This window comes from Delphinus delphis, chromosome 12 (genome assembly GCF_949987515.2).
Source record: "Delphinus delphis chromosome 12, mDelDel1.2, whole genome shotgun sequence".
Taxonomy (NCBI): domain Eukaryota; kingdom Metazoa; phylum Chordata; class Mammalia; order Artiodactyla; family Delphinidae; genus Delphinus; species Delphinus delphis.
The window spans coordinates 70,207,879-70,262,368 of record NC_082694.2 but is presented as its reverse complement, the minus strand read 5'-3'; the positions used below and the strand labels follow the sequence as shown (position 1 = coordinate 70,262,368).

At 47.0% G+C, this 54,490-nt stretch overlaps 1 protein-coding gene across 2 annotated transcripts; it reads right to left on the bottom strand.

The window, feature by feature from the left end:
* Positions 1-14,235: 14,235 nt before the first annotated feature.
* On the bottom strand, positions 14,236-49,857 carry KIF3C (kinesin family member 3C). 2 transcript variants are annotated; one of them, XM_060026975.2, is made up of 8 exons: positions 47,538-49,857; positions 30,745-30,846; positions 29,990-30,112; positions 28,493-28,611; positions 27,904-28,020; positions 17,293-17,401; positions 16,943-17,115; positions 14,236-16,703 (listed from the first exon to the last, which is right to left on the bottom strand). In XM_060026975.2, the coding sequence occupies exons 1-8, from the start codon at positions 49,068-49,070 to the stop codon at positions 16,610-16,612; spliced, it is 2,370 nt and encodes a 789-aa protein (XP_059882958.1). In that variant the 5' UTR covers positions 49,071-49,857; the 3' UTR covers positions 14,236-16,609. The 2 variants fall into 2 exon arrangements, with proteins under 2 accessions (XP_059882958.1, XP_059882959.1); XM_060026976.2 differs by having other exon boundaries at positions 17,293-17,398.
* Positions 49,858-54,490: the final 4,633 nt, after the last annotated feature.

Genomic DNA, 54,490 nt, shown 5'->3' with positions numbered 1-54,490 from the left:
CTATCTGAAAATTCATCAGGCAAGTATGCTTGAGGTTTGTATAATTTTCTCTCTATATGTAATATTTTTTTAAGTTTTTAGAAATCCTTATTCTAATTCCTGTAGTGTAGTGACATAGATGATTAAAAATGGCTTCCAGAGGAAAACATTGGAAGAACACTCTTTGACATAAATCACAGCAAGATTTTTTTTGATCCACCTCTTAGGGTAATGGAAATAAAAACAAAAATAAACAAATGGGACCTAATGAAACTTCAAAGCTTTTGCACTGCAAAGGAAACCATAAACAAGACGAAAAGACAATGCTCAGAATGGGAGAAAATATTTGCAAATGAATCAACGGACAAAGGATTAATCTCCAAAATATATAAACAGCTCATGCAGCTCAATATTAAAGAAACAAACAACCCAATCCAAAAATGGGCAGAAGACCTAAATAGACATTTCTCCACGGAAGACATACAGCTGGCCAAGAACCACATGAAAAGCTGCTCAACATCACCAATTATTAGAGAAATGCAAATCAAAACTACAATGAGGTATCACCTCACACCAGTCAGAATGGGCATCATCAGAAAATCTACAAACAACAAATCCTGGAGAGGGTGTGAAAAAAAGGGAACCCTCTTGCACTGTTGGTGGGAATGTAAATTGATAACAGCCACTATGGAGAACAGTATGGAGGTGCCTTAAGGAACTAAAAATAGTATTACCATATGACCCAGCAATCCCACTACTGGGCATATACCCAGAGGAAACCATAATTAAAAAAGACACATGCACCCCAGTGTTCATTGCAGCACTATTTACAATAGCCAGGTCATGGAAGCAACCTAAATGCCCATCGTGCCTGTCCCTCCTCCAGACTGCAAGCTCCTTGAAGACATGAACACTACTCTCTTGGTCTTTGTAACTCCAGTACCCAGCATGGTGCCTGGCCCATAACATTTGCTTCAAGCCAGAGTATTATTATTTCTAAGAGGTTCCCAAGGCCTTTCCATTGTTCTCGTTGTTGATCTAACCTTTTCTAAAGTTCAATGTCCTTTGCAAAGATGGTGTTTTTCCTCCCTGATCTGGGCTGGGGGTTGACCTGGTGTTTCAATCTGAAAGCTTTTAGAAACTGCTGGAGGCAGGATTAACTGGTTTAGAGCTTTTTTTTTTTTAATTCCAGGATTGATATAAAGCAGAAAGACTGAGGGAAGACAAAGCCACTTCTTCGTCAATCAGCAGCCTGCTCCAGGATTCATGTGGTAAGAACTGTACAGAATTGAAAAGAAAGGGATGTTATCCTTGCCCTCTAATTGGATACAACTTACAAACCGTCTGGTTCTCTGAACATGGAACATGCTCCTAGTTTCCAAACTGTAATTAATAACATTTTGAACCATAGTTTTCAAGCATTTCTTTAACCTCAGAACTCCTTGTTCAGGCTTATCTAGCCTGCAAGATCAATGTGTTATACAGATAAAAGCTCTTGTGGAAGACGGTGAGCATATCCCTGGGGCCTGGTTCCACTGGGTTGTTTGCTAAGTCTGTGCCATGTGGCCCCTGAGACACAGAACTCAGGGCACCAGTTCAATCATTCATTCAGTCTGTCACCATTCAATGATTTATTGAGTGTCAGCTATGTGTTTGGTGCTAGTAGCTCTGTGCTGAACAAGACAGATGGATTTCCATTCTTTTGGATTTCCATTTGGCGGGGGGCGGGTGGGGGAATGGGGGGGTGCGGGGGGGAACGAGGGAGAGAAGCAGTAATCATTATAAGCCAGTGGTTCTCAAACTTTAATTTTCATCAGAATCACCTGGAGTGTTTGTAAAAATACAGATCTCTGGTCTCCACCCTCAGAATGTCCAGTGCAGTAGGTCTAGAGTAAGGCCTGAGACTATGCACTTCTAATAATTTCCCAGGTGATGCTAAAACTGCTGGTCCTGGGACCCCACTGAGAACTATTATCTCAACAGTCAAATAAATAAAATACCTTCAGATAATGGTAAGAGCTATGCTTTTAGTAAATAAATTTAAAACCGTAATGGCATAGAAAGGGCAGCCAATTTAGACTGGGTGGCCAGGGAAAACTTCACTGAGGTGACATTTGATGTGAGACCTGAATGGTGAAAAGGAGCCAGCCATCTACAAGTCTGGGGGAAGGGCACCCCAAGACAAGGACATAGCAAGTACAAAGGCCCTGAGCAGGGAACAAGCATAGCATATCTGAGGGTCAAAATAAAACATCAGAAGTGCCAGTGTAGCTGTAGAGTATTTTGAAGGGAGGAAGAGAGATACAAGATTGTAAAAAAGTATAGACAGGAATCAGATTGTGTAGGACCTTACAGACGGTTGTAAAAAGCCTAGTTTTTAAAGGGTAACATAAAGCCATTGGAGAGTTTTAAGCAGGGGAGTCGTATGATTTTATTTTACATTTTAAATATAAACACTTTGCTATGAAATATCTTTTTGGCTATTGTGTGGAGAACGTACCATGGGGGGCAGGAGGGAAGGTGGAAGCAAAGATAGAAGCTGACAGACCAGTTAGGAGACTTGCAGCATCCTGAGCAGGATTTGATGGGGGAGGGGAAGCAGCAGTGGAAATGGGGAGAAATGGTAGCTAGGCGGTGGTGAGGAATTATTGATGGAATGATGCTTAGCCTAACGCCTTACTCCTTGTAGGTGTTCAGCAAGTAGTCACTGAATGAATGAATGAATGAATGAATGAATCTCCCTTCCTTTCTGAAACGCCATGATTATAATCCTTCACTTCACTAATGAATTGAAGAATATTGTAAATTATCATTCCTAAACTGGATTCCATTTTCTAATTGGGAACAGGGGTTTGAATAAGTGTGTGTGGGTGTACGTGAGTGCCTATTAGTTTGAGTATTTTTGGATATCATACCCCTCTCCATTCTCTAGCTCTCTTTTAAAATATTTCACTGCTACCCTCCCTCCCCCCACTTTTCAGAAGGAATGCAGGCTTTCTACAGCTCCCGAAGAATTATTTTCTCTTTGTAAAGCAAATTGACTGTGGGCGGCCTGGGATCTGCAGTTCCCCTGGGAGCTGTAAGGAGTCGGTCGGGGCTCTGCTTCCTGAGAAGAGGCTGGGAGTGACAACCGCCTCTTCCCTGCCGAACTGAGGGCAAAAATCACTTTATTCCTTTGGGCCGTTTTCACTGAACTGATTTTTATTACCGTTTCCACTGCATCTCTTGCAACTAGAATGAAATGCAATCAGAATGTGGGTTGAGTTTGACAAGCGGAAAGGGCCACGAGCAACTACTGTGGCATACAACAGCCCTGATCTCTCTGCAAAAACAAAGATGAGTCAAGCAGCTTCTGCAGATCAAAGGGAACTGTCGTACTGCTCCTCTGACAGACAGCCTTGTTCGGTTGGGAAGAGGATCTCTGAAACACAAGTCATGCCTTCCAGTGCTAGCAAAACTTTTAGAATTCCCTGGGGAAATAAACCATTTTTCTCAGCATGAAGTTTCAAAAGTTAAATATGTAATAATAAAAGCAGAAAACCTGTTTTTCTTTGCAGAGATGGCATTGAAGTACTTGCATGAGTCAAAAGGATTCAAAGGGCAGCTTCCACTTGCTTTAGCTCCAAGGATCCTGGAGGGTTCTGTCTGGTGCCTGAGCACAAAGCTCTTTCTGCTGGTTCCTGCTCATCTCCCACCACTTCATCGCTCTTGTTCGTGGTCCTTTCCTGGTACAGTGGTTTCTAGATGATGGCCTTGGATAACTCTCTCACATCTTTCTTTATCTTTTTCCCGCAAACCCATTTCTTCTCTCTCTCTAAGAGTATCTTAACCAGCCAAGTACAAAACCAGCCAAATTGCAGAACTTTTTTATATGTTTGCTATTAGTTTTACATAAAAAACTATAATGTTTTACATGTAAACTTATAAACTATTAGTTCTTCATTCTTCATTAAAAATGTAGACAGGTAAAATATATTATCATTTCTTTCTCAAAAGATAAAAAAATTCTGTTTTCTTTGTTTTTTTGTTTTTGAGATTTTTTTCTTTTATTTTATTGAAGTATAGTTGGTTTACAATGTTGTGTTAGTTTCAGGTGTACAGCAAAGTGATTCAGTTATACATATATACAAATCTATTCTTTTTCATATTCTTTTCCATTATAGGTTATTACCAGATATTGCATATAGTTCCCTGTGCTATACAGTAGGTCCTTGTTATCTATTTTGTATACAGTAGTGTGTATATGTTAATTCCAAACTCCTAATTTATCCCCCGCCCCGCCCTGTTTTCTTTTTAAAGTACTGATTTCCCCGCTGTGGGCCACTGGCTCCAGTGACGGGGAGAGAGAGAGAGAGAGAGACAGAGACAGACAGAACTGTAGAGAGGAAGGAAGGAAGGAAGAAAGGCCAGCCCCATGCATTTAAATTCCCTCCTGTGAGAGCAGCCTAATTGTGTCATCAGACTTCATGCCTGTTTTAAATAAAGGTGTTTTTTTAATCAGCTATATTCCAGGGTTGGCACTGGCTTGAGAAAGGGAGGTCACACAGGCTTCGCATCAAAAATGAATGTCTGTGTGAATATGTGGGATCTAGAAACTCTTCATCCTCTTTGGAGAGAGACCGAACACAGGGTGGTGTGAGGAAGCACGTGTTCAAAAAGCATCTTTTTTTTTTTTTTGGTAAGTTCATTTATTTATTTATCTTTGTCTGCATTGGGTCTTCGTTGCTGCGCACAGGCTTTCTCTAGTTGTGGCGAGCGGGGGCTACTCTTCCTTGTGGTGCGTGGGCTTCTCATTTTAGTGGCTTCTCTTGTTGCAGAGCACAGGCTCTAGGCACACAGGCTTCAGTAGTTGTGGTGCGCGGGCTCAGTAGTTGTGGCTCATGGGCTCTAGAGTGCAGGCTCAGTAGTTGTGGTGCATGGCCTTAGCTGCTCCGCGGCATGTGGAATATTCCCGGACCAGGGCTCGAACCGGGGTCCCCTGCATTGGCAGGTGGATTCTTAACCACTGCGCCTCCAGAGAAGTCCCAAAAAGCATCTTTGAAAGGGAAGATTTCCAGCCAAATAGAGCACACATTCTACACAGTACCTGATGTGTAGCATGGGTGTGTATACCTGTGTGTACCCATATGAGTGTACACACACATATATACACACACATACACACATACACCCCACAGGCTAAGCAGCAACGTTCTGGAGAAGCTCAGCCTTCCATGAATGCTGCCTTTGAACAGGAGCTGGGCACAGTCCCAGAGTGGGTTGGGTAGCTCTTAGCTGCCCATTCGTAATAGTGGCTCAATACATAGATCAAAATATTAAAATTATTTACCTAGGTATTGTTTAATTTCATGTGCGTGTGAACATATGTGTATATGTTCATTTATTTATTTCAGATTTATTGACTTGGCAGGTTTTAATCTTATAATTAAAAAAGGTTCACATCGGGGCTTCCCTGGTGGCGCAGTGGTTGAGAGTCCGCCTGCTGATGCAGGGGACACGGGTTCGTGCCCCGGTCTGGGAAGATCCCACATGCCGCAGAGCGGCTGGGCCCGTGAGCCATGGCCGCTGAGCCTGCGCGTCCGGAGCCTGTGCTCCGCAACGGGAGAGGCCACAACAGTGAGAGGCCCGTGTACCGGAAAAAAAACAAAAACAAAAACAAAACAAAACAAAAAAGTTTCACATTAAGGAATTTATCCGTGGTGATACTGTTGTTGTCAATTCTCTTTATCAGAAGGAGAGAAGTCTTCAGAATGCACGTTGGAGGGGAAGTGGTATGGAGGGGAGAGCAGGAAAAGCAGGGCTAGGGTACCAAGGGGAATGCAAAGTTGCTTCCTATCTTGAATCGCTGCCATAAAATCTCTGCCTACACCTAAGGGGGCTGAGGTGGATTTACTATGAAGATACTGAAGCTTAAACCCCAAGACACCCTGCTTGCAGGGTCCAGTGACAGGCCCTGACAATGTAATCATATAGGCGTATGTTTCTTTAAAAATTCTAAAAGTAAATGGTAACTAGAGTTTTTGTGGTGATCATTTTGAAATGTATGGAAACATTGAATCACTATGTTGTGTACCAGGAAGTAACATACTGTGGTAGGTCAGTTATACTGCAAAGCGAAGAAACAAACTCATAGAAAAAGAGATCAGATTTGTGGTTACGGGTTGCAGGGAGGTGGGGAGGTGGCGGGGAACCTGGTTGGATAAATGTAGTCAAAGGTACAAACTTCCAGTTAGAAGATAACTAAGTACTAGGGATGTAATGTTACAACATGATAAATACAATTAACGCTGCTGTATGTTATATATGAAAGTCGTGAAGAGAGTAAATCTTAAGAATTCTTATCACAAGGAGAAAATTTTTTTTCTATTTCTTCAATTTTGTATCTATATAAGATGATGATGTTCACTAAACTTATTGTGGAAATGATTTCATGATGTATGTAAGTCAAGTCATTATGCTGTATACCTTAAACTTATACAGTGCTGTACGTCAATTATACCTCAATAAAATTGGGGGAGTCCCCTGGTAGTCCAGTGGTTAGGACTCTGAGCTTTCATTTCAGAGGGCGCAGGTTCAATCCCTGGTCAGGGAACTAAGATCCTGCAAGCCCTGCGGCCAAAAATAAATAAATAAATAAAATTGAAAAAAAATTTTCTAAAAGTAAGATATTTTTACTGTAGTCACTTAAAACCACTGTCTCCATTCATTCCTAGTTCCCTTATACCGTCAAGACATGGCTGCATGCATTTTTAGTTCTAGCTAAAAGGAAGGAAGTTGAGTTGGGGACATATTTAGTTTGGTTTAATGGGATATATTTAGGTGGTTCACAGTCTAGATGTATAGATAAATGTATAGATAAATATTGCTAGCTAACCTAGTGTAGGAAGGGCTGCCAGGAATACTCCCATCACTCACTCTGCCAACTCACCCACGATGGTGGTAAAACATGAAGGTTCAGGGCCAGAGACCATAAACTGATAACAAAGAGTCCCCCAGTGCCTGGCACCAGAACTTGGTGGGTAGTGAAGGAGAGACAAGGTCTGAAATTTACAAAGCCAAAAGCTGGTCTGTAGAAAACTCTTCCAGTTGTCAGACAGCAAAACAGTATAAGTGGACTGTTTGGTTCTCATCAATCCCTGATCAACATGGAAGTTCCCTTCTGTCAGGAATGTACATGACATAGTGCATATAATCACAAACACACCATTCATTTTTTCCCTCTCTTTGATGGAACTTGTGCAAAAGAGAATTTATAGGAATTCTTGTGTTTACAGGGACAGTCTTGTAGTACTAAAAGAGCTAGTACATCTGTGTGTATGTTGTATGTTTTCTGCATCCCCCCGAATGCTGACTTATGAAGATATAAAAAATTAATAATAAGCCATTACAATTAGGACATTGTCAACAAACTGGTTAATGAGCATTATTATTTCAAACAGTATCTAAGATTAGTTATTGCACACACACACGAATAACTTGAAATGCCCTGAGATCCTCTAGTGCATGTATGAAAGAAATTTTATAGAGGTTTTCCCAAAGTTAATCATAATTCTAAAAATTTATATGACATTACCAATAATGAATTGAAGCAGAAAGAAACTTTCCTAAACTCTCAATAATATAAAAAATTTTAGTCAACCATTTTAAAAGAAAGACTGAATTATGTTTCTGGTTTTTTTGGCTAGAAAATAGCATAAAATTATTGTCGTATTCAGACACATCCAAAAAGTGCACAGTCGGAAAATGCAGGGAAAAAGTTTTAGAGAGGTCTGTCAGGTATTTAAATAATATTTGTGATGTTGTGGTATTTGTCAGCTTCTAAATTGTGTAATTTGTGATTTATTTTCGCCTTCTACGTATTCACTCCCATACCTAATTTTGTTTCATTATTTTCTCTCTTTTTCTTGGTAAGAGTTATCCTTCCTCTCTCCAAAATTGTATAAGGTCCAAGTCCTGCAAATCTTGGCTCTGCTGTCTGTGGCAGAGACACATCTAGACTTTGCAGAGGCCATTATATGAGGAGCCCAGAAAATACAGGGATTACCTTGTGACCAGAAACAGAGCCAATTCATACAGCTGTGCCTTAATAAAACCTCTGATTATTAGCCACTCAGAATAAAGACAAAGATTCGACCTTGAAGGTAGGTGTGATAAAGTTCTGGCCAATGGGATTATGCAACTTCCAGGTTCACATTAAGGAACAGGGCATGCCCTCTACTCCTCCTTTTCTCCCTTCCTGGGTACCTGAGCGAAGATGTAGTGATGAGTATCTTGGCCCTGTGGACAAGGACAACACTCTAAAGATGTTGGATCAACAAGGTAGGAGTGTAGGTCTCTAATCCCATGGAACAGCCCTATCAGTCAGCAAACCATCCGTGGTCCACGTATAGCCATGTTACTATACGAGAGAGTAATGAAACTTCTGTTTTGTTTGAGCCCCAGTTATTTGGGATCTCCATTTAGGCAGCTGACCTGATATCCCGACACAACTATAATAATAACCCATTACACGTATAGGGCTCTTTATTCTTTGTAAATTCTGGAGCGCCTCTTATCATGAGTAAGTGCTGGTGAGGGGGTGGGGTGGGGAAAGGTCATCATTTAGATGAACCAGGGAGTTGGATGACTTCCCTAGGGGCACACGGGAGATGGGCATGCTACAGCCAATGCACCGGTGAGGACCAGCCCCAGGTGGAAGCCAGATGTGTGCACAGTGAGCCTGGGTGGTGAGCACACTGGGTGTTTCCGCTCTTAGCATTCAGAAAGAATTTCTCCCTGACTATTCAATTTGCAAACCCCTAGAGTAGGGACAGTTCACATCCTTTCTTTTCTCATTATCTTGTCCTTTTCTAGATTTGCTGCAGCACACAGAGAGGGATATAAAACAACGGGAGTGTTTTTGCTTCAAATATAATGTCTCTTTCCCCACCCCTCACCTCCCAGTTCCCTCCTTTGTTTCCTCCCTCCTTAGTAATTCCATCATTAGGCATGGCTGCGCAGACCACGGCCTGGTGGAGGTGTTGGCGCTCATGTGAGGAAGACAGCTGAGCAGGGTGGCAGCCCTGTGTGGGTCAAGAAATTGGCCACAAACAAGGGAATTGGGCAAATAAGTAAATACAGTATATTGAGGTTAGTGGGAGCCAGGTTTCTCAACTGTCAGAGAAAAGAGTTATAAAGATGAAAAACAGGAACTCTAGATGTTGGTTGGAATTGGGAGAATCAGTGTGAACTCAGATGCAAACTCAATTCAATTGTAAAGTGTGTGTGTATCTTTGTATACACTATATATATATATATATTTTAATTCAAGCTCTGTCCATTGAGAACTCCTGGGAGTAGAGACTGCCATTAGAAATAAGTGTACCATTCTCCATTAAAAGGAATCAGGACTCTTGTGATAAGTCTGGAATATCTTTCCGTGCCAGAAAGTAAGAATGTATACAAAAAGTAATGGGAACATTTCAAAAGAACACAGAAGCCAGCTTGAAGGCACTGCCACTGATCAAATCTGGGATAATTTGAGTGTCAAAACAAATCATAGTAATAATGGAGTACAACCCACTGAATATAATAAGAATCCATGAGTCCATATTGATATAAATAAACAAAGAGATAAGGAGAAGAGAAAGCAGCTTCTAACAAGTTAATGCCAACTAATAAATGTAAGAAAAATAATGGAAGTCAAAAGCCACTGTTTGGCAACCATACAGTAATAATCAATTCAAGGAGGAAATTATCAATGGACATTAAAACCATGGGTAAAATTTAGAGGAGTGGAATATTACATAATTTCACAATATCCCCTCACAAGATGCTTATTAATTACTAATGGATATACAGCAGAAACCAACACAACACTGTAAAGCAATTATACTCCAATAAAGATGTTAAAAAGAAAATTACAAATGGATAAAGAGTGACTACTTTACAATAGAGAAGCCTGGCAGACACCACCTTAATAAACGATCAAACTGGGACTTCCCTGGTGGAGCAGTGGTTAAGAATCTGCCTGCCAATGCAGGGGACACAGGTTCGAGCCCTGGTCCGGGAAGATCCCACATGCTGCGGAGCAAGTAAGCCCAAGCCCCGCCAACTACTGAGCCTGTGCTCTAGAGCCCGTGAGCCACAACTACTGAGCCCGTGAGCCACAACTACTGAGCCCGCATGCCACAACTACTGAAGCCTGCGTGCCTAGAGGCCGTGCTCCGCAACAAGAGAAGCCACTGCAACGAGAAGCCCGCGCACCGCAACAAAGAGTAGTGCCGCTCACCGTAGCTAGAGAAAGCCCACCCGCAGCAACAAAGACCCAATGCAGACAAAAATAAATAAATAAATGAATTTTTTAAAAAAAGGCACTTCAATAAATAAATAAATGATCAAACTTAACATCACCAGTAATAGGACAAAGCCATGTCATCATGTTCCACCTAATGGGATACAGTAAAAGGACGACAGCATCACTTCTGTGCATCACCTGAATCTAATCATGGGAGATATCAGACAAACCTGAATCGAGGGACAGTCTACAAATTAACTGGCCTGTAATATTAAAGAATATTAAAGGCGGCATAAAGGTCAAGAATGGACTGAGGAATTCTTCTAGATAGGAGACTAAAGAGACATGATAACTAAATACAACACGTGATCCTGGATTGAATCCTTTTGCTATAAAGGTTATTCTAGGGTCAGTTGGCAAAACTTAAACGAGGTCTATGGGCTAAGAGTACATGGTAATTCTTAGTGTGATACCCACAACTTTTCTGTGAGTTTTAAATTATTTTTTAAAAACCAAATAAAATAAACACACAACAAAAAACATAACCAGTGTGTCTAGCAAATAAGTCCTTATGCTCTCCAGGCCCAGCTTGCACACCATTTGTGTGACTTTCTGGAAATCACTTTCTTTTTCTGGGTCTACTTTTTCTTATTGCAAAATGGGAGCTTTGGATGTTAACAAATAATCCCTTTGGTTTTCTAGACCAAACAAGGTAGCAGCCTCCCCCGGGCCAGTTGTAAAGAAAGGACTTGTGGTTGAACACAGGGGCTCCGAGGTGCCCTCCAGTGGCTCTGTGCCCTCTGCCTCTACCACCCCCGAGGAGGGCAGTCCTGGTGTTTACACAAGCAGGTGGCCCCAGTGCCAGTGCTTGAAGGGCAGGCCCAAAGGAGTATGACACAAAATCACAAATGGCTGCAACTAAGATTCTCATACTTGAGTGAGCGTTCATTGGAATCACCTTCAGATTCCTGGCAAATCCCGTTTCACATGCAGATTCCTGGCAAGTCCCCCCTAACACTGACTTAAACCCCTGGGAGTTTGTCTGGCACCATTATAAGTCTAGAAGTGGACAGACCCAAGCTGATGCAGCAGCGCAAACCCTGCCAGGGACTTGGGACTCACGGTCTCTCCACTCCATCAACCTTTCCGTGTTATGCTTGTTGCCTCAGGGTTGCAATATCTTTGAACAAGCCTGACATACTCTCACCCATGAAGTTTGGATTTGCTTTCCCTCTCCTGGAGTCCACTTCCTTACCTCCTTCAGGACTTTGCTCCAATGTCATCTTCTTAGTAAGTGACTAATAAGGGGGTGACTACAACCCCCCAATCCCTTTCCATCACCACCACCATCAGTACCTAGAGCTCCCCGTCTCCCTTCTCTGCTTTATTTTTCTTGGCCATTCACATTGTCATCTGACCCTGCAAGTTTTTTTTTGTTTAATGTTTTTCTCCCCACCCTAAAATTAAGCACTGTGAAGACAGGGGCTTCTGTCTGTTCTATTCACTGCTGTATTCCCAGCACTTAGAACAGTACTTGGAATATACGGGTAACAGGTGCTCAGTAAATATTTGTTCAATGAAAGAATGTACTTCAGGAGGTGCATTTGAATTCTGGGCAGGAAGAGGATATGGGAAGAGGAGAAATGGGTGATATCTATAATAGGAAAAGCAAAAACATTTCCAGAAATCCCTAGCCAACTTCTACTTGCATCTCCTCAGCCAAAACCATGCCCCATGGCCACCCACTGGTGCAAGGGAGTCTGGTAATATGAGTATTTTTAGTTGGGTGCACTGCCCTCCTTGAACAAAATTATTTTGTAAGTAAGGAGGAAGGGAAAAATGGATATTGGAAAGGCAACTTGCAGTGTCCACCTCATGGATCTATCCTGGATCTAACAAAGCAGAACCTCTGAGGGTGGTATTTTTGGTGCAGGTGATCTGTTATAAGAAAAATGGCCAGAAAGAAAGGATGAGCCCAGAGCAAATTTTTCTTAAGCCATCCTGGGTGATGAATACACTGGTTGTGAACATCTGTTTTGTTGACTTCCCAGAGCACACTCCACCCCAACTGCTACCCCCATCAACTTTTTTGAGGAATATCTTGTATTTGCACCATCACCACCCCATGTACACATGGGTACTGCAGTAGGATTCTTGGAGGTCTTGTTCATATATCATGTTCCCACCCATCTAACCCAAACCACTGAATTGGAATCACATTCCCATGAAGTTGGCACTGGGACTTCTAAGTCTCTCCGAATGACTGAGTCATGTAAACAGAGCTGCTGGCAGGCGTATATTCTAAGTCACAGACTGGAGCAGCTGAGGAAACAGCATGAACCCCACCCAGAAAGTACAGTGAGATAGAGAGGGTCTTTGTGGGGTCTGAGTCCCTGGCACTAGGTCGTTCCTGAGAACTGGTTCTGTCCTTGCCCATGGTGTCCACAGCATGCTTCCGTGTCCTTATTTCGTTCAGGCCAACTTAAGCGAATCTTTAGTAGTGGCCAAGAGTTCTAACTAACACACACCCAGACCTAGGCGTCTGAAGACAGAAAGAAGTAACTCTGGAGGTCAGGTGCCCAGGCTTGGAGAAAGAAGAGAAATACGGCAGTTGCCATACTGACAAGCAAGGGGACCCCAGCCAAGGGTGAGTTCCAGCCCCCTGGCTGGTCCGTGGAACTCTAGAACCGCCTATCCCAGCCACACAAGTGAGCCCACGGCTAACGGGAGGAATGAGTGGTATTAAAATAGGACCTCAAGGTTAAGGGTTTGGCGATCTGGTTTTATTCCCACCACTCTGCCCTTCTGTTAAGGGTTTGGCGATCTGGTTTTATTCCCACCACTCTGCCCTTCTGTCCCTGGCTTGCACTACTTGTAGAACATGTAGGGTGCCTATCAGTCCTGAGGTGCAGATGCACTAGAGGCACAGAATCAATACAGGCTTTAGAGTCTGGAAGTCCAGCTTCATCACTAACCCGACGTCTTTAGCCAAGTTAGTTAATTTCCCTAAATTTCATCAGTAAACCAGTGACAACCATTCCCACCTGGGAGGATTAAACGACTATGGGTGTGTAAAGTACCTAACAACACCTGGCAAATCCGTCAAGCAGCAGAGCCCTGGAACCCCTTTGGATCTCAGGGCTGGAGCTGACACAGAGGCAGGAGGCCCCTCCAGGAGAAGCGTCAGTGCCACAATGGGCACGCGGCCACGCCCTGTGCACCAGGCTAACCTCAGTGCTCTCCCAGGAGTCAGGGTCTCGTGTTTGTTTGTTTGTTTTTGGCCGCAGCACGCAGCTTGTGGGATCTTAGTTCCCTGACCAGGGATCGAACCCGGACCCCTGGCAGTGGAAGCGCTGAGTCCTAACAACTGGACTGCCAGGGAATTCCTTGGGCTTCGTGTTTTTTAGCAGCAACTACTTCTCATTTCCTGTAAGACTTCCACGCTACGGGGAGCCGACAACTAGAACCCAGAGGGAGGGAAAGAGGCCCTGGGAAGACAGGATAAGGGGAAGCTAGTCTTGAATTATTTTAATTCAGCACCTACCACGTGCCAGTCATATTGATGTGCCTTACACACATTATTGCCTGTTTTAATCTCTCTTGGCTGATAAACGGAGGAGCAGAAGGGGCACAGCTGTTAAATGATATTGACGGCTCATCTGGACAGGCAGTTCTGAAATCTGCTAATAGCTCAGAATTAACTGGGAGAGGACCGCTAGCTTAGAACACGAACAGCTGCTGCCACGGCTCGGGCACAGACTTCAGACTGGAGCCTGGGCCCTGCCCCCTCCGCCTTGATGCTCGGACGGAGCCCCTTTTATTAAGCAGCCAGTTCTTTTCCCAGGTGCTCATCACTGCAGCTGGGCTCCAAATACTCTTGAACCCCTCTTGGAAAAAACAAGGAAGAGAGAGAAGGGAGAACATAAAAAGAGAAGTAGAAAGAGTCAGAGGGAAGAGAAGGCAGGCCACCAACTCTGTAACGATACTCATTCCTTTATTATCGACTGCGTTAATTAGAACAGGGCTGGAGCCTGCAGGTTGCTGGCAGCACTGAGCTGCAGGTGCATTTCAGCTCAACAGAGAGATCTCATCCTAAGCCAAGAAGACAGAGGGTAATGTTTTATATATATATTTATATATTCCATATGTCCTGTATCGTCATATGTATAGAGTGACAAGAATGGGCCACAGCATTGCTAACTGTTGTCCTAAATGAAGACCATAGCAACAGACACGGAAATTTGGTCCTAATCAAGGCCCTTACTTTGTCAACCAAGAGTTTGATACATCAAAAGGAAAAGAAGAGAGAGAGAGACAGAGAGACTGAGATCCAGCCACCCCGGTGGCCCTGTTCCCAGCATATCTTACACTGAGTGTAGAGTGTCCCCCGTGGAGGTAAACGCACACACAAACACGCACACACATACACACGTACACAAAACTGCAGGCAGGAGCTCCTCCTCTGACCACACCTTGGGCCCAGCCCTCAGACAGGGGGTGAAGAAGCTGGGTATATTGTGCTATAAGACTGTGAGGGTCAAGTGACCAGACAACGCAGAGTCGATGTGTCCAGGTGATGAACGGGGCTAACACGTGCGGCTTCATCCACAAATGAGAAAGAGGTCAGTGGGAGAGGCTGCTCAGCGCAGGACTGGAGGTCCCTCTGTGCCCAGGCCCCCTGGGAAATTTCTACACACTGGTCTTGTCCCAGCCACAGCCGAAGCTCTGATCTGAATCCTGGGTCTCAAATAATCTCCTGGGCTCTGATGAGAACTGTTATTTCCTTGAAGGACAGAAGCAAGTGGCAACTGAGTGGCCCAGCTACCTGGTCCCGTAGTTACGGCAGCGATGACAGCATCACTGAATTAAACTAAACCATAGCTTGGTCCTTAGAGCAGAACTTGAACTGTGCAAGAAGCTTTCCGTTCCTGACGGAAAGAGAAAAACCAGGTAGTCGGCCCCTACCGCCACCTCCCACGCCCCCAATTTCATGTCAGTTTCATGCCTTTCCCCCAGTGACAAAACTCCTCATGTTCTAGGAACTGGAGACTCCATTATCAGGTCGTTTTGAAATCCCAAACCACATGTTTTCATTCATGATTACCTCTTTACCCTTCCACTAAAATATACAATTAAAAGGTAAGTCAATGAAAATTAATCTCTCTTTTTTTGGTAGAAATTTACTCGAGATACCTGGAGACATACCGGGTTGTCACAAAGGAAAGTGAGGAGTACTTCCCTAGGGACCAATTTGCACAATGCTGAAGAAAGGGTCAGTCTTGTCAACAAAACAGTGCCCAACATACGTGATTCAGAAACAGGGGTAACAGGCAGAGTTGGCAGGTTGCGCCTGGGCCTCCATCTCCTGTGCTCAGTGAGGGGGAAAAGCAACAGATTCTGTGGTACCTTTGTTTAGCCAGAGGGAGAAGGATACTGATCCCTTCCACTGTGAACGGGGATCCAGGCAGCTGCAAGGAAAATGATGAAAGCAGGAAGGAGCAGCATCTCGAAGATGGGGAGCTGGCCTGATTGCTTGTCGGCCAAGGGTAGTTCTCCGAGGGGACAGAAACAAAGGGCCGTCCCTCGATGACTGTCCACATTGTCTCTATTACTGTTCCATTTCTTGAAGGTCCCAAGGAGGCAGCAACCGGTGGGTTCACAGTTCGCATCCACGGGTTGGGAAGGTGGGCAGGAAGCAGAGTTTGGGAAGCCATGAGTTCTTGCCAAAGCTGAAAAGCATGGACCGTGTGGCTGAGGTCACTGGAGTCCTTGAAAAGGAGCCCAAGAAACCGAAAGAGGTTGTTTGCGACCCAGAAAGTGGAGAGCGGTCTCTGTCCGCCGGAAGCACAGGCTCAACACCACCAGGATGGATGTCTCTTGGCCTCGGTGGACACCTAGCATTTTTCTAGTCCCAGAAAGTGCTCAGGAGCTGCTTACCGGCAGTGCAGGAGGAGATGGGAGATTACGGAGCGCGCTCGGGTAGAAAAAGCACTCTCTTCTCAGGCCCCGCCGCCCTCCCTTCTGGGGGCAACTGACAGGGAGGAGCATGAGGTCTGATTGGGGCGGGGGTCTAAAGTCAGGAGACGAGGAGGCTGTGCGGCGACCATGGCAAGCTCAGGCGAGGGCACCTCTCCCACAAGAACTGAGCTCCACGAATAAATAACATTAATTAAATAAAGGAGGCTGAGAGCCAGCAGAGGCACGGTCTGCCAGATTCTCGCCCCGCACACATATGCACATGCGCACACACACACGCACGCACGCACGCACGCACACCGAGCGTCAGGCGAGATGATCCAGGGTTGGCTGCCCCGTCCCTGGGGTCTGGGGGATGGGCAGCCCGACTGAAGGTTGTCACTCGTGGTCTAGCGCTGTCGTGGGGAGCAGAGCAGCGGAGGCCAGCGAGGCGTGTGCAATGGAAGGTGGAGGCCGCTGAGGACTCTGGCACCTGCAGGGGAAGGGGATGAGGTGGGCGAGAGGGGAGGGTGGGGAAGTGCAGGAAACAGAAAAGTGAGGAGTTTTCTTTCCCTCATCCTCTCGCTATAGGAAGTTGGCTCCCACAGCCCCAGTTTTCACTCTCCCTTCATGCCCTTTGGGTACAACCCAAGCCCTCCTCAGCCTCAACCAGCCCATGGGGTTACCATGCCTTCTAAGTCTACTGCCCACTCTGACCGTGATGGTACTGACCAGGATCTGGACTTTCGGACTTTAGATGTCGAAGGCCTTTCCAGAAAGCTGTCCAACCGCATGAGTCTCTCCATGTGTAATGCACGGGGGTCTTGTTCTTGATCATGAGAGAATTCCATCTCAAAGACCGCTGGAGGGGACACATCCAACTCCAGAAACATGATGTTCTCGGCCTGTGGTGGGAATATCAGGCCAGACGTGAGCACTGGCCCTGATGCCTGCATCTTCTGGGCACTTGGGAAATAACGGGAGTAGCAAGGGTGATGAGGCAGGTAGAGGAAGCAGAGGTTGTGAGCATCACCTCCCTTGGGCGCTCTCTCCCCTCCCCCTTCTACTTCCCAGCTTCTTACCCTATACCTGGGGTGTGACCCCATTGCCATGGCAACCCGAGCATACTGGCTGATAGGCCTCTTGTAGCCCACTGCAGATGTTGGCCGCTTCTTCATTTGGCTGTTACTGCTGTAGGGAAGAGGCTATATTTAAATCTATTTCCTCCGAACACAAAGGGAAAATGATATCATGATGGGTTAAGCACCATTCAGGTAGTCAGTAGGCCCTGCACACTGCAGGTTCTGGAATTTTCTTTTCTTTGCTCTAATACAACCTGACAACTCAAAATAGTATAACACAAGGAGACACATATTTCTCCACTCTTGTTGCTTCAATTATTTTCCACAGTGAAAAGGTTTGACTAAAGGCTGGAAAAAAGAAAGGAAATCCAATCTTATTTTTAGCTGTCAGACTCGTAGACTGACTTCACACACTATATAAAACCATCAATTAGTGGTTCTGCTTTTCATTTTCCTTCATAGGATTTAACACAATAAAATGATTAGAAACTCAGGCTTGAACTGCAGGTGTTCCAAACTAGCCAAAACAATCTTGAAAAATAACAAAAGTAGAGGATTCACATTTCCCAGTTTCAAAACTTATTTCAAAGCTATAGTAACCAAGGCTGTGTGATACTGGCAGAAGGACCGACCTATGGACCAATGGAATAGAATTGAGAATCCAGAAATAAATCCTCATATGGGGTGGGCCAAAAAGTTGGTTCAGGTTTTTCCATAAGATGTTACTGAAAAAGCCGAACGAACTCTTTGGCCAGCCCAATATTTTCAGTCAATTGATTCTCTATAAGGGTACCAAGACCATTCAACAGGGAGTGAACAGTCTCTTCAGCAAATGCTACAGGGACAACTGGATATCCACACACAAGAAAATGAAGTTGGACCCTTCCCTTGTACCATATATAAAAAACTAACTCAAAATTAATCATAGACTTAAATGTAGGAGCTAAAACTATAAAACTCTTAGAATAAAACAAAGGAGTAAATCTTCATGACCTTAGATTAGGCAATGGTTTCTTAGATATGACATCAAAAGCCCAAGCAACCAAAGAAAAAATAAATAGGACTTCATTGAAAACTAAAAATTTCTGTGCTTCAAGGGACATCATAAAAAAAGTGAAATAACAATCTTCAAAATGGGAGAAATTACTTGCAACTCATAAATGTGATAAAGGACTTATATCTAGAATATATAAGTAACATTTACAAATCAAGAATAAAAAGACAAATAACCCTGTTTAAAAATGGACAAAAGATCTGGGTAGCCATTTCTCCAAAGAAAATATACAAATGGCCAATAAGCACAAGAAAAGCTCAACATTATTAGTCATTATGGAAATGTGAATCAAAACCATAATGAGATACCACTTCACAGCCACTAGGATGACTATAATCAAAGAAGACAGAAAAGAGCACATGTTGGTGAAGATATAGAGAAATGGGAAACTTCATGCATTGTTGGTGGGAATATAAAATGATGCAGTCACTTTGGAAACAGTTTGGTAGTTTTTCAAAAAGTTAAACATAGAGTTGCCATATGACCTAGTACTTCCACTACTAGATACATATAATCAAGAGAATTGAAATCATGCTCACGCAAAAACTTGTATATAAATGTTCATAGAAGCATTATTCATAATAGCCAGAAAGTAGAAATAACCCCAATGACCATTGACTTATGAATAAATAAACAAAATGTGGAATATCATAGAATGGAATATTATTTGGCAACAAAAAGGAATGAAGGACTGATGCATGCTACAAGGTGGATGAAACTTGAAAACATTTTGCCAAGTGAAAGAAGGCAGACACCAAAGACCACATGTGATATGATTCCATTTATATCAAGTATCTGGAATAGGCAAGTCCATAGTGACAGAAAGTAGATTGGTGGTTTCCTAGGGATGGGGGACACTGGGGAGAATGAGAAGTGACAGCTAATGGGTTTGGGGTTTCTTTCTGGAGTGATGAAAATGTTCTGGAATTAGATAGTGGTAATGTTATACAACTCTGTGAATATACTAAAATCCACTGAATTATACCCTTTAAAATGGTGAATTTTATGATATGTGAATTACATCTCAATAAAGGTATCATTTATAAAACATACAAAACTCAGGCTTGGCTTTTTTTGTTTGATTTTTTGGCCGTGTATCGTGGTCTGCAGGATCTCAGTTCCCCAACCAGGGACTGAGTGCTGAAGGCACTGAACCCTAACCACTAGACCACCAGGGAACTCCCAGGCTTGGCTTTTAAAAAGTGCATATTCTTTGACCCAAATTCCCAGTCCTAGGAATTTCCCTAAGGAAATAATCAGAGATAGGGACAATTTATAAGCAGAGATGTTTGCTGCAATATTATTTACAAATGCAAACAATTAGAAACAACCCAAATGTGCACCAATAGGGACCAGTTTATTATTCAGCCAGGTGAAGGAATAGTATGTAGTCATTTCAATTGTCTTATGGCTCTGTGTAGACATGAAAAGGTTTCCACAACATAGTAAATAAAAAAGCAGATAAAAAGATGACATTTTTTTGTTTTGTTTTTATAGGAGTGTGTGTACGTGCGTGGATGCTTAGAAAAAAGTCTGGATATTCAACAAAATGTTAACAATGATTGTCTTTGGATCGAGTGATTATGGGTGATTTTTATTACCTTTATGCCTTTCTGCAATATCTAAATTTTTTACAATGTATGGTTAATCTTATATCTAATAAACTATTTCAAATACTCAGAAAAGCATGGAATATATATCTGTTCGCCTATCATCCAGCATTGTCAAATCTTAACATTTTATTATACTTAACACCAAATCTTTAAGAAATAAAATGTAGACACAGTTTTTAAGACTCCATCACTTTCCTTCCCCAGAATTAATCACTCTCTTGAGTTTCGTGCTTATCAATGTCAGGCCTATTTTTATACTTATTTATATATGTGGCTATTCATAAACAATATATATGGTATCTGTATGCCTACTTCTTAGTTTTATACTGTATGGTATACACACTATATTGTTTTGTGCCCAACAAACATGGCTTTTATATTTATCCATGCTGCTCTAGATTAGATGATTAAAGTTTAACTATATTGACTATCTTAAGGTTTCAATATAGCATTTTATATATGTTATATATATATATATTTTTAATATATTCTCTTGTTGATAGACATCTAGGTCAATTCCTTTTTCTCTCTCCCTTTCTATTTAACACAGTGCTGTTGTGAAGAGTTCTGTGTAGGTATCTTGAAGTACATATTCAAGTTTCCCTGGGGTATATACCCAGGAACGGAATGGTTCCGATGTGCATTTTCCGCTTTACCAAATTGCCAAATTGCTTTTCCAAGTGGCTATATACCATGAGAAAGTTCCCATTGCTCTATATCCTGGCCAACTCATGGTATGTTAAGACTTTTTACTCTCAGCAACTTAATGAGTGTGAGGTATTGTATTATTCAAAACAAAGATAGGAAAGAAAACAAGTTATTTCCACTAAAAAACATAATACAGGGTTTGGAGTGAGGTAGATCTGAGTTTGAATGTTGGCTCTACCCCTTACAACTTTGTTACCTTGGGAAGCGGCTTAGTATCTGAGCCTCAGATATCTCATCGCTATCCTACAGAACTGCTGAGATTAAACAAGATAAGCACTTAGCACAGTACACCGCAAGGGCTCAACACGTGGCAGCTGTGATGATTATTAATTCTCAATTCCACTTGCTAATTTCAAACAGGGATACAGATGAGCAACGAAAAAAGCCAAAAGGCGACAGAAAACAGAAGAGAAGAAACAGGCTGAGTAATTCAGAGATAGGACACTCTGTCCTTGAATAGGAGAACAAGCCGTGCAGGCGCCGACGGAACAATGCCCGCCTTCTGCCACAGAGAGTAACAAGAACCACATTCCCAGGGTTTTTTTTTTACCAAGTGTATATAAAAGAGTGCGGATCCCACTTAGGGTCCCTGCCGACCCCTCTTCATAGATGAAAACAAGGAAGACGAGGCTGTGGAAGCCCCAGCTGGTGCTGCTGCTATGGCCCCTCTGGAAGGTGGGCGGGCTGTGCATGTGGAGAGTGGCAGCACCGGGGGAGGGGAGCGGGAAAATCAGTAAAATAACAACTTATCATTTATAAGGTGCATCTGTGCATCCCATTTGAACTTTACAACCTCCTGAGGTGCAGGCAGGGCAGACAAGGAGAGGAGGCTCAGAAAAGCAAAAGCGCCTTTGTGTCCAAGATCGTACAATTAGGAAGAGACTCGGAATGGATTCTTCCCAAATACTCTTTTTAGGATGCCACGCTGCCTTTCAGGAGCGCACACAGAACAGCCTGGGCCTGAGCGTGCCTTGAAGGCTGCAGGCTCTGGGAACAGCACAGGGGGACAGGGCTGGGTGAGCAGAGCAGTGGATCAGGGCGAATTGGCAGCCTGACCCAATAAAGATGCCAGGGCTATTCTGGGTGGCAGGTGGGAAGCAGGGGGTGGGGGAGGGGAGTCTGTAATTGGGACACCAAGCTTCCCATCTACTCTCTCCTCTGCCTCAGGCCTACTTTCCATGATTGATCCGTCTGTAGTAAGCAGGTTGTGGCTGACAGCCTAGAGTGGAGGCCTGGCTCTGCAAGTATCCATCCCTCTTGAAAGAAACCCACAACAGCTCTCCTGTGCGTCGTAGATCCCCAGAGTTCTCTTACGACCCTCCCTCCACATGGCTTCTATCACGAGATTATATAGATTTTCCTCTTAATATTAAAAAGTTCTCTCTCAGTCCCATCTCACAGGCTGACCCCAATCTCATTACCAGCTCTGTCTGCTCACCACCTTTCCCCCCTCCTGTTCTGAAAACCGGCAGCCAGCATCATAGGGTGTGTTTTCCTTCTCGGTCCTTTACAAGCACCTGACACAGCAAATCTGACTTTTCTCCATGATTGGATCCCTCCCTCCCTGCAGGTGAGCTGTCCACCTTGTAGCATCCCCCCTGCGTGTCTGAAATCCCACTCTTCTTCCCAGTTCCCCTTCACACGGCACACAGCCTGCCCGGGCAGGCAAAAACTTCTCCCTGTTTCAGATTCTTTTTCAGTTGTCACAGGCCTGTGAATGAATCTAGGGACTCAACTCAGAGCTGAGCATGTTCTGACTGAGGTAAACTTTGCCTCTGTAAGGAAACCAGTTTAACTTTCTATCCTGATTCTATTTAGAGCAAGGAATGCTCTGCTCTCTCTCTCTCTAAATTTGGAGGCAGCCTGATTTAAAGATCAAAATCTAGAACGAAAGCAACAAACCAAACTGTCCTTCTATGGCACTTGTAAGGCATGATGGCAAACTGGTTTCTCTGGAGTGCCCACAATTATCATACTGGCTCACTGGTACTATTTTTTTTTTTTTTTTACTGGTACTATTGCAGCCATTTATGGATCATCTTCTCTGTGCCAGGTACTGGCCTGGAACACCCTCCACCCCACCTCCAACACGCACCACACACACTATCTCACTTCAATCTTGATAATCCCGCAGGGATTTTTTTTTTTTTTATCCCGACTTTTATCTGAACTTGGGTTCAGAGAGGTTAAAAAAAACCTTCTCAAGGCAGAGCAGGGACTAGAATTCAGAACGTTCTAAATCCAAAATCCAGTCTCTTTCTACTGCACCACGATACTTTGAAAAGAGTCTAGGATAGCAGGGATTGCAAAAGGCAAGTGGCTAAAGTTACCAATAGAATTTTGTGAACTGTAAACCATGGGCTACAGACATTGCCAAATATACAACCCTTAGAAGACAGTTTTGTATAAACACAATTAAAAATAAGGTCCATGATGAGTAACCAAAAATAAAAGGTCATATTTGTAAAATAGTTATGGTTAGAGCTGGCTGCAGAAATGTGTTTTGCAAAGTAACTTTAACACAAAATTGTTTGTGATTGTGGAAGGGACCTCACCTGAAGTTATTGTGCATCAACTAGCAGTGGCCTAGAGGTAGTGGAGAAAAAAGAAAAAGGGATAGGCGTCCAGAATAAGTTGATTCAGAGTGTGTTTCAAGAGCTCCCCGACAATAACTCCTTGTTTTAAAGAGAGGCTCAGGGAAGAGTGTGGGGGGTAAATGCTTGCAGCTAGTGGAAGAGGGGAAACGTTTTTCCAACAAAAGCTTTCTAAAGGGACGGTATGACTTTAGGTAATTTCTTTCCAACAATGCTTTTTTCCTCTCCTTTTGAGCAGCCTTCCGTGTTCTAATCCCCAACACACCACAGGCCAAACGGAAGCAAAATATTCCACACTTGAATTGAGCAAATGGGACAATGCCTTGATTAGTTAAATATGCTTTGGGAAGAAAGAGGTTTTTCAGCCCTGATTAAGTTATGTTGCAAACAGTGGGACCCAATCCTCCCAGAGAGGCAGCTTGTTCTACAGTCTCAGTCCACAGGGCTCCCCGAAATGCGGGAAGCTGCGTCCAAGGACCTGCCCACCCTCAGCCTTCCGCTATGAAAGGAGGGGCTTGGGGCAAAAGATCTCAGAGATCCAGGCCAGTGATTCTTACACCGGGATGCTACCCTGGGGCTCTCTGTTGCTGAGTCACTATCATGCTTGGGAATTCCAATTAGGAGGGAATTGTTTTTACTTTATTTTAACCACCAACTGCTGCTATACAAAAGTGATTTTTAAAAAAATGAATTTATTGAGATTGAATTTATTTAAAAATGAATTTATTGAGCTGTCAGAGCTTGAGGATCTTTGGCTGCACCGTGCAGCACGTGGGATCTTAGTTCCCACACCAGGGATCAAACCCGTGCCCTCTGCAGTGGAAGCCTGGAGTCTTAACCACTGGACCGCCAGAGAAGTCCCAGTAGAAAGTAATTTTAAAAATTTGTTTTGTATAAAAACTTCCTAGATCTATTATTACTTTTCTTTTTTTTTTTTTTTGTAATTTATTTATTTATTTATCTATCTTTGGCTGTGTTGGGTCTTCGTTGCTGCGTGTGGGCTTTCTCTAGTTGTGGCAAGCGGGGGCTACTCTTCTTTGTAGTACGTGGGCTTCTCATTGTGGTGGCTCCTCTTGTTGCGGAGCATGGGCTCTAGGCGAGCGGGCTTCAGTAGTTGTGGCATACGGACTCAGTACTTGTGGCTCACGGGCTCTAGAGCACAGGCTCAGTAGTTGTGGTGCACGGGCTTAGTTGTTCCACGGCATGTGGGATCTTCCCAGACCAGGGCTCAAACTCGTGTCCTCTGCATTGGCAGGTGGATTCTTAACCACTGCACCATCTGGGATGCCCTATTATTACTTTTCTTTAGTATTTTTGTGATTTTTTTTTAAGTTCTGAGATAAATATTATTTATTGCAGTTATCAGACAATGGACAAGTGACATTAGAAAAAAGAAAATAATCTGTAGTAGTAATTCAGAATAGCATGTATTTGACTACCTGGTATTTATTAATGTCTTTTTGAAGTAATTTATTTATTGGAATTTTTCTTAAAGAAATTTATAATACCTGTTTATATCAACCGTATTTAAGTACAGTGGAGAACACTGGGATGTCACAATTGCCTTAATACATTTTACCCTTACCCAGATATATTTTGATATTTTCTACACAAAATATATATTCTCTGTATTCTGAGGAGGTAAATATATATTCTGTATAAAACAGCATGTTTAAGTTGTGAATATACTTAACCATAATTTTGAAAAAGCTTGTAAATGTATTTATATCCTTACAATTTTAATATAAAATTTTAAGGGAACACAGTCTATCTGGGATCCAGTTAGAAGCACTGCTAATAGAGATGTACAAATGCAGGCTGGGGAGCAACTGTGTGCAGATTTAAGTCAAAGGGGTATGTATGTCGAGACCAGTTCTTCCCAAAGAGTTATGGGACACTATAGCGTAAGCTAAAGCCCACTGCCTGCTTTGAGCCTGTTTTTTTTTTGTTTGTTTGGTTTTTTGCTTGTTTATTTGTTTCTTTGTTGTTTTGGCCTCCTCATGGCATGCGGGATCTTAATTCCCTGACTAGGAATGAAACCCGTGCTCCCTGCAGTGGAAGTGTGGAGTCCCAACCACTGGACCGCCAGGGAATTCCCCACAAGCAGATTTTGAGGAAAGAGCTGAATTCTTAGGCTTCCTAATGGCAAAGAAAACACTGAATCTTTCTCTCTTTGCATTACTTTCCAAGAGCAAGAAGGATGGTGGGGGGAATCAGAAGAGAAGGGAAAGGTGGGAAAAGAACATCACAGGCAACTCCCTCCGCCCAGAAAGGTTCTGGTTCTGAGGCCTAGAAAAGAACATGTAAAGAGCACAAATTCTCCTTTAAAGCAAAGAGAGGGATAAGAGGCTAGGAAAGGCAATAGCTCAACAGTAAGCAAAGATACCAATCTATATTTTGGAGGACTTCTTTCTTTTTAAAAGTTGTTACTGGGCTTCCCTGGTGGCGCAGTGGTTGAGAGTCCGCCTGCCGATGCAGGGGACACGGGTTCGTGCCCCGGTCCGGGAAGATCCCACATGCAGCGGAGCGGCTGGGCCCGTGAGCCATGGCTGCTGAGCCTGCGCGTCCGGAGCCTGTGCTCCGCAACGGGAGAGGCCACAACAGTAAGAGGCCTGCGTACCGCAAAAAAAAAAAGAAAAAAAAAAAGGTGTTACTGGTATCTACTCTAAAAATTATTTAACATGTGCTGTTTTAAGATAGCTGTTTTATTTTTAAAAATCTGTGAATGGTTTTTCAGTGTATGCAAACCATTTTATTTTTGCAAAAAAAAAAGAGAAAGAAGTTATTTAAAAGGTTTTTTAATTTAAAAGTTATTCGAGTAAAAGGAAGAAAGTAAACTTAAAAAAAACCAGAACAAAGAATGGAGATTCCTAACCATTAAGCAGAAAGCTTATCTTAGCTTCAGGCAAAGCACCCACCATGCTTTGGAGTCTGGATTCTGTGCTTAGGTGGTCAAGTAAAAACTGCAGGGACAACGTTTTGAGAAATGAATAAACTCCTCTGAAGCATGAAATTTTCAAAACTCAAATCAAGATCCATTCTCAGTTCCAGATTAAAGGAGATGGAACAGGCATGACAATTAAATGCAATGCACCATCGCAGGTGAGCCGGTGGGGGAATTGCTGTAAAGGACATTATTGAGGTAACAGAATTTCCTGAATTTGATCACTGTACTGTGGTTATGTAAGAGAATGTCCTCACTCTTAGGAAATATGGGTAAAGGGTTGACTGTCTGCAATTTAATTTCAAATGGTTGACGGGAGGGGATTAATAAAGCAAGATGTGGCAAGATGCTAACAACCGGGGAGTTTGGGTGAAGGGCATATGGGAATTCTTTGTACTATTCTTGCTTTTCAAAATTAAAAATTTTTTAAAAACACACGCCTTCTCAGAGCGTCTCTCATCCCATCTCTATCCAATGTAAAGGAATTCCTCCACCTACAAACTTTAAACTCAAGAACTCTGTAAGCACAAAATAACTCTACGAAGCAGAAGCCTCCCCAGCATCTTCCTCCAGCAGATGGTGCTGGAGTGGTAGTTTTTGAACCTAGCTTCCTGTAGAATCAGCTGGAAGCCTTGAAAACAATTTTTCTTAAGCCCTGGGATCCATGGAAGACCCTTTAAATCAGACTCTGGAGCCCAGCTCACAGGTGATTCTAGTTGCAGCCAGGGTGGAGAACTTCTGCATTAGATGACGTACTACTGCAGGCCTCCACTTAGATTGGAAAGGTGGAGTTAAATCCAAACTGATGCCATTGAAAAGTCCTTTACTCAAGAACTTGCCACTTACAAACTTGTGTAGTGTTGCCTTGCGTAGGATCAGCCCTTCAGAAAGTAGACAAATTAAGTAGGCGTCTGTTGTTCCAGTGAGAAGCTGTAGACCTCTACAGCTAGCTTCCCACCCCAGCTTTGGGGAGACTCCTGCCCTATCTTGGCGTTAATATTCCTGGGATAGATAGAGCAAAGAATCTCTAGGGAAGTGCATTGGTGTCAGGCCTCCTGAACACCTCTGTACACAGATTGTCAATGAAGGGACAGTGGTCCAGCTGGGTGAGCTAGTCACTCTGCTGGGTTTGAATATCCAGTCTTGTTCTTCATGGCCACCAGCAGAGGAAAAGGCACACCCAGAGCTAAATGCACTTAGCTCTGTTACCTAAGAGCTAGGATGTGGAAACAGGTGGAAATGCTGAATCACCCAGCTGAGTGAGGCTACAAGGACCTCACATCTCTATCATTTCTTGATCTGATTACTTTTCTGTATTCCCCACTGGACTGTGAGCTCTGACTGTGTCTGATTTACCTCCCATCTGCAGAGTCTCCTACAGTGTCCAACACATAGTTAGTGCTTGGCAATATTATCTGTTGTTGCTGTTTTTGGCATCTGACAAATGAATACTCACCAGACTGGCCAAATGTTAGCCAGCTAGTATTTTCTGCATCCCAGACCAATGAGACACTGTACTTGACACTCCTTCCTTCATGGAGACCCCAACATTAGGTCCTGGGAAACCCATCCTCCATCTGCATCCTTCCCAGCCCTCCCCAATCCACTAAAACGTCCGTCTCCCCCAGGCCCCTGGCCACCCCGGGCCTGGGGCGAGCTGGCAAGTCCCTAGGCCCAGACAGCTGGTGAAGGACTCACGCTCCACCGGGCATGAGGGGCTGGAACTTCCATTGCTCCTCCTCGCAGTCCAGGAAAAGCCGGTTCATGATCTTGTTCTTCTCCTCAGGGGGGATGAAGTTCTCGATGATTAGGTACCTGGGAGGAGGAATGAGGTAGACAGGGGATCACGTGAGACCGCACAGTGTATATGAAGGTTGAAGGATGAGAAAAAAGAAGCAAAGAGGCAGAGGGAACAGAGAAGGTGGAAAAACCAAAAAGTCGGGGGGAGGGAATCCCTAGAGAAATAATAGAGCTTGCAAATCGCAGTTTCTAATGCAAAAATTATAGACTCAGGGCCTTAGGAGTTACTTCTGGGCAGCACCCGGCATGCTCTTTGCGGAGTGCATCAAATGCAGGCCGAGGAGAGGAAGGAGGAAACAGGAGGTAGAGGAAACTCCAATGGGCCCCTCCCCCATCCCTCAGACACATTCTGTTCCTAAGGTACATGGACATGGGTGAGGAGACAGTTGGAATGAAGCCTTCAGGAAAGAGAGGAGCCTGTCAGGGAGAGGCCCAGGGCCTGAGGGATGGCTGTGAGAGCCCCAGATGGAAAGAGGAGGGGCCCTACTTGAGCTTGAGCTCCCGGGTCTGCTCATTCTGTGCCTCTTCCAGGTCCTGCCGCACGCGGATGTACTCATCGTGCTGGTCCTGGATCTCCGCCTTCACCGCCTGCAGCTTGGCGTAGAGCTGGGTGGGGACAGGTGCAGCTCAGAGGCTGTGCAGTGTGGCAACCAATGTGGCTCCGCTCCGCTCACCCAGCCTGGGTCCCGACGGCTGCAGGCTCAGGGTCCACCAGCTCGGTCCAGGATGAGCCCAGGGCCCACCTCTGAAGCTCCCTCCTGCCCCACCATCCATCGGAATGGGTTATTCTAAAGGCTGCCCTGTCCCTCCCACACTGTGGCCTGTTAACCTGCTCTCTCAGCTGCTGTCCACATCGTGCAATGTTCAAATCTGAAGGGACCCGAGGGACCTTCTGGTCCAACACCCCCTTTTATAGGTGAGGAAACTCAGGCACAGACTTGCTCAAGGTTATACAACGAGATAACAGAAGAGCCGGAATCAGGACGCGAGTATCAGGACTGCCATCCAGGGCTCAGGGAAGGAAGGGAGCCTCAGCCAGTTTGCAAGGTGACCCATCCTACTCCTGCCTCTCCAGTGGCTCTCGAAAGTAGGGGTGTGGGGCTTCCCTGGTGGCGCAGTGGTTGAGAGTCCGCCTGCCGATGCAGGGGACACGGGTTTGTGCCCCGGTCCGCGAAGATCCCACATGCTGCGGAGCGGCTGGGCCCGTGAGCCATGGCCGCTGAGCCTGCGCGTCTGGAGCCCGTGCTCCGCAACGGGAGAGGCCACAACAGTGAGAGGCTCGCGTACCGCAAAAAAAAAAAAAAAGTAGGGGTGTGGAGGGCAGCTCCAACCTTCCTGTCCCACTCCTAACCCACTGAAAGCTGTGTCCCTGGAAACTGCCACTGGAGCTGGGCCTCTGCCTGGCCTGCTCTGGGGCAGACACCTCAGCAATCTAAGGGCTCTCCAGGTTCTTCCCAGAATCCAGACTGGAATTTGCCGCTTCCTGCCCTAGGCCCTCAGCTTATGCACATGCCTTTCCCTGGCCATGGACTTTGCAGGGTCCTGGCAGCCAACATTCTCATCCCTGGAGAGCCCTGTGCTCCCTCTCTGAGCGCTCCCAGGCTCGAGTCTCCTCAGGTTTCCCCACCACTCCCCTGGCCTGCTCTGTGCCTGGTGATCCAAACTGTGACTCACCGGTGACACCAGAGTAAAGGGGGAAGTTACCCAGGACCACGAGGATGGCAACCCTGGAGAGTGGAAGTAAAAGTGTTCCCAGCCTGTCCGGCCCCTCCTGGCCCAGGAGGAAAGGCTCTATCCCACCCCACCCAGACCCCTGCCTCCCCCTGCTCCTCACCCAGCACCCAGGCAGTGTAACTCAGGGGGTCAGCAGTCCAAGCAAAGTGGGGAGGGGTCGCTAAAGCACACGCCCCTTGGGCAGGTGACGTCTCGGGCAGAGGCTGCCAGGCCCTTACACACCCTGACCCAGTTCTGTGTGGCATCTCACCTTCTTGAGTTTCTTGGTTTTGACCTCCACCTCCTGCTGCAGGGACGTGTAGGTGCCCCGGAGCTCCATGGTCTCCTCGTCTCGGAGCATCATCTCCTGCTGCATTTCCCGTTCGCGGCGTTTCTAGGCCAAGGCAGGGCACAGGACTCAGCGGAGCAGAATGTACCGGGGAGCTCTGCCTACCATGGAACCTGGCTTCGTCATGACCATGGGCGCCAGGAGGCAGCAGGGAGCACCCCATGGCCCACATCCATTGCTCCCACCCCAGCCTCAATGGAGCCTCTCTGAACCTTCTTCTCAGCTCATACGGCCATGCTTTTGCCAAGGCACTGCCCCCCACAGAAGGAGACCTCAGCCCTAACAGCTGGGGCATTCCAGGGGTGTCAACCCCGTATACCGATGTCCAGATACTGGCTTTCCAGCTGCCTCAGCCTCTCCCATGTAGTATCACAATTGATTGGTAAGACCAACAAACTGTGGTTCTTGATGATTTAGGACACAGTCCTGCAGTTGGCAAAGAACTCACACCTTTGTGGAAGGCCCAGGAATGAGTACCTGGTGCCTTACGGCACCAGGAGAGCCACCACCTGGGCAGTGCACCCACGGAATGCAGGGCAGCATACCTTAGGTTCTCAGCGCTGTAATTCCAGGGATCCTGAGCCCATGACGGCTCACTGCCCTAAGCACCCCCGTGCGACCTCAAGGCTATGTGCCCCCTCCCACCCAACCCAGGGACCTGAAGACCCCTGCCCTACCTGCTCGGCAATCTCCTGCCTCTTCAGTTCCAGCATCTTCTGCTGTTCATTGGTGTGATCCATGATGTTCCTGCCCCCGATGAGCAGCTTGCTCTCCATGGCCTGCGGACACAGAGGGGTGAAGAGATGGGCTTTGGGGCTTTTCAAAGGGCCACAGCAGCCCCAGCTTGAGAGGTCTGGCTTCTCTGTTTTGTGGTCCTTCCAGGAGGGGACAGAAGATGTGTCCCAGAAGGAGCCTCATGACCCTCAGTAAGAGTGAAGTTTTCCCCTCCAGCCTCCTGGGCCCCAGCACAAGGCTCCCATTCTCAGCAGGACCATTAGGTGAGACAGAGAGGGAATCCCTCAGAGAATACAGGGCACCTGCTCTGTTTGCTTTGGATATGGAAGCTTTGCTTTTGATATACGGAAGGCCGGTTCACCACGCTTGGGAAGGGAGTGCGGTGGCAATCTAATCCTGGCAACAGGACCCAGCTACTGTTAGGAGGCGGGGAGACACCGGATACAGTCACTGGGCAGCCCGGCCCTTTAGGTAACTGGCTCCTGACTCAGGAAGGGGGTTCTCACACAGGCAGCAGGAAAGGCTCTAATCTTCAGCTGGAAAACAGAAGAAAAGCCAAAGGGAGAAGACTCTGCAGCACTAAGGGGCACATGGGGCCCCAGAAGCAGCATGAGCTTTGGAGATGGCCAGTCTCACCTACTCCCAACATGTGCTCTGTGCTCCAGCTTTGCCAAAAGCTTGGGCTCTACCCACCAACTGCAAGGTCTCGGCCGAGTTATCTGTCACCTCTCACGTCCATAACCCTGGAGCCGCCTCTGCTCCGGGAAGGAAAGCCACAGCAAACATCTGCTGAGTGCTACCGCTACCTGCCAGGTGTCTCCATCCTCACCCCCAGAGAGACCCCAGGCAACAAGTAAAGAAACTGAGAGGAACTAGCCTCAGGCCATGCAGCTAGTTGACAGGGGTGAGATCTGAGCTCCACGCCAGTCTCCCCACTGAGCCCCTGCGCTGTGTGCAGCAACCCCAGCCTGACCCGGCACTTGGCACAGACATTCCATAGGTGATGGTTGAATCTGAAGCTTAAATAATAAAGGAGTAGGGGAAACTGTTTAAGTTGTGACTACATTAAAATGCATTTTCAGGGACTTCCCTGGTGGCGCAGTGGTTAAGAATCCACCTCCCAACGCAGGGGACACGGGTTCAAGCCCTGGTCAGAGAGGATCCAACAGGCCGCAGAGCAGCTAAGCCAGTGCACCACAGCTATTGAGCCTGTGCTCTAGAGCACGCAAGCCACAACTACTGAGCCCACGTGCTGCAACCACTGAAGCCCACGTGCCTAGAGCCCGTGCTCCACAAGAGAAGCCACCACAATGAGAAGCCCGCGCACCGCAACGAAGAGTAGCCCCCACTCGCCGCAATTAGAGAAAGCCCGCGCGCAGCAACGAAGACCCAAAGCAGCCAAAAATAAATTAATTAATTAATTTTAAAAAATGCATTTTCATTATTACTAGTCAGAGGGTGCTGCCCGGGGCATGCCAGCTGTCCACTGATTTCATCCCAGGCCCCCTGGAAGGTTGAAATCACCTTGAGCCACTGACCTGCCTGAGGGCTCTCCAAGCAGGGTGTGCTGGCAGAATAGGGGAGCAGGGGGTCCCTGTACCATCCGTCACGGAGGACAGAGCAGGACAGGGGTCGAAGGTTGCTTTCGTGGGGTCAGAGGTTGGGCTGTGTGAGGGTGACAGAGGACACGGAGTGAAGCAGGGCCAGTCAGAGCCGCCCCACGCAGCCTCAGAGGGAGCTGTTGCCAAGCAAGGCACCCTCCCCATGGCAGCATAGCCAGGGCTGCACTAACACCTCCCCCAGGCCCTGCTCCTGGCTACCATCTCACCATCCACCACCTCCACAGCACAGACTCCTTCTCTCTCACGGTCACACTTGTCCACCCTTTGCATGAGTGACTCCTTAAATTGTGTGCCCCAGGCACCTTACCCACCTCACCTGAGTCCCCGCCCTGCAGCTCACTCAGCCCCTTCATCTGGCCAGTCATTAAGTCCCATCAAGTCTGTCTTCTGGGTACAGCTCACCTTCTTCCCTCCTTTTCATCCTCATCACAACGGCTCACTTCACTGTGGTCCCCATGACTCACCTGGATCATTGCCAGGATCTCCCCCCACCTCAGTTTCCCCTTCCAGCCCTCTCCACATGACACCCAAGGGGATCCGCCAACCACACAAGTCTGAACATGCCTCTCCTCTGCTGCAAACTATTGAAAGGGCCTCCATTCCTTGCAGGATGAACCACAAAGTCTGTAGCAGTTACTGGCCCCGTGGGCTGGTCTCACCTACTCCCCACATGTGCTCTGTGCTCCAGCTTTGCCAAAAGAATCCCAGCCCCCTGAGTGGGCTGTGCCTTTTCACAAGACCAGGCTTCTCTCCCTGCTTCACATCCACCTGGAAAATGGCTACTTCCCCTGCGAGACACAGCTTGAGCATCTTGGGAAGTTTTCTCTGATTCCCTCAACTCTGCATATTTCCTCCCTTAGTCCTCCTCAATAGCTAGGACACTTTCCTACTATTTTCCCATATTGTCCCATCATTTGTTTACATCCTGTCTCCTCTGTGTGCTCCTTCAGGTCAGGAATCATGTCTTGCTCGGATCTGAGTCTTGGGACTTAGCACAGTGCCTGGCACACAGTAAATGCTCAATATGTTTGATGAACAGAAAGGACTCCTTGGGGTAGCCTCAGAGGGGGGCTTCCAGGTCCTTTCTCTGGGCTCACTCATCTAGAGCAGAACTGGATCTTCACCTCAGCTTCTCCTTCAATTGGTCAACCCACATGCACTGGCTAAGCAGGGTCTGGGCATCTGGGAAGCCTGGCAGGAGGGATGGGCTGGGTGTGAAGAGGGAGGAAGGAGGAAGGCAGCAGCTCTGCTTGTCCACAGAGGAAGCCCCCGACTGCTGCAGGCCATGGATAATTGATCCCTCTAACTGTAATGGCATTTGGGGGGACCTGGTATCTGGTCTGGCCCCCCTTCGAGGACACACTTGCCCGCTCCAGCCCTGAGTCCTCACACTTCCCTTGGCATGTTATGTGGCCCTAGTGTTCTTCACTCTTTGCCACCGAATAGAAAGACACTAGTTCTCAAAATAGGTTGCATATTAGAATCGCCTGGGGAGCTTTTGAAACTCCCAGTGCCAGGCCACATGGCAGGGTTACCTTGGTCCCTTCCCCTCACAAGTGGCGGTGAGAACTCCCAAGCCAGATGCTCTAGAGGAGACTCTAGTAAGGAAGACACAGGGCGACAGCTGATGCCCTGCCTTCTCCTACCTGATGTAAAGACTGGGGATGAGGATGGAGAGAGAAGCACAGGGCAAGGCACCAAGAGAAAGAAAACCATCCTTTTCTTTGCACCTGCTATGTGCCAGGTGTCTCACTCTTACTTCTGCTAATAACCCTTTAGGCATTGAGTCTCAAACTTTGATGTACATTAGAATCACCTGGGGAGCTTTTCAAAGGCTCAGTGCCCAGGCTACATCCCACTGCCAGTTAAACTGGAAATGGAGGGGGCAGGTGGTGAGGTCCAGGCATCAGTGGTTTTCAAAGGTTCCCAGGGGATTCCAGGGTGCAAATTTGGGAATCACTGCTTTAGCAGTCCCCAGAATCAGCATTATCTGAGAACTTGTCAGAAATGCACAATCTCAGGCCCTATGCAGACCTAGTGACTCAGCATCCGAGACCCCCAGGTGACTTGTGCAACGTGTTTTAAGTGGCATACTACTAACACCATCATTTTTCTGCTGAAAGCTCAAAGAGGTTAAGTAATCCATCCAAGGTCACATCACAGCTGTTCAATTTAAATGGAGAATCCAGACCCAGGTCTGCCTGGCTCCAAAGCCCGTGCTCTTCCTACTGCAGACAATGTGTGGTGTGCTTTAGGAAGCAGAACCTGCTAAAAGAAAAGCAACATGTTTCCAGCAAGAGGAAATCATGTCTGACTAATCTCCAAGAGTTCTTTCAGGGACAAAATAGATTATTTCAGTCCACGGGGAAGCCAGTGGCCAGAACTTTAGAGGTTAAAATGCTCCTGGCAAGGTCCCACATCAGAGGTTACTCAAAGTTACATGGGGGAGGGGGTGAGGAGACAGAGAAACGGGAGGGGGATGAGGGAAAGGAAACAGAAATAAACAGGCACCTCTCTAGGTGGAAAAATGTCCAAATGTTAAATGGGGGTACTGATTTCCATCAGAAATCATGCAAGAAAGGGTGTACAGGTAAAATACCAACTTCACAGATGCCCCCAGATTCTTGCAGGTGGTAAAAAGCAGAATTTCTAGGCCGTGTGAGCTGACCAAAAAATGGCAGATGAGCTTCAGTTAGAGTTTTACATTTTGGGAAAAAGTAATCTTCGCTCTACTCATTAAATGATAGCTGTGAGCGATCAGTTATAAACCAAAACAGAGGGAAAAGAGGGGGAGTAATTCTCTGTTGTTCCCAGAAGACGTTGGCTTAATATGCTGCCACAGCTAAAAAAGCTAAGAGCATCTGGCCAGGCACCATCACCAAGGCTTTTTGGAAACAACACAAAAATCATTCTACCCTAATATAAAACTATGATGCAGCTGAATCTGGAGTACTGTGTGTAGTCCCTTGCTGCATCTCCGGGGACTTGAAGGAGAGAGAAGATCCAGAGAAGGGCAGCTAAAACCACGCAAGGGCTATTATAAGAGACTTAAAAAAAAATAGGACTCTTTAGTTGGCAAAGACAAAGAAAGGTTAAGAGGATGGACCTGGAAATTATACTATCAAAACAGGTGTGAAAAGGAAAGCTCCAGGCTTTTCCAATCAATCCCTGGTACAGAGAGTAAGAGCTTGTACCTTGAGTTTTAGAACAAAGAGTTCTGTTTATAGACGGTAATAAATTTATGGAATGTATTATCTCAGGGGTACTGGATTAAATACCTCACAGTTCATTAAAGGATTCTGGGGACACATTTTTAACCTTTTATTGTCTTTCTCTGCTTTCAGAAAACAAAATTGCACTAACATCAAATAACCACAGAAATAAAACAAAATGGGAAAAAAATTCATGTATTCCTCCTCATAGCTAATTAAATTGCTTTTTCCCCCAGATTTTTCCATATGCACACATCATTTTTTCACATCTATAGACATGGTATAAATATGTTTATGTCCTGCTATTTCCATTTCATCAAATATCTCAAGAATTTCCTGTTACTTCCACAAGGTTTATGATTATATGTTTAATGACTGCATAATGTTTAGAGTGGATGATTTATAATATATTTAATTAACCCCCATTATAAGATATTTTGGTTGTTTGCTTAATGTTTACAATAAACACTCTTGTGCATATAATTTTTTTGGCCGAGCAGCGTGGCTTGTGGGATCTTAGTTCTCCGACCAAGGCTTGAACCCAGGCCCTTGGCAGTGAGAGCACTGAGTCCTAACCACTGGACTGCCAGGGAATTCCCAATTTTTTGCTTTTTTAGAGACTTTCTTAGAAGGAAATTTCAGGAGTGGACAAAGGGTTATAAACATTTCGTATATCTTAGAACATACTGTCAAGTTACCTTTCTAAACCACTGCCAGCAATAAATAATGGAACCATTTTTATTACAATGTCATAGTCATGAAGTATTATCATGATTTTCAATTTTACTTAATAAGAGATATAAAATTGAGCCTCCCGTTTATTTTATATTCTCTATACCTTTGCGGTAGGCTTGCAAAGGTCTGATCTCTCCTTTTACAAAATGCTCCTTTATGCTTTTTTTTTATTTTATTTTTGGTGATTTTAAAGTGTGGAGATGGACCTGATTCAAAACAATTCTTTGTTAGTTCGGCCCACACCTTCTCCAGCTGCCCACACCTAGCTCAAGAAACCCATTTGGACATTGTCAGGCAGAACTTCAGCTGCCAGTCAGGCCCGGAATCTGATGCATCAGCCTAGACTCCCAGGGCCTCCAAGTTCCAACCCTCCTCCCACTGCCACCCCCATGACATGATTCCCGGGACTGGTTTCTGTGCTGATTCTTGCTCATCAGGCTTCGTGTTAAACCTCCTCCTTGGACCTGGAAATCTCGCTTCGGGATGTCTCCTTCTGGCAAGGCCCTGGGCTCCATGAAGAGAGTTCCTGGACGATGCCTGACTGCCTGTATCACCCCATTCCATTCGTCCACTGCCCCTATGCTTCTCTGCCTAGCCCTGCCCCGACACACATGTGATTTAAATGACAACCGAATGTGCCTTATCGGTTTCTCGCCAAGTCTTGCCCACTGGCCCAGCCCACGCTGTCAGCCAAGCCTGCCTGACAGAACCTGCCTTGTGCTAGAAGATGGGGCTGGTCCTGGCACGAAATCTGGGGGTGGGCCCCAATCCAGGTGCAGGGCCTCAGTGCCCGCTTCTCCCCAGTCTCAGTTCATTGCTGCCTGTTTCATCCCCCGGTTCTAAAATATGTCATGCATGGCTGCAGTTCTTTGCTTAGAAACAGCTTTTTTGCTCTTGCTTTTCCCCATTTCTTGGAGGATACCAGTGGCCGTCTCCTCCTTTTCCTCAGAGATCTCTGTCTTTAACTTTAATCACCTAAGGAGGGCAGGGAGGGACAGGGATGCCTCAAATCCCTGGGCCCACTTCAGGCTGGGAGGGTACGAAGCAGAATATGGGGTTTCTAGTCCCCAGGAAAAGTTCCCTAGAGCTCTTAGCTGCCCCAGTTAATGCTGCCCTTGTGATGTCTCAGGGCAAAAGAGTCCAGGTGGGTGGGGCCTGTGGACAGGACTGGGTTTGGTTCTACTGGTTCTAAATATGTCCATTGTAACTAAAAGGCCAGCAGAGGCTGTGGGGTGGAAAAGACAGGGCTGGGAGCTCCAAGGACACGGTCTGACTCTTGCAAGAGGGAAACGAATCACCGGATAACTAAGGTGACCTCAGGGAATCACCCCAACCCCCTTTGCTTTACAGATGACAAAACTGAGGCCCAGAGATGGAGAATTCTAAGCCTGGAGTCTCATAATTACGGAAGCGGTATGTGTGTCTGCTCCTATATTGACTATGCACTCTCCAAATAATTTCCCAACTCGATTAGGGTCCTCGATTCCAGGTATGAGAGGCAGGTCAGCTGCTGTGACAATTAACAGCCAAGATCACCACAGGGACCATGTCAGCTTGCAGATACAGCTTGGGATATTCAGAGGCTCACCTTTTCCCATTCCAGGAGCAACTGTAGTGCAAAATCAGGAGGAAGAAGGAGACCCCAACACTCATTAAGTGCTGATCTGGAAAGCCAGAATGGAGACAGCCAGGCACAGACAGCCACCCTTCTGAGGAGGTATCATCAAGGATGATTTTACAGAGAAGCCAAACAGGCTCTGCGCTGCCCCTGCCAGCTAATCTATGACATTCTGCAGGAGACAGGAGCCTCAGATGCAACTTGCCATGTGCCTGTGGCTGGGCTAGGTCCTTTTCGCATTAATCTTCCTATTTCATCATCACAAGAACCTTATGAGATAACGAGTGTGATCCCCGTTTGACATAAAAGGAAACTAAGGCTCAGACAGGTGAAGTGACTTGCTTGAGGTTATGGAGCCAGTAAGTGGCAGAAGCAGTATTTAAACATCAGCTTCCTAATTCCGAGTCCAGGGTCCTTTTTCTTGGTCCACAGCTTTCTCCTGGGTTCAGGCAGAAAGGTGCCTTGGAGAAAAGCAACATTTGGCCTTAGCACCTTTGCCAACTCAGGAACCATCAGGAAAGCTCAGGGCACCATTTCTTTCTCTTCCAGATGAAACAGGCAGGGTTCTGCTAAAGATGCTTCTGCCTGTGTGAAGTTCTTATAGGGGCCTCTGAGATAAGCTGGATAGAGCTCTTAACTGCGTGTGTGGGGGGAGGTCACCAGTAATACTAGGGTCCCCCAGAGAGGTTGAAACCCGAATGCTCACGGGAAGGGCCACCTCACAAGTTCCATGGTGGAAAGATGTAAAGGGCACTGGGCATGACAGTCAGAGAACTTGAATCCTGGTACACACTCTACCATCCTATTTGCTAAGAAATCTAGGGCATCAGCTCCTGGACTTCAGTTTTCTCATCTGTAAAATGGTGCAAATACCCACTAACCTTGCAGGCTTTGGGTAAGAATGGTGAGTTGCATAATAGATGTGGAACTACCTGGTAAATGATAATGTACAATCAAATGTCAGTGGTTACTTGCTGTTCCAGTACCTGATTGACATTTACCCACCACTCATCACAGAGAGCAAAACAAAATAACTACTGCAACAATCCTGGCTCCCACCTCTTAGGAAATACGGCCATGCCTACCATCACAGACGTGTTTCTCCTTTTGTGGCCACTGGTTATAGATCTCAAGGAACCAGCAGTAAGGGAAGAAGAAATGAAAGAGACAATGGTGAGGGGAAGAATAGTGCTATTTTCAGTGGTTCTCTGCCTTGGGGAACATAAATCAGGAAACCGCGGCCAAGTTTCCTGCCTTGAGTCTCCTTGGATGGCTCAAAAAACTACATAAATGGTCTTTCAAATGCTAGTAATTCTCTCATCAAGAAGAAGGAACAATTAGAGATCAGGAAACATATTGGCTGGGGAATGAGGTAAGCTGGACTCTACTTCCAGCCTTGCCCTGGACAGGGTACGGATGCCCAGAAATGCTTCAGTCCACCCTGGAGACAAGCAGGAAGAAAAAAATCAGCCCATCTACTTGAGTAAGAAAACCATGAGCACTTCAGATCTGATCCTTACCTTGTCTTTCTCCCCTACTTCCCTCACTTATTTGTGTTGTGCTAAAGGGTTTCTCTCCAGCACCAGGGATGCAAACCCAGCCAGACAACAGAACGCAACAAAGCCAGCAATGGATAAGACCTAAGGATCCATAAAGTGCAGATTCAGTGTTTTACAGATCCCGGGTCATTCAGCCTCCAGCTTCCAGGTAGTGCTTGGTCATTCCTCTCCAGCCCTCACTGCCCCTCATCCAGGCTGTCTCTCACCCCGGGCTCCTGACCCGCTGCTTCCAAGATGAATAGGCAAATGGTGCAGAAAGCAAGGAATCATCTACTGATCATTTCTTACAGTCCCTGGGAGGGGAAGTGACTTGTCCAAAGTCACAGGATTACCAATAATTGGGTATCATTAAGAATTATTACCAACTCTGGATTCCCCTCAATTATTCATTTAAGCCAATCTTCCAACCATGTATTAACACATTTTTTTTATATATTTCTCTCCTTTAAAAATTCTAGATTTGTTTTTGTTTAATTAACAAAGTAATATATGCTTGTTGTAAAAACACTATAAAGTGAAAAATAAAAGCCCCCTTCCTATTAAAATCCCTAGAGATAACCATTATTGGTGAGTTCTTGTGATTCATTCCAGAAACTTAAACAATTTCAAGACAAAGTTAACCCTATCTACTGACTTGTATTCTTGGTCATAGTGTTAAAAAAGACTTGTCGATTATATGAACGAACGGCTCTAGGCTGAGGTCAGAGGCTGGGGGTTTCCGGACAGAGTGGAGTCAAGCATCTCAGCAGACAAGTGCTCCCACTGGGGCCTACCCGCCCGGGATCTGGCGTGGAGCCTTCCTTTCTGAGTTGGTGATACAGTGTGGAGGGGAAGACCGTGGGCTTTGGAGTCAAGCAGACATAGGCTCATATGCTGGCGCTAACACTTCACAGGCATGTGACCTTGGATGGTTCCCTCGTTGTTACTGTGCCTTAGTATCCTCATCTGTCACATGGAGATTAAAACACCACTACTTCATGGTGCTATCGTGAAGACTGAATCAAACAATGTGAGAGTAGGGCGAGTACTTGGCATTAAACATGCACTAAAGAAATGGTAGCTACCGTTATTATTCCAGTTGTTGTTGTTATTATTATTCTGCTGGTTCACTTGAAGAAAGGAGAAAGCCTGCAGGTCCATTACCTACCACCGCAGAAACAGTTCAACCCAGGGCCTGGCACCCCTCCGTTAAGTACATCTGAGAGGAAAAGGAGACAACTAGAAAGTAAGTCTTTAGTCTGACCAGGATTTAATGCCCAGGAATTCCTCGGGGTATTAAAAATTCTAGATATACTCCAAAGCACCGGTACAGGTGCCCTATAAGCTCTGAGCACAGGAGTCTGCCTTGTGCAGCTCCCATGGCTGAAGGGCTGGATTGGTGGGAAGCGAGACCATTTTCTTATCTACTCAGGCTACCTGATTCAGCAGCTCTCAGGCCCAGCTGGCCCCAGAAGTGCCCCAGACTGGCTAGGGACAGCAGGCTGGCAGGGCACAGATGGGAGGGGGTACCCTTCTCCCGCTGAATTCCAGGCCCTTCCTCCTACTCCTCAGAGCACAATGAGAACATTATCATAGCCACTTCATCCAATCTATCCGGGGGCTGGAGATGACTAAGGGCAATATGATAATACACTCCGCCAGCCAACACACAGCAAGAGACACCCAACACTGGACCAAAAGGCCTGCTGAGCCCCAACATAACTTGAATCCCAGAACCTCTGATGCAAATGTATTAGTCTTAAACGCTTCCTGCTGGTCCAACCTTTATATTACCAAATGCCCCCAGCTCATGGAAAATCTGTTAACTGACCACACCCACCAGGGAGACGAAGGAATGAAAGTTACTGCTCCCAACAGTGCCAAGAGGCCATGGACTCTGACCTAGATACCAGACCCAGCCGGGAGCTCTGGTCACTTGCTATGGTGAGGCTTCTTCTCTTAAGGATCACGGAGGACTCAGCTGGGATGGAGGCGTGGGTGCACACAGTTCCGTGACGACCCGGCCCTGTAAGTCTCAGAGTGTCTGGCATGGGGCTGGTGTCCTTGGGGACATGTGGAAGGAACCAGGCCAGTTTTGGGATCGTAGACGCTCCCCAGATTATCGGGGAGTCTCTAGAGACTGGACACAGCCCTATGTGGAGACTAGCCTTAAGATCAGGAGAGTGGAACGATACTATTTCACGCTCTCCTCCAGAGCATTTTCTCTCCCAGTTGGGGTTTCTTCTCCCCAGAAACACTGCTGTCCACCCCTTACGCACTCTCTCTCCTTCTTTCTTCCCGACTCTGTGACTCCATTTCTCTTTCCCCTCTTCACTGTCCCCCTCTACTTCTTTCCTGTCTTTCCTCCTATTTTCTTCTATTTTCTGCTTCTCATTGTCTTTCTCTAATTGGCCATGATAGAGAGCTGGAAATATCTCTATTATTGGTTGATCTCCTTCATTAACATTTAAATCCTGTCACCTTAATTTTCAAAAAGATGAACTGAACATTTTATATTTTGCTTTAAAAAATACTACTTTTACTACTTTTAACAATTAAGGACTTTGAAGAGGAGGGGACTTTAAAGATCACCTAGTTCAATGGCTTTCTGGTACCTGAATCCCTTTAGAGCAACTGTGGCATTCAGTTTCTCCTCGGACACTTCCAGGGATTGGAGCCCATTATCTCTAGAAGTAGATCAATTCTAACTATTAAGAAGTTCTTTACATTGAGCTTAACCTGCTCCCGTAACTCCCACTCCCTGGTTACCAGGATAATCGAGGATACAAAAACAGTGCAATCAGCAGAAGGGCAGTGAGGTACATCCTGAGTTCAAAGTATGGGGTAGACGAGTTGGCTGTTAGGTTCTCTTATCTCTTGCTTAGGCAGGCGAGATTGATGACATATATTACAGCCAGACTCTGGTAGGCCTTGAATGCCAGACGAAAATGTGATGTGTTTAACATATCAGGAAGGTAGTCAAGTGAAAACATCCATTAAGCAGTCGAAGATAACAGTAATAAAGTTATTATTTACGAACACTTACATGCCAGGAACTATGCAAAGTGCTTTAATGTCGATTATCATCCTCTCAATAGAACTATGACATAGGTACTGTTACTATCCCATTTTATAGATGAGGAAACTGAGGTCTCAGAACCAGTAAATCACTAAACCCAGGCCTGCCTGACTCTGATATCCATGCTCCGAAAACAGCACTCTACAAAAAAAGGTCAGCAAAGACCTGGACAGGAGACCTTGATTTGGGAGTCACTTACATAAAGGGAGAGAGCGTCCAGAACAGAGGGCCAGGGGGCTCATTTGAGCCCTCTTCTACAGATAAGCCCCCAAACTCCACTTCCAGTCCTGTGCTTGCTTCTAAACTCCCCTGCTCCACCTCCTGCTGCCTATGGGACTCTTGTCACCTTCAACTCAACATGTTTACACCAGCTCCTGTCATTTTTCAGCACCTCCCCAGCAACCAGTTCCCAGCCCAATGTTCCTGATTCTTTAAGCATAAAAGAGGATCCAAGTTTGTGTCAAACCAACCTGGGTTCAACTAGATTTGCCATATACAAACCATAAGGCCTTGGGCAAGTCATAAATCCTCAGTTTTCTCATGTATAAAATGGGAACAGTAATAACACCTTTCATGGAAGGTGCTTGTAGGGATTACATGAGATAATTTGTATACCATATATGGTATAGGGCTTGGCTCGTGGCAAGTGTTAAGTAAATGGCATTATTCTTGCAATTATTGTTGTTTCTCGGGCTTGAAACACCTCTTGCATAACTGTTTATGGTTAATGCCAATGCTGAGAAATGGGAGGAAGAAGAGGGGCCCACAAATAGACAGTAAAAACTCAGTGCGGTCTGTACTCTCTGTAGTGACCTCATCCCTCTGGCTTTGGGGGCAGCTTCTGCAGGGTCTCTTTCCCATACCCACCACAGAGAGAGTTGGGCTCTAGCCAAGCAGCACCCCGCCCCCTCCCTCCAGACCTACTTACTTGGGGATCAACAAGCAGTGCTGTTGTTTCTACCTCTTCCCGTCCCCCCGTCAGTTCCAGCCTGCATAGTGTCTCATCTGCAGCCCTTGCCTCCCCTACACACATACTCTTCTTTCCCTCTAAAGATCTAGAATCAAAGCTTTAGAAATCCTCCAGCCCGAGCCCTCAGAAACTTAAGCTCAAAATGAAAACAGTCATTAAAAAATGTTCCGGGGCTTCCCTGGTGGCGCAGTGGTTGAGAGTCCGCCTGCCGATGCAGGGGACACGGGTTCGTGTCCCGGTCCGGGAAGATCCCACATGCCACGGAGCGGCTGGGCCCGTGAGCCATGGCCGCTGAGCCTGCGTGTCCGGAGCCTGTGCTCCGCAACGGGAGAGGCCACAGCAGTGAGAGGCCCGCGTACCGCAAAAAAAAAAAAAAAAAAAAAAAAAAAAAAAAAGTGTTCCTTGCACAATTAAAGTGGGCCTTCTCCAGACCAAGCTACGGGCATCCCAGTCCTCACTGCAGTACGTGCCTTGTGCACAAACACTGGAGTCGCCATTGTGCAGAGGCATAACCTCAGCTGTGCCTCTGCCTGTGACTTTACCAACTCTCCCTACCTCTCAGGTCTAGTATGCTATCAAGCCCCCCCTCCCAGAGACACGAGGTAAGTATGGATGGCTAGTGACTACTGATAAACAGGGCGCTAATGACAATCACAAACCCTCAGGCACTTGCACACCCTCCCATCCCCTGAGGCCCAAGGTAAATATGAAGGGAGACGCCAAGGAGACAGGCATGGTGTTTGTACACAGTGAGGGGAGAACAAAGGGAACGGGGAGCCTAGAGGTGGCGGGCAGGGAAAGCAGGCGAGACAGACTGTAAGATGAGTCAGAGAGAGTGAATGAGGGCACTGGGTCGCATCAGCTACTGCTCAGCTGCCCCCAGGGGTGGTGTGAACTGGAAGAAGGGAATGAGGGAGGCGACAAGGGGAGTTGTGGAAACTCAGAAAGTGGGAGCCGGCGTGTGCTGCAGATGGGGAGCAGAAGCTCAGCTAATTTCCAGGAGGGACCGGAGCTCCCGCCTTCGGAGGGCTCCCGGATCTTTCTCGCCTGGCACTGTTCCAGGGCTGCAGGGCTATGGCAAGGCAGCCGGGATGGCAGGGGAAGGAAAGCGTTAAGCCAATGACAAAGATGTCAGTCCTAGAGATCACTGGACCCCTGCTTGGCAGACAGAAGCCACCCAGTGGCTGCTAATGCCCTCCACTGATGTAGTGCTTTCAACATATTTCAAATGCCCTCACACTAATGATCTCATTTAATCTTCAGCACAACCCTGTGAAATGGGCAGGCCTGGGATTATCTCTCACACGCTCCTCCCCTCATTACCCAGTGGATCCCTCAAGAGCCCTCAAATTGCTTCCTCTATCCTAGAAACATCCAACACTGAACCAGCAGTCCCTTAAGGACTATAGGGAGGTCGGGGTCCTCTATACAGGCTCCACTCAGGGCTTGCTGGCCGCTGTTCGTCCAGGGCTGGGTGTGACAAGAAGTCACAGAATGTGGAATCATCCCCCCCCTGGAATTTACCAGGCAACCCTCCCCCTTCACTTATATCTGAAAGCCTGGCACATAATGACCATTGCACCCAGTCCCTAGGAAGCTGTGTCAGACTTCCCCTCATCAGGCCAATGGAAACCTGAGGTCTAGAGAGGCAAAGTCCTCTGCCCCGAGTCACACAGAGATCAAATGTGGAGGAATCCGTGAAAACTTGGAAAGAGCACAGGTCTGGGGCCATCAGAAGACCTGGGTTCCAGTCCTGGCTCCGCCTGCCTATCAGCCCATGTCACGGAGACAGTCGCCAGCCTTGGTTTTCATCACTGTCAAATGGAGATAGTAATACTCATCTCTTGAGGTTGCTGGGAGGATTCCATGAGATTAAAACATAAAAGAGTTACATAAAAATGAATTACTCTGATTATCAGGTAGCACAGGTAACAACATCAGGACGTTGGTGTAATGGAAAGAAGCCGGAGCAAGTACAAAGAGTCTGGCTCTCCTTAACTCACCTGTATGGCCCTGGGCAAGTCTGGGCCTCAGTTTTCCAAGGCCCCTGGCAGCTGTAAGATGGGGGGATTCTGTGGGCTATGCCTCTGGTACAAGAATTCTGGCTCTGGCCGCCCTGATCTCTTGACAGTCCCATTATCCATGCACCACATTGCCTTAGATCCAAGAACCTTACTGAGGGAACCAGGGAGTGGCCAACAATGGGAGATCCCATTGGATCCTTCGCTTCATCCCTTCTACCCATTTGCTCAGGGCTAAAGTGCACTCTCTTAGCCTCCGTTGACCCCCAGCTTTAAGGGTGGGTGGGGAAGGGAGTAAGGGGTGGTGGTGGGGCTCTTGGTAATGAAACTGGTGACAGATTGCCCATGTAAGATTTCCTGGTGGGAAGCACTAGACTGCCTGGGTCCCCTTCCTCCTGGGAGAGCTGAGTCTAACTGTCCTGCCTTTAACATCCTGCTTCTCCCAGGAGGACCCCAAATGTACCAATCCCTTTGAGGAAGCGGCTCAGCATAACCCTTGCTGAGCTCCTGGAGGTGAATTAAATACTAAATAAGCAAGGCCAGAGCCCCTGGTGTAGCAGCACATTCCCATAACACAGACAATGGCCTGCAGCTCATCTGTCCCTCTTCCAGCCGTTGCCACTCTCCCTCCCAGGCAGGGCTTCCCTGCACCCCAGCCCACACTCCTGAGAGGGACTAAGATCTGGTAATGTTCTTCTCCCCCCAGCAAGTCATCAGCTCATGGTTCCTTGCATTCTTCCTCCAACCTTCAGTGTTAAGGACTCCAGGGACCTGGAAATGCCTGGAACATTGAGTCATGGCATCTGCAGCATTGAAACTTAACAGGTCTGTGGTTGGCCAGGCAGGGGGCCTCTGCAGCTTAGTTCCAACGGGGCCTGGAGGCTTCCCCAGGGAAGGGAGCAGCTCAGGAAGGACGCAGAGGCCCTGATATCTCTCAGGGCAATGGGGAATTGGAACTTACTAGGATGAGGTCTGGGTGTGGGGGCCAGTTGGTTTGTTTTTCAGATCAGAAGAACCTCAGAGATCACCCAGGCCAACCCTCTGTTTTACAAAAAGGGAAACTGAGGCTTGAGGAAGGGAAGAAGCAACGTACACAAGGTCACTCAATGAGCTGTAGCAGAGCTAGGCCAAGATGCCAGGTCTCCAGCATAGACCCCAGTGCTCTTTCCAACCTTCTGCGTGATCTCCTTCCTAAGATTCTACACAATGGGCCCAGGGGACCACTGGACCACTTTCACAGGGAGCAGGACCCATGTATAATCCTGCCTCGCCATCCAAGAACTAAAAGAGCCCAAGGGCCACTGGTTCCAGCTCAGCCCTGCCACTGTGTAGGATGGAACCTCAGTCATGTCACTCTTCTGAGCCTTAGTCCCTCACCTGTAAAATGGGGGTTTAAGGAGCAGGACCCCGGATGGCTACCGTAAGAATCAAATGAGATCATGTATGTGGGGCATTTTGTAAACTGTGAAGTGTCCAAACGTCAGATATTAAAATGGTGTGAGGTTTGATGGTGCTGCAAAGGGAGGACGTCATGAGGGAAGTGGCCAGGCAAGAGTGAGAACCCACACCCAGACGGGGCTGAGTGCCCGCCTGGCTGTCCGTGGACCTGACCGGTACTGGGGGCCACCAGCAGAGACTGACAGGCAGCAGGTCAGACCAGTCCAAGCTCACTGGCTTGAGAGACTGCCTGCTGCTTTGCTCTGTGTGTGCGTGCGTGCGTGCGTGCGTGTGTGTGTGTGTGTGTCCTCCTAGGTGCTCCAGGGAGGCTCTGCCTGGCAGTCCAGAGTCGCAGAAATTCGCCTGCCTTCTCCAGGGGAGCTCTTGGCAGGAGGGCAGGACACTTTGCTTCCGGCCAGGTCACAGACCCTCAAAGAAAAGCCTGCCAGCCCAGATCCCTCTGGACACCTCTGGAGAGCCCCTGCTCCCTCGGGGGCTCTTACCTTGTACTTGGCTGCGAGCAGCTCTGTGGCCTGCTGCTCCCGCCGCAGGTCTTCCAGCATCTTCTCCTTCTCCTCCAGCAGCTTCTGCTTCTCCTCGCTCACCAGGCTGCGGTCATCCTGGATGGCCGCCTTCTCCTCCTCCAGCTGCTCCTTCTGCTCCTGCAGGTAATTCTCCATGTTCTTGTCCAAGGCCGACTCCAGGGTGGGCTGGGGCAGGCGGTAGTTGTTGTTGTCATCCTCCTCTTCGGCCACCCAGGCCTCCATCAGTGGCCCCTCAGGGTACCCAGCTGGGGCTGACACGGCCTTCTTCCTGCGGCTGCTCTTCCTCCGGAGCCGCTTTCCCAGCATCCCCTTCTTCTCCAGTTGGGCCTTCAGGCGGGCGATCTCCTCCTGGAATTCCCGCAGCAGCGTGTCCTTGGGGTCCTCGTTCACCCGGGGCTTGTTCTTGATGTTCTTGGCCCGGTTGGCAAAGCGCAGGGTGGAGAGGCTCTCATCGTAGCTGTGAGAGGCTGGCCCCAGGGTGGCCACCATGATGGTCTTGGCATTCCCCCCCAGAGAGTCCTGGAGCAGCCGGGTCAGCTTGGAGTCCCGGTAGGGGATATGGGTGCTCCTGTTGCCCGCCAGAGCAGCGATCACGTTGCCCAGGGCAGACAGCGAGAGGTTGATTTTGGAGGCTTCCTTAGGCCTCTCTCCACTACCACCACCACCTCCACCACCGCCACCACCCGTGGGCTGCGTGGCCGTCCCTCCAGCCGCGTTGGGGCCTGCCTTGTTCTGCCTCTCGCTTCCAGCCAGGTCCACGAGGTTGAGCTTGCCCACACGGATGTGGTCCTGGCCATCCAAGCCACGCTCACTGCACTCCACGGTGATGACAAAGATGGCGTGGGAGCGGGAGCTGACCTCATTCATGTGTGTACTACCCACCGCCCGGGTCTGGTTCCCCAGGTTCATCACGTGCTCAATCTCCTTGACATTCTTGGTGACGAAGGAGGACAGGTCCTTGATGTAGACGCCTGTCTCAGGGTTCTCCTTCAGCTCTAGCCTCTTGCCAGGCTCCTTGGAGAGCAGGTCCCGAATCTCCTCCTGGTAGATCTCCAGGTAGGAGGCCCGGACCAAGTACTGCTGGTTCTGGGAGCGCGAGATGTGGGTGAAGATATGCTCAAAGGCATTGGGGATGACCCCGCGCTGCTCGGGCTCCACCCAGGTCCCCTGCATGGTGTAGGTCTTGCCCGTGCCGGTCTGTCCATAGGCAAACACGGTGCCATTGAAACCTTGAAGCACCGAGTCTACCAGGGGCCTCACGGTTTCATCATACAAGTCTGCCTGCTTGGAGCTGGCATCATACACGGCATCAAAGGTGAAGGTCTTGGGCAGCTCCCCTAGGGCAGCGCGGGGGTTTCGCAGTGTCACCTGGCCCAGTTTCACGTCCATGGTCAGGATCTGCTCGTGACCAGAAGCCTCCTCCTTCCGGCTGAGGGGGCGGCACCGGGCCACCACCTTCAGGGCCTCACTGGCCTTGGTTTTACTGGCCATCTTGCTGCTCTGTCCTTCCTGACCCCCCCCACCCCTCTCCGCAGCCTAGGCGGTCCTGATGTCCTCCCTAGGTCCGTATCGGCGGGGCCGGCCCAGCCCCCAGGCGCCGTTCTTCAATCCGCCTGTAGACTCCTAGGGTGGGGATGCTGGGAGGTGGCCCCGTCGCTGCTGCAGTCCGGGCCTCCACCGCTCTCCGGTCCTCGCTGCACCAGCTGCGGAGGGAGAATTAGGCAGAATCGCCGGGCAGCAGCGGGAGAAGCGCCGGCCGAATGGCAGTACCCGGAGCCCGCCCCATGCTGGGGCAGCGGGAGCCCTGCCGTAAACAGCTACAGCAACAATGAGATAAAGGAAGAGGAAAATGGGATGGGGGTGGGCGGCAGAGCTGTCTTCTCCTTGTCCTCCTCCTCCTCTAGGGATCCATGGCGGGGGGGCTGCAGGTCCTGGGCGACCGGGGGTCCCGGCCCTCCCGAGGGCAGAGGCTCACCTGGAGTCCTCTCCCCCAGCTGGGGGATCATTCATTGCAGCCAGCGCGGCTGCTGCTGCCCCTGCCTCCTCCTTCCCCGCCGTCGCCACCGGAGAATGAGAGAGAAAAACAGAAGGCGATGGGGCGGAGCAGCGGCAGCGAGAGTGATGTTGCCGCCGCGCTGCGGCCCCAGCTAAGCCGCCCGGCTGGGGTGGGGCAAGGGGCGGGGCCGTGGGGCGGGAATCGCGAGCCCTGCGCCGCCAGTGCGCTGGGGACCCGGGTGCATGCCCGCTCGCACCCCCACAGACCCCTCCGGAATGACAGGCTCCGGTGCCGACCCAGGTCCTGTGCGCACCAGACGGGTGCAGCGCAGCCACCGCCCGCCGTCACCCCACTGGGCCGGAGCATGCTGGGAGTTGTAGTCCTGCCTTTGTTAACCCGGTTCTGGCAGGTTGCTAATGACTTCTCCAGTCCGGTAGGCCCCTCCCTCTCTGGCGTTCTGCCCCAGGAGTGACTGTTGAGGTTGCAGCCTAGCTGGGGGGGAATGCGGGGTATCCGCTACCCACACCTGTTTCCTCCACAACCAGCATCCCCTGTCTCTCTTCTGCTCCTGCCTTTCTGCCGGCAGACTCGTACATGTCACCCCTCCCCTTAAGGGTGTTGCCAGGCATTCTAACTCCTAAATGTTTCTTGACTCTGTCCTTTCCTCTCCCTACCCTGGTTTACTTCTGGCCTCCCTTTTCTCTCTCCTGGAACCAGCTTCCAGCTGATTCTCTCCACACATCCTCTCCGCACATGCACCCTCGTCCCCTCCCCTCCTCCAACACCAGCCTTCCATATTGTATAAAACCTCTCCGTCTTCTGACTCCTGCCACTTCCCAGCCTCACTTCCAGCTACTCTCCTAGAGAGACTCTGTGTTCCACACATTCATTCCTTCAAACAGTCACCCAGCACCTGCTAAACCTCAGGCCTTATTCTAGGAGCTGGACCTTCCTGTCCTCAAGGAGCTCACAATTCTAGGAACCATTTTTCGTTTCCTTCTGGCTGTGCTGTGTTGCATCTTTGTGACTTTGCCAGGAGGGCCCTGTTACTCTTCTGTACTTGGTGCCCTGCCGCGTGGGCAGTTCAAGCACCTCCTCCTCCGTGAAGCCTTCCCTGACCAATCTCTTTTCCTTAACAGAGAGAGACACAGAATTTGCATAAAACAAAACTTGGACTCAAGTTGCAGTTCTAATCTCCATCCAACTGTGTGACTTTGGGCAGTCATTTACCTTGCCCTAGCCTTAGTTTCCTCATCTATTTGAAACAATTAGTTTTAAAATGGTTTTGAGGCTCAAATGAAACCATTGATCCTCCTGAAGTTCTGTACCAATGAGAAGACTCATTTCTAAGCAAGCCCTTAACACATGCATGTGTCCTGGCTTGGCTTGCCTGACAGCTCCTGCCTCCTTGAGAATCCTGGACAGACCAGGCCTGTGTTTGGTGTTCCACTTTGGGGTCTTCATATTTTTTCCTCTAGGATACAAATCAAGTGTAATTCCTCAAGCCCAGGGACCAAGCCAGCATCCTACCCATGCTCCACTCTGCAGAGGGGAGTTGAGTCTATGCATTGCATCCGAGGTGTCCATATTCTCCCACCTTGAGGCCCTTCTTCACAGAGGCGCCAGAAGAATCTTTCCACAAAACATTCCCAGTCATGTTATTCTCTCGAGGGCCTATTTGTTTCGTTCTTCAACTCTACAAAACCTGTCTCCTCACCTCTTCCCCATCTTCGAATACCCAGGACCCAAATGCCAGCGCAACTGGAAACTTGAGGCTTAGCTGGTGGCTTCCCCAGTTCTGAAGTTTCCTGGCCTTCCTTAGCCTTCTCTTTGATCAAGTTCTACTGCTTGTGATTCACTTGAGTTTTGGACCAATTACTGGGTGAGGTTTTGGCTCCGGCAACCTGACTTCTGAATGGACCATTTGGCTCTTGAACTGTTTTCCTGTTGCACTTGGCTTTGCTTTTTGGACTACCCTTCCTCTGCTTTGGCTTACCTGCTTGGCACTATAGTGCTGGGTAAAAGGGATTCTGGCCCTGCGCTCCCCACCCAATGTCACTACCTGGCAAGGCACTTGCCCAGATCCTCCAGCACGGGAGGGAATCCCATTGATTACAAGATGTGTGACAGTAACTAGATTATTCAACTTCTCTGAACAGCTATTTCCTCAGTAGAAAAAGTGAGGATAGGAATGCTTACCTGGCTCACAGCGTTGACATGAGGATTAAGTAAGATAATGCATGTGAAAACTCCCAGAACATAAAAGACATTCAAGAAATAGTAGTTTTCCTTCCTTTTGTCCTTTGCATTTAAGGTTGTTCACATCCTGTGTCTCCCTTTTCAGCAATCCTTAACCAACTGACTTCTTTCAACTCTAACCGTTGAATGGTCCTAAGTCTTCTTTTTCTTCCAGTGCCACCCTCTAGTGATCACTACAGTTTATGGCTTCACTTAGTATCTAAATGATTCCTAAATTTGTATTTCCAGTCCAGACTTCTCTGTGCTCCAGTTCTATATATTCAATTCTCTAATTGATATAGCCACTTGGATAGCTCCCAAGTACCTGAAATTCTACTTGTTAACACCAAACTCATCGTCCTCCCCTCCAAACTTGCTGCTCCAAGAATGGTCCCTAGCTCTGTAAACAGCTCTTCCCCCAACCTCAACATATCTATTCAAATGCCAAATCCTATCAATTCAACTTCGTAAATATTTCTCAGATCTATCAACTTCTCCATTTCTACAGCCAATATCATAATCCAAGCCATCATCTTCTCTAGCCTGGCCTCCCACTATAGCCTCCAATCTGGTCTCCCTAGGTCTACTCTTACCTCCACCCATCCATTCTCTACAAAGTATTCTTTTAAAAACACATGTCTGATCATGTCACTCTTTGCTTTAAAACTTTCCATGTTTCTCGTTGCTCTTAAAGTCCAAATCATTAATGCAGCCCCCAAGGCCCCACATGACCTGGTACCTACCCAATATCTCCTGTCTCATCTCAGGCCACTTTCCTCCTTGCTCCCTGTATTCTAGTTCCAATGGCCTTCTTCGCCTCCTTTCCAATTCCTACCACAGGGCCTTTACACATTCTGTTTCTGCTGCATAGAACATTTATCCTCACCATCTTTGCCTAGATACCTGATCTTCATCCTTCAGCTCTCAGCTTGAATGTCACTTCCTTACGGTGCCTTTCTTGACTTCCCCACCTGTATTTCTTTTATAGAACTTAGCATAATTGTAATTAAATAATTATTCGTCTACCTCTTCTGTTGTTCTGTGAAGACAATACATGTCTGTTTCATTCATTTTTGTATCCACAATTACTACAGATCTTCCTTGACTTATGATGGGGTTACATCCCGATAAACCCACCGTAAATTGAAAATATCTTAAGTCAAAAATGCAGTTAATACACATAACCTACCGGACACAAGGCTTAGCCTACCTTAAAACATGCTCGGCACACTTACATTAGCCTACAATTGGGCAAGATCATCTAACACAAAGCCTATTTTATAATAAGGTGTTGCATACCTCATGGAATTTATTGAATACTGTACTGAAAGTGCAAAACAGAAAGGTTGTGTGGGTACAGAATGGTCGTAAGTGTATCAGTTGTTTACCATCATGATCGCGTAGCTGACTGGGAACTGTGGCTCACTGCCACTGCCGCTGCCCAGCCAGGAGAGAATATCATACTGCATGTCACTAGCCCAGGAAAAGATCAAACTTCAAAATTTGAAGCATTGTTTCTATTGAATACGTATCGTTTTCTCACCATTGTAAAGTCAAAAAGTCATTATTTGAGCCATCATAAGTTGGAGACCATCTGTAGTCTAATTCCTGGCACATAGATATGCTCAATAAATATTTTTATGAATAAGCAAAATAAATATGAATGAATGAATATGAATTTGTGCTTCATATGAATATCACCTCTTCTGGGAAACCTTCTTTGACTCCCCTGATTCTACTTTCTAATTAATCTTTCCTTTCCTCATGATTCTATAGCTCGTTGTTTAACTAGTCTTATAGTACTCATAGTCTGACTAGTAATGTGGTTAACTGAATCTGTCTCCCTCACCATATGTGTGGCCCCCTGAAGACAGGAGCTGTGATTTTTGTCTTTGTGTCTCCTTTCCCCATATCTAGCACAGAACTCTGTATACTTTAGGTAAGACCTTCAGGGCAGGAAACTGGAGAGGCAAGACACAGAAGTGACAGTAATAAACTTTTATATTTGTAGAGTGATTTACAGTTAATAGAGTATGATCATCTCTATTACTTTATCCTCACATCAACCCCAGGAAAGGGGAAAATATTAATATCCCCATATTGTGAGGACTCTAAGCTTTAGGCTAATTAAGTGACCAAGGAAGGAAACCCAGTCACCAAGTGGCATAGTCAGTCTTCAGACTCCAAAACTGAAACCCTGGGGGTCTTTCCCTTATGCCATGGGCACAGCTTACCGTGAAGATGGCAGAACAGCTGCTGCTCAGTCCTGGTTTGAATGACAGTTTCCTAAGAGTCCACACCCATCGTTGGCTTGGTAGGAGGAAGAAGCTCCCTTTGCTTCATTTCCTTTTACAATGAAAGTTCTTTTTTCCCGGGGGATTCCCATCCAGCATCTTCTTCCAGTATGGTCTCAGTAACAGTCTGGGTGAGACCATACCAAGAACGCAGAGTTAGCGCTTCAATATTCCCAGGGGCCTGCAAATTTCCAGATGCAAGCAATTCAAGATTTGGGTTTACCTTGCAACGCCAAATTCTACCAGCAGAGGGAGATATGACTATGTGACACCATCCCTAGATGAACAGGAAGTTTCTGGGCTCTCAATCAGTGTGAGAGTATCTCTCTCATTCAAGGGTTCCCAGCTATGTCCAAGTCTAGATTACTAATAGCTCCTCTTTT

Bases quoted from the DNA above. Each gene is read 5' to 3' on its own strand.
- KIF3C (XM_060026975.2), bottom strand. From the start codon at position 49,070: ATGGCCAGTAAAACCAAGGCCAGTGAGGCCCTGAAGGTGGTGGCCCGG. The intron at 28,612-29,989 runs GTGAGATGCCAC...GTCCCCACCCAG, and splicing joins AAACCAAGAAACTCAAGAAG to CTCTACGCCAAGCTGCAGGC. The intron at 16,704-16,942 runs GTCAGTACCATC...CTTCCCCTGCAG, and splicing joins GTCCGAAAGTCCAGATCCTG to GTGCCAGAGTCCTCAGCGGC.